The sequence below is a fragment of the Nicotiana tabacum genome, chromosome 7, assembly GCF_000715075.1.
Source record: "Nicotiana tabacum cultivar K326 chromosome 7, ASM71507v2, whole genome shotgun sequence".
Classification (NCBI taxonomy): Eukaryota; Viridiplantae; Streptophyta; class Magnoliopsida; order Solanales; family Solanaceae; genus Nicotiana; species Nicotiana tabacum.
The window spans coordinates 30915515-30987603 of record NC_134086.1 but is presented as its reverse complement, the minus strand read 5'-3'; the positions used below and the strand labels follow the sequence as shown (position 1 = coordinate 30987603).

At 34.3% G+C, this 72089-nt stretch overlaps 2 protein-coding genes across 2 annotated transcripts; one reads left to right on the top strand and one right to left on the bottom strand.

The window, feature by feature from the left end:
• Positions 1-37716: 37716 nt before the first annotated feature.
• LOC107770118 (chaperonin CPN60-2, mitochondrial) lies at positions 37717-43825 on the bottom strand. The gene is made up of 18 exons (XM_016589385.2): positions 43630-43825; positions 43507-43531; positions 43275-43406; positions 42064-42223; positions 41763-41938; positions 40530-40625; positions 40086-40190; positions 39872-39958; positions 39697-39786; positions 39531-39611; positions 39372-39440; positions 39176-39253; positions 38988-39083; positions 38767-38866; positions 38575-38678; positions 38324-38429; positions 38163-38241; positions 37717-38069 (listed from the first exon to the last, which is right to left on the bottom strand). The coding sequence occupies exons 1-18, from the start codon at positions 43665-43667 to the stop codon at positions 37964-37966; spliced, it is 1728 nt and encodes a 575-aa protein (XP_016444871.1). The 5' UTR covers positions 43668-43825; the 3' UTR covers positions 37717-37963.
• Positions 43826-62639: 18814 nt separating this feature from the next.
• LOC107770117 (NADH dehydrogenase [ubiquinone] 1 alpha subcomplex subunit 13-B) lies at positions 62640-67362 on the top strand. The gene is made up of 3 exons (XM_016589384.2): positions 62640-62955; positions 66676-66747; positions 66847-67362. The coding sequence occupies exons 1-3, from the start codon at positions 62741-62743 to the stop codon at positions 66989-66991; spliced, it is 432 nt and encodes a 143-aa protein (XP_016444870.1). The 5' UTR covers positions 62640-62740; the 3' UTR covers positions 66992-67362.
• The last annotated feature ends 4727 nt before the right edge of the window (positions 67363-72089 follow it).

The following is a 72089-nucleotide window of genomic DNA, read 5'->3' as shown; positions in this document are numbered from 1 at the left end:
CCATGGGATCACCGTGCCCTTCATATAAATCAAACTTGGGCATCTTGAACCCAGCCGGGAGTTGGACATCTGGGAAAGGGCACAGATCTTTGTATGCCACGCTTACTTGATTGCCCAGCCCGTGCAAGTTCCTGAAGGATTGCTCCAGGCTTTTGAACTTTCTCAACACTTCATCCTGTTCAGGGGCCTTAACTGGCTTTTCAACCTCTGCCGGTACTTCCAAATGGGGATTGTAAGCCTGTGGTTCCGGTGCGTGGAATGTAGGCTCGGGGGGATAGTATTGGGTGTCGTGAGCCTGAAACAATGGCTCACTAGTCGTTCGCTGCAAAGGGGCTGATATAGGTCCCACAAAAATGGGAATGTTGGGTGTTGGGAGAGGTTGATGGGGTGGTGGAGCTTGGGAATCGTGAGGGCTTCTTTCTTGATGATAGAGGGGATTTGGGCGGCTTGTGGAAGGGCCAGAGTGAGGGTATTCCGGCATGTGTCCCAGTGTCTTAGGGCTCTTTTGCGTTTTGGCTAGGGCTAGTTGCATTGCATGCATCTCTAGTCCCATCCTTTCAATCTTTTCCATTGCTTCTTTTAGCAATTGGCTCATCGGTCTTTCTTCCTCATTGCTATTCTCTGAAGTAGTCATGCTTGTTGCTACCGGTCCTTTGGATCTGGTTTGGTATGAATGTGTTGCCAGAATTCTTTAACAACTAACTGTCTGGTATCAGACAACAACAAACTTTGTTAGTGTTAGAGCTTAACAGATTTGATCATAACACATAGAGGATGCAATGCACCTAGGCAGTTAACCGTTTCTACATGCTTTGCTTCAAACCACATGCGTCATCCCGGTTTGTTCATTCGTCTCTTTTAAAGTATTTTGCGAAACCCTGCGTTTTATTTTATTTACATTTTCTTTTCTTTATTTATTAAAAGCGGTCGAATCTTATGGGGATTGCCTACGTATCACGTCCCCGCGTGAATCAGACCAGGCGTAGTTCTACCTTAAAGTAAAGAAACACTCTTCCGGAGCTGCTTAATTTCATTATCAAAATTTGCTATTACACATTACTTCAAACAAAATAGCAACAGTACAGACTCCATGGTTTTAAACTTGGTTTGAGGAAAAGAAAACAACATATGGGGAAACAACAAACAAAACGATCAGGACTCAATCAACAACTAATTTTCCAACTTAGGGACCCACGAGGCATCTTTCGGCCCTTTCGCGGCCCTAGGTGTAAGGTCTCTTTGCAGGCTCTTCAACTCGTTCATAATCCGGCGGACGCAGCCCATGATGGAAACAAGGAGGGTCTTCCGAGGTGTTCGCTCACATGCCAAGCATTTCATGTAGATGTAATGCCCTATTTCATCAATCCTTGCTCGGATGTCATCTCTTTCACTGAGCAACTGCCTGATTTGTTGGTTCTTTAACCCCAGTGCCTGAGCATCGTCGGCAAGTCGATCCTGAAACAACTCCATTTGTCTTTCCATGCAGGCCATTGCATCGTAGCACTGTCTTCTGTCAGCCTGGGCGTCTCGTGCTTGTTTGACGATCCGATCATGTAGAGTGGAGCTCGTCTCCCTTAATATTCTGACGCTCATTTCATAATCACTTATGACCTGTTGCAAACGCTGCTTCCGGGCCATTGCGTACTTTGCCCATCTGACCTTCATCCTTGTTATGCAAGCTTTTGATTGTTCTAATTCTTCTTGGCTTTGGATGACCTGATTTCTCAAACTTGCTATCAATCTTTCATCAGAGCGACGCTTCTGTCGGTCAACGTTACTCTTACTGGCTTGGCGAAGGCGGGCCTTCAAGGTTTGGTTTTCTTGGGCTAACTTGTTTCTTTCAGCCTGCTCCGAGGCGACTTGCACATTGTTCTCAAATATAAGCCTTTCAACTTGTTGCTTTAGCTTCCCGATTTCGACCCGGTAACCTTTCTCCCTTTTTAACCATCCCCATTGCTCTTGTGAATCATTGGTGAAGTGTTGGATGTGGGCCCTTTTAGCAGGTCTTTGCCGAGTCTGAAACCTCCTTTCGAACCAAGCATCGTACTTTGGGTCTACCTCACCTTTAGCTAGTTCTCGTACCATGGTTTTGGGCTCCAAGAATCTACATTCATGCCACAGTTTTCTAATCTTCCCCTCGGGGAATATGACTCCCGGGCTCAATTCCAAGGCATGCTTGCTCAGATTTTCATCATTAGGGACTACTTGAAACCTGCCCAGTTGTCGTAATACCCGATGAGGGGCATATGGCTGGATGCTGCGAAGCCCCATTAAGAGAACATGACATTCTTCAGCCGACATGTAGATAACCTCAGTATCAGTCAACCAACCAAATGCCCATTCAATTTGGTCAGATGTTGTTGACCTTAGCCGTGTAAACCATTCTTCGACACCTTCAGGAAATCTGGCGCCTGTCATGCGCTCCTTGAATCCGCTGATACAATTCCTCTCGGTCAACCCGTGGTTCATGTATCCTACTCGGTGATGGAGGTGTTCCTGCATCCATAGCTGAAGTAACAGGTTGCAACCTTGGAAGAACTTGCCTCCTTCTCGGCATATAGTCAGAGCCCGGTAGATTTCGGACAAAATCAAAGGAACCACAGTACTATTGGTTCTTTTGATTGCCACGTCGGCCATCCCTACCAGACCTATCTCTATCTTTTTGTCCTTCCTTGGGCAGACCATGACTCCCAAGAATGCTGTGATAAAAGCCAAAGTACGTCTTGCTTCCCATTTGTTTCTGTTCCTGCCGTGAGTTAGCCCAAGGTTCGGTTCCTCGAAACCCTGCGGGGTTCCGTACCGCTGATACAAGAAATGGAGATCACAACACCCTCTCGATAAATCGTCATGTTGTACCTTCCGACTAATGCTTAGTAGATCCAGAAACGCATGCGGGGACACCGGCCTTGGCGAAAGCAAATATTGCCCTCTTAACTTCTCATTCAGTCCCGCATATCCGGCAACTTCCTCAAGTGTCGGTGAAAGTTCAAAATCAGCAAAACGGAATACATTGCAGGTGGGGTCCCAAAATGGTATTAGAGCTTCAAAAATATCTGTCCTCGGCTCAACACCCAACAAATTTACAAAACCTCCCAATATTCTTCCTATTACCCCTTTGCTATCGGCTTCCAAGTCATTCCACACATGTGGAGTTGTAGAGGGACCTCGCTGAGGGCTGAGAATGGTTCATTTTGCTCTGTGTTCATCCTGCACATTTATTAGGGTGACCTTTTAGGTGAAAACAAAAACCTTTATTTGACTTTAACCAAAATCTTTGGATGAAACAAAAAATTTATTTATATACATGTGTATACATATATAACTATGCTTTATGGTATACCATTTTTGGTAAAAACGGGAAAAGAGTTGGACCCGATGAGGGTTGCCTACGTATCTCACATCCGGTGAGAATCAAACCGACGTAGTTCGGGTGATAAACTAACTGGTTTATTTATTTCTATTTTTTTTTATTTATTTTTTTATTTATTTATTTATTTATTTTTTGTAAAAATTTCCCAACATTCAAAACCGGTCATCATGCATGTTTGTAAAAATTTCCCAACATTCAAAACCGGTCATCATGCATGTTTGAAGCAAATAAATGCACAAGCAGTGAGTAGGATGCATCAGGATGGCCTTTTCTATTTCAGGTTGCTATTCCTAGACGGACCCAACCCCTGTGTTGAGTCCCCTAAGTCAAATGCACATGATGCAAATAAACGTTCCTACTAGGGATCCGGCATGTGGCTTTGTTATACTAGGTTCAGAACCTGGGTGTTTGTTCTAGACCTGGCTTACCCGAGCGGACAGCTCGAGCCGAGGGGGGCAGCGTACCGGGAATACAGAAGCTTCACCGGCTTAGCAACTTATCCGAACCTCGTTCTAAATTGGGATTTGACACTATACAGAAAAGAAGTCATACGAAGTATGCCCTTCTTCATGATTTAGAAGACTCAGAAAGTATAGGGGTTTCGGCACAGTTTATATACAGTTCAGATAATATTAAAGCGGTAAAAGCATCATTTAGCACATTAAGCATATATCATGTAAAAATCAGATAATAAATAAAGCCAAATAACAACAATTATTCTAAGCTCGAATTCTTAACCCTGAACCAGTGGTTCTGGGTAAGGAGTTCCCCAGCAGAGTCGCCAGAGCTGTCACACCTCCTTTTTCCGCACCAGAGAGGGTGCAAGGGAGTTTTTTTAATCAAAGGACAATCGAAATGGGATTGGTTTATTAATTTCAGAGTCGCCACTTGGGAGATTTAGGGTGTCCCAAGTCACCAATTTTAATCCCGAATCGAGGAAAAGAATGACTCCATATTACAGTTTGCGCACCAGAAATCCGGATAAGGAATTCTGTTAACCCGGGAGAAGGTGTTAGGCATTCCCGAGTTCCGTGGTTCTAGCACGGTCGCTCAACTGTCATATTCGGCTTATTTATCTGATTTTAAATACCATTATGAACCAATGTGCCAATTTTAACTTTTTACCGCTTTATTGTTATTATTTCAAAAGGATGTGAACATCGCTTAAAACATGTCCTTGGACTGCGTCACATGAAATGCACCCACGATCTGGAACATATTTTATTTGATGTTTTGGGATTTGGATCTGGGTCGCATGAAATGCACATCCCAAGTTTTAAGAAAGTAGATTATTAAACACGCACCTAAAGAGACTATCGCGTTATTATTTTGGGAAGGGCCGTGAAATTTGCTAAACGGCCCGTCCCGGAATCTAAGTATTTAATATATACATTTAGAGGGACCCGCAGCTTCTACATTTTTGTTTGTCGGGGCTCGTCTCATTTTTATTTTAAAGGATAAACCTATAATGACTATATTTCCTATTAAGTTCGTCTCTAAAATAAAAGAAAATCTCTTAATTATTTACATGCTTGCAGATTATTTACAGCAGGATCCGAAATGCTTTTACAGAATAAGGAAACATGACCATGCATACGGACAGCTGATCGAACATTATGGGCCCAAATCCAGCTCATGCGGGATGGGCCAGACCTGGGCCACTGTTTATCCGAGGCGGGTCTGTTTGGTCTGTTTTGACCTGGGCTCGACCTTCATAAGGTTGAGGGGCGCGGACTTGTGCTAATTGTTATAAGGGTGTGGTTTGATAATTATAACGAGGCAGTTTATCAAAAGAGAATGAAAATTAACTAAGGCGGATAGTTTTATTCTTTGACATGCATTAAAAGAGAATGCTAATTACAAGACACAACTAATTTCCAAGACATAGCCTAGTATACTGCCAATCCTTTTGTCTGTTAACCTAACCAACATATGATATTAAACCATACTACATTTTTTGTATTCACTATATGAAAGGACCAACTCCAATACCCAAACAAGATTGTAAACCATTACACACTATATAATCATCTATATAGCAACTACATGTGGACATAGATGTCTTCAAATCTTCCCTTTTGTATTCATGCTCGACTTTCAAATTACATGGACAGTATTAGTTGTGTACCTGGTATAGAGGAACAAACGAAGAAGGAAAAGGATCAGCTGAATAGTACACAGCAAACAACAGCACAGCAGATTCACAGCAACAACACAGCAACAACGACCAGCCAACAATGATGAAGCTCAGCAAGGAGTCGAGCAACAAATAAACAATCCCAGAAAAAACAGAGTAGGAAATAACAGCCCAGAATGTTGAATGTAACAGCAACAGAAATCCAATGACCACAAGAAATCTTGGCAAACGACAGAAAAGCAAAACCACAAAGACAACCTGATCAAACTGGACTCTTACACAGTTTCTTCTAGACAATACTCATTCACAATGTTCTGAAATTTATTCCTGTTTTTCCTTTTTCAGTTTTCTTACTCACAGAATCTCTCAAGACTCAAAAAAAATGAACCCCCTTTCTAATGGAAGGTCTGCCTCTTTTATAGCCTAACCTTAACACTTTACAGTCTGTTTTACAACTCAAAATTGCCCCCACCCCTCGTTGTTTTTCCACTCACTTCTTTTAAATAAACAAAACTCCCATCAAATCCCTGACAGCCCCTCTCTCTTTTGATATTAAAATGTACTAATCACTTGTTTATTTAACCAAAGTATGGGCAGTAGGAATATAATCTGACAGCACATGCTGTCCAATTATTTTAATTCCTTAAAGCTAACCATACACATGCTGCCCACGGTCTAAACCAAATGGCATCGTGTTTTAAAATCAAAGTCTGAATCTGCCATTATAACCTTTCCCCTAGATGTTCTTTAATTCGATTTGAACAAAATCAATAGGCAATACAATTCAGTTTCTAATGGGACTCAAATACGATCACAGCAGAAATAAGCAATACGAATCAAGTTGTTACCATTAACGATTGAAACTAATTGACGACATATATCGACTCGACTATATTAATCGTAACACATAACAATCAATCGTTCATATAAACAACACGTATAGAGTCCCGAATGACTTCAGACAAATTTGTTCAAACACTGGGAACTTATATGAATTAAACTCGTTTGACGACTAATCTAATTGATGAGCACGTATATCACAGGGTATATTCAGAACACAAACAGAAGACAATTGACCAAATAAAAAGGCCTTTAACAGAGATGGAAGAAATCCGACTGAAAAATAACAAAATGACAAACAAACACAACGAAATATGCTGACAACTTAATTAGAACTAAAACAAAAGAAAGGAAAACTTACCAAAAGAGTTTGAAATCAAAATGACCCAAATCTGACTCAACTTCGAACTCTTGAGGCCGAACAAACTTTAATCAGGGTGTTCTCACGTGAGAACACCTTGATTAAGGTCTATTAGACCTCAAACCCTTGTCAAGACCGGCCGGATTCCCCAGGTGCATGTGTTTCAAGTTCTGGATTTTCAGATCTGGATTTTTAGGAGTTGTGGGTAGATTCGGACCAAACCAAGCTTGGTCGCGAGGAAGGTCAGGGGAGTGTCTGGTATGAAGATGGGGTGGTTTGGCATAGATCGAGTTTTGTCTCGAATCTTCAAATCCAGATTCGAGACGATAGGAGGTGATTCGAGGTTCGTGGTTAGTGGATTCGTGTTCAGGGGAGTGAGGGGGTCTTAGGGTGTTCGGGAGGTAGCCACCGGCGTTCATGCCGCCGGGTTTTGGTGGAAGGGAAACCAGGGCGGCTTGCTAGGGTTTGGGGTTTCAGCTTGGGGAAGGAGACGAGTGAGGGGTGGGGTTCGGATAGGGGGCGTGGGGTGAAGGGTTGAGTTTATATATGGGGAAGGGATTGGATCTGAGCCGTTAGATCAGATGATCTCAACGGCTTGGATCTGATGCTGAGAAATGAGACGGGGTCGTTTGGTAGTTAAACGGGGTCGTTTGGTTTAAGTGAGGGGTTGGATCGGATTGGTTCCTGGGTCGGGTTTTGAAACGGGTTACTGATAGAGGTCCTGAGTCGTTGGATCGAGAGTTTGAACGGCCCAGATTAGACGCATGATGCGGCGTCGTTTCGGGAGGTGGTCAGGGCAAGCCTGGTTTGGACTGGGTCAGATCGTTGGTTTGGGCCTGTTTTTGTCTTATTTTTTGGGCCCAAATTGATTTCAACTTTCTTTTGTTTTCCAATTTAAAGAAAAATAAAAATAACTAATAAAACAAATGAAATTAAAACAAATAACAATATAGCACTTCAACATAATTATCATACCAAATAAAAATGTTTAAGTAAGTTAAATCACAACCTAAAACGAACGACGCACATATATTTATATTTTTGAATTTTCTTTCAACGCCACATGTATTTTTTGTATTTTTGTTTGATAATGACTAGATGCAAAATGGACAGACTCACAAACGACTAACAACACATGTCACGGAAAGATCGAAAAATTGTACAGCGAAGCCTTTTGCCACTATTTTTATTTTCTTTTGGAGCGATTGTCCGTGAAGTAAAAATCACGTGCTTACAGCCATGATCAAATTCATGTATGATTGTGGGCAAAAAATTGAAAATCTGTCTCATTGAATTTGCTCCATTATCATTCCCTTAAGAGAATGTGTAGCAATATGTGATAAGTCTGAAAGAAGATAAAATTATTACCGTAAAGGTATCGATGGATGTGGATGTGGCAATAGACGAAATTATAATCGCCATCATTGTGATAATGAGAATAATAAAGATTCTCAAAATAATCCTTCACTTTGTGAAAGTAATATTTGTTATTGATTTGACATGAGATTTTATAAAGCACATATAGATGATTATGGTCCATTCATGATGTGAATGTGACAACATCTGATTTATGAATAAATATTCATTCTTCAAAGAATATGAACGTGCTACGGTGCTAGTGGTAGCGAATATACCACACTCACCTCTAGAAGGAGATTTGAGATGATATAAGAAAATAATGTCATTATTATGGCATGAATAGTCATTGGTCACGTGCCTATTGTACGTCAAAATATTTTGGCAATATGATTATTAAAGGACAACAATAATGCAAGAAACATATCTTGCATATAACTTTGACCATGACCATAATGGTATAACTTTCTCCTTGAAAGAGAAATATATGACCATATGTATGTTGATGAATATGTGGTAGTACAAAATTAATTGAGAGCTCTAGAAGAGCCAATTACCGCTATTTTGGAGAAACACAATTGATTACCAATAAGGTATTGTGTTGTAATAAGTCTCAAAGAAACTTATTCAGTTTCCAAAGTATACGCGAAAGCGGTTGATTATATTGAGACTATAAATAACGGAAAGATTTAATATCTTCTATTACTACAACTTGTAGTGCGGTAATATGTATATGAAAAGCTACCCGTTTTATTCTCCAGTTTGTACTACACAAACAAAAGAATGACACAATAAAGTGGATGTTTATTGATATAAAAACCCATATCATAATAAACTTGAAGTTTATTGATAATTGCACACGTCATGGTGTAAATCTGAACTTTATCAATATTAATAATTTATTCAGTCGGCATAATTGATTTAGCCATGTTAATTTAAGTATGATGTGCAAAAATAAAAGAGAAATCACATGGGTAAATATTAAATAACTAGAAAGTTCTTTATGAATTCTCTTATGTTGCTTGTTCTCATTAATTAGCAGACCAACTAAAATTGGGATTGAATCTCATGAATGCTGGAAATATCAAAAGTGAATATGGGCCATTCACCTGCCATATATACCACATAACATGCATCTATGAGATGGTTATATGTGCGATTATTATTAACCTGTAACCCGGTGTTTGCGAGATAACTTGATCAGTAATTTAATTTCGAGCATAATTTCCAGATTTTCTATTCAAGACAGTTTATCTTGATAAGTTGGTTTACATCACAGTTGGTTTAGCAAAATAATTTATTGAGTGCCTCCACTTAATAGCTAAACTATTGCTTATGAGAACAAAGTTATCTATATCAGTTTGATATAGATTATATACGAAAGTATATTACATTCTCCCCTCACAAGTGGTTCACGGTCAGGAACCAAATAATTCCATCTTATTATTATTGATGTGCGGTGTATATTTTGATTAACACCATGACACACAAAGATAGGCTTTCAAAGTTGAGGAAGCAAGTTAGTTTTTCTAACATGAGAGGGAGACATGATAAACAGTTGAGAGAAGTTACGTGGAATGAATTATCATTTGTATATCTAGATCCTCGAATACGATAATATGAACTTGAAGTTCATAAAAAGAACCTTGCTCTCAGAAGGGGAAGATGGAGCAAACTAAGGTGCTCTAAACAAGAACCTTGCTCTCCCATAGAAAAGAAAGAAATCGTTGGACTATCTACTAATCTTCTATACCATAATCCTCGACCTCCGTACAGCCGTCTTTGTTGTCAAAGTTGAAATTATGAACCCTAGTGACAGTACTGGATGAGGTTACAAGCACTAAAAATAACTCTAGTTTCAATAAACCAAATAATTCAATATGCTGAAAAATCCATATAATTCAACAAAGAATAACACTCTTATTTATTCTGAACTATTATGAGATAGAACATACAATTCTCTCACCAATTTGTGTATTTGTAACCTACACCATTACCATCAGTCAAATAAATACCATCTTCTTTCACTACCCATTGACAAACAGTAGTGGGATGTGGAATATTTGATTGACCTGCATCTTTAACACATGTATCCAAATCATTAAATACCTCAAAAGCTTTGTCCTTAGAATTCCACCAAAAATGGCAAAAAAACATAGTTTTCAACCACATACTAGCATGAAATGACCAATTGATATTTGTTGTTGGAGCAATATTATTGTAACCTAATTCATCATCTTTAGATGCACAATGTACCCATAGTGGAGTGGAATTATTTGGGAGTGAATTCCATACATAAACATGGTATGTTGGACCATTAAAGAAATTCCCTTTTGCTTGTGGGAAGCAAAAGAACAAGATACATAGCAAGAAAATAGCTTTGATTTGTGAATAATCCATGCCAATCAAAATGTGTTAACTTTGCTTGAGTTTGGCTTCTTATTATTCCTTATCTTTATATACGAACTTTTTACACTATCAGATTAAACTTACACTATCAAATTACAAGCTAGCAATCTGAAAAATATGGTAAATAATATGATAGAAAAGTTAAATTCATTGATAGTGATACATATAAGTTAAATCCATAAAGATCTTCAAATGTCGATATAGCAACATTTTATTATGTGGGAATTTCTTAAATAAACTGCAGAAATTAAAAAAGAATATTCCAATATACTTGAAATGTACTGTCTGAAAACCAAAAACAGAAGTAATTATTATTTAATTTTTTAAAATCTAATATTCCCATATAAGTAATTACTAATTAATATCCAGTTGAAAAGGGCATACTAGTTACTTTTTTTGATCTCTTAATGTTTACTATCATACTTAGTCATAACATCCCAAGGCAGTATATATGTGAATGAAATCCATTTACCAAACATAGAATAATAAAATTACTTAATTAACAGTTTTATCTCATCTTTCCATGGCCTCTTAATCCATCATAATTTCGGATAGCAATTATGGAATAAAAACTTAAAACAACAGGATAAAACTTATGATGAAGGTTGTGTATGTACAAGCACACATATAATATCCACAAATATACTAAATCTGCTTAAATTTTATTTTCGAATACGTGTTTCTAATTTATGTAAAATTCTATCAACTACATAAATCTATTGATAATCTTGTAAATAACACTTTGTGAATTGTTACACAACTTTTAAATATTTAGTAAAAAATTTAAATGACTTGAGACGAATATCTAATAGCTTGCGCAGGTTATATGGCATTAAGATGATGTACGCACGTTACCACCCGATTAAATCAAAAGTGCAGTTTGATATTATGACTATTTTGTCTATGTATGTTGGCGCATGAGATTATCATTATACATTGGAGATGTATTTTTTTTTTTTATGCATGTTTTTAAAAGCTATACTTATCCGAGATAAATTTGGTTTTTGCTGTATCATTTACTGAGTCAATGGGACTCATTTCTCAATGTTTAGCTACATATCGGGGTACCACCAAAGGATGTGGTGCAGTGGATGGGACTGCTTCTCCCTTAATCAGAGGTCTCGAGTTCGAGCCCTGGGTATGGAAAATTCCTTGGTAGGGAGCGCTTTCCCCCGAATGGGGCCCTACGCGGTGCGAATCTGGATATAGTCGGGCTCCAATGTGGGTACCGAACACAGGGTGGGAAACCAAAAAAAAAAAAGCTACAAAATCGGGTAGCTCAAGGGAAAGGATAGTAAAATCTTTGTTTTAGGCCCCGAAAATTTTGAAGCACCTTAATAGATTTTATGATTATATTTTCGCTTAGTAAATATAATTTTAGAAATAAAATCTAAAGTGATATATTACAAACACATGGCTAATATCTTATTAACTTGAATTAACTCTTACCAATAAATATAACAAAAATTATATTATGTGCAGAAAAAGACTTTATGTCTTGTAAAAGTACTATAATATATACAACAAGTACACAAAAAATAAGGCAATACTAACTTTTTGCATGTATGTATATCAATTTATATATAGATATAGCTAGACATACTATATTCTATTAAGAAAATTTAAGGTTTCTTATTAAATTTTGGTTTTAGACCATTAGTTCTATTGAGTTGGCTGTGTCATTGGTCGACTAAGTTCATATTCCGATGAGTCCAATAATTATAAGACTATGCATTTCATACTCTATATGTTTGATCCTATACAAAATTGTCTAAGTTACTCTTAGATTGCTCAATGTAAACGGGGAAGGCGACTCCTTATTCTTTTTCTATGTTGGGCATGGCGCTTTAACCAAGCATACTGGTGCCATTGTGCCCTTATGCTGAAATTTCATTTCTTGCGAATTAATTGCCAAAACTGTAATTTGCCCTAGAGAAAACGATGAAATTGTTTGGTATGTTGGATTGTTGCCAATCACAGATATAAGTGACCTTTTTACACTCCATTTTTCTAGCGATGGTAGGTATACATGAGTCTTGTTTGACCAAAAAATATAGATCTTGGTTCAATTAATTAAATTTATATAAATGAGGGTTAATCTTAGTTAATAATAATATCACAAAGGCGAAATTCACGGTGGTGTGATAAATATCACATAGATCTATTCCAAAAGCTATGACGATACACAATGTTCAATATTTTAGAACCCAAACAGAAGTAATGTAGCATTAAGTAGTGATTAATAGCAATAAATGACAATTATATAAATAGAATAATGAATGAGTCACCCGAGAAAGGATGAAATCAATGAATGTTCTTTCTGACAATGATAAATGATGGATAAGCCTTTGAATATCCAAGTAATTCTTGGATCCGGTAAAAAAGTGTGGACAAGAATCTAAGTGAAAAGGTTATTTTTGTAGGCTTGCAATAAGACAAGATTCTCTCTATAAAGTCAAAGTATATTTTACAAATGAATATCTCATGTCCTCTATCATTCTGTCTCTTTATATTTATGGGGAACATGCTCCTAGAAAACCTAACAGTACAAGTGCAGAGAATATCCACTAGAATATTCTCTTTAAAAAATAGAAAATTAAAAATACAAAAAAAAAAAGTAAAAAAAAAATTGAGGGGGTTAGCGGAGGAGGGGGTGTAGGGTGGATGGGTGGTGCAGAAAAACAAAAATAATACAAAAATAAAAGATTTGAGGGGGTTAACGGGGGGAAGGTAGGGTGTAGGGTGGGTGGGTGGTACAGAAAAACAAAAAAAACAGAAAATTAAAAATACAAAAAAAAACATTTGAGGGGGTTTGCAAGGGGGGCAGGGTGGGTGGTGCAGAAAAACAACAACAACAAAAACAACGGCCCAGTGTAATCCCACTAGTAGTGTCACGATCCAAAATTCATTAAGGGTCATGATGGCCCGGACATCGCTGTCAGGCAAGCCAACCAAAATACTTAATTAAATTCAAATTTTAGTATTTATTGAAATCATTTTTTTTCTTTATACATTAAATATTAAATAATGAAATTTACAGAAATAACCATGAAGTCTTTAACAAACTTAATATTGAATAATCCAAGAATCACTCCAAAACCCGGTGTCACAAGTGCATGAGCAATTTCTAAGAAGTAATATAATACAACAACCATCTGGAATACAACGTAGGACATAAAATAAATACAGTAATATGAAAGAGACTTGCTGGCTGCGGGTCGTCTAGGAAAATTCAGCTCACCTAAGTCTCCATGTTGATCATGCTGCTACGCCCACTAGGCCACTAGTGATGCATGTTCTTGTGTAACAAAAATGCACAAAAGTGTAGTATAAGTACGAAAACAACGTGTACCCAATGAGTATCCCATCTAATCTCAAAGAAGTAGAGACGAGATGGTCGACTTCGACACTTACTAGTGGTCCAATAATGATATACTATTAATGCGGATAATCATGGATATATTAAAAATGACAGTAATTTCAAGTAAGTCACGAACAGGTGAAAGTTCCTTTTTATATTAAAAGTCTCCAGATTCATAATCCATTAGTTTTCAATTATCTCAAGTCGGGGAGGGCAAATATCAATGTCAATAAATCTCAAGGCAAGCAATACAAGCATGCGCAAATCATGCCGAGGTCGTACGGCCCGATCCAACAGAAATGTAAAATGTGCACCGCCGAGGGTCGAATGGCGCGAACCATAGATGCATCTATTACCCCGCTCGCGAATCCTCCATGCGATGTGGTCAACATAAAATAAACAAACACTCTGCTCGTGAATCATACATGCGACGCAGGTACACATAGAATCACATATTCAAACAGTTAATCCAGACTTCATTAGGGAACAATTATCCAAGAAAAATCCAAATCCTCCTTTTTAACGATTTAAGAAAAATGAAGTTTAATCCTTTTAGAAATTCATTTACCAATTTGATAGAATTTAAGCAAGTCAAACCGTCAATAGGATTACAAATATTTCCAAGTACAATATGCTTTTGGGTCCTAGACTACCCGGACAATAGCATAATAGTAGCTACGCACGGACTCTCGTCACGTCGTGCGCACGTATCCCCCACAAATAGGAGTACATAACCAATTAACTCATCTATGGGGACAATTCCCTCTTATAAGGTTAGAAAGGAGACCCGCCTCGCTCGGAAGATCCATAACCGGCATTTCACGCCCTTCCGAAAACTCGAACCGGTGCACAATGCTCCAAAGCTAGCCAATAATTATGCAAATCCATTAATATATATGCTCAATTAATCATAACGATTCAATTTATAACAATTCCTAACCCCGATCGAAAAGTTGACAAATTCGCCCTCGGGCCTCTGTGCCCGGATTCCAAAAAATTTCGAAGATAAACTTTACCCATAACCTCACAAACTCAAATATATAATTTACTCTCAATTACATACCCAAAATCGTGTTCAAATTCCAAGAATATCAATTTTCTAAGTTTTCCCTCAAACCCCAAGTGTTCTACCAATTTACATGCTAAAATCCATATATAATCAATATATTTAACTCAAGATATGTGGGATTAGCTTACCTTATCGTTGATGATGTAAATCCCTTCTTGAAACTCTCCAAGAATCGCCCAAGCCAAGAAAATATGAGAGAAAATAGCCAAATCCCGATTTTAAAAGAACCATTCTGCCTCTAGCATTTCCGTGCATGCGGTCCCTCGACCGCTTCTGAGGTTCCGCAGGTGCGGCACTTCTACCGCTTCCCTTCTGCTTCTGCTTCCCTTCCGTTTCTGCGATTCCGCTTCCCTTCTTCTATCTCACCAGGCCTTCCCTTCCGCTTCTGCGACTCAACCACTACAGCTGCGGTCCCGCTTCTGCGGCTGCTCGACCGCATCTGCGGTCCCCTTCACTTTTGGCCCAAACCGCATATGCGGGTCCTCTGGCCGCTTTTGCGGCTTCGTACCTGCAGCCCAATTCTCGCAGGTGCGGTTATACCAGCAACTTCAACCTTCCAAAAATTTTATTTTTGATCCGTTAACCACCCAGAACCCACTTGAGACCACCAGGACCCCAACCAATCATACCTATCAGTCCCAAAATACATTACGGACTTGCTCGAGGCCTCAAATCATATCAAACAACGCTAAAACCACGAATCGGCCTCCAATCCAAGCTTAATGAACTTTAGAATTTCAAACTTCTACTTTTGATGTTTAAACCTATCGAATCACGTCCGATTGACCTCAAATTTTGCACACAATTCATATTTGACATTACAGACCTACTCCAACTTCCGGAATGGGAATCCGACCCCTATATCAAAAAGTCAACTTTTGGTCAAACTTCTCAAAAACCTTAAAATTTCTATCTTTATCCAAATGACTCCAAAAAGACCTACGGACCTCCGAATTCACTTCTGATCGCGCTCCCAACTCCAGAATCACCATACGGAGCTACTCCCAGACTCGGAATCCCAAATGGACGTCGATAACATTGAAATGCACTTCAAGCCAAACATATAAAATTTCTTCCAAAATGCTAACTTCCACAATAGGCGCCAAAACGCTCCCGGGTCATCCAAACCCTATCCGGGCATACGCCCAAGTCCAAAATCATCATACGAACCTGCTGGAACCTTTAGATTGATTCTGAGGTCGTTTACTCTTAAAACCAATCTTAGTTAATTCTTCCAACTTAAAGCTTCCGAAAAGAGAATTCTCTTTCCAAATCAACTCAGAACTTCCGGGAATTCAATTCCGATCATGCGCACAAGTCATAATACCTAAAATGAAGCTGCTCATGGCCTCAGACTGCTGAACAACGCTCCAGAGCTCAAAACGACCGGTCGGGTCGTTACATTCTCTCCCACTTAAACATACGTTCGTCCTCGAACGTGCTAAGAACTACGCTGGGGGTTGCTCGAAATCACTGTTTAATACCTCGTGCACTTACCCGTGCTACTACAACCTAGTTGAGCACATTAGCTCGATCAATGCTGAAGATATTCCCTTTTATTCAAGCAAATAAGCCTTAGAGGCCAATTACAACATCCGGAATTCTCTGCATGCCTGTTCCAACATACGAACATCGTATCAATAACTACCCGCAGCACCAAAACATGACTGCGTACCTTAGATGAATTCACAACTTGCACCACTTTACTCACAGGACCACAATAACATTCTCTGATCGAATAAATCGAATTCCACGAATCCGATGTTCCCATTATACCTCATGACCTACATAGGTCTTGCTCTAACTCTTACAATACCGACACGACGGATGAGATGTGCAGAAATTCATAACCACTGCTGAATCAACAATTCATTGGGTTTATGCTCCTAACTGGAATCATCACCCCATTCTGAACTAAATAGTGGTCTTAGCTCCTTAATATACTTCATATAATCAGGTTGCACTAATCCTAAGTCCAATGATCTCGTCTCACCCAGTACGAACTGCTCAGGCAATAAGCCACCCCGGACATGACCAAAAGTCTCATATGATGCCACAATGTGCCAAATAGGCTACCAAGTCGAACGCGATACAAAGGAAAGCAAACTTCGAAAAGGAAATCCAATTACCCCGCTGGCGAATCATACATGTGATGCAGTCAACAAGCTAAACATACACCCTGCTCGCGAATCATACATGTGATGCGGTCAACATAATTAAACAAATACCCCGCTCGCGAATCATACATGCGATGCAGGCACACAGCTAATATGAGTTTTCCTCATAAAAATAGGAAACAAAACACATGAAAATAGATACGGGGAACTGTACTTAGCATCACACTGTTGCGGCGTGCAACCCGATCCAAACAACATAACCATGGCGGCGTGCCACCCGATTCACCCATAAAACGCACATAAGGAGATACACACCGAGCTAGATTGCTCATTTCAATAAATTACCGAGTATCGGTAACAAGTACACTAAGTGCATAATTCCATCCCTAGGGAGACATATAGCGCCATAAGCTACAAAACTCAAGCACAACAGAGGTGCGATATACGATCTGAATCTCAAAAGCCATCCTGCTCATATAACATCATCTCTACGCGGAGCCTCAACACATAAGAAATTCACCAAGCCTTATCACAACTTGTACGGCGCAATACATCATTACATGAAATAGCTGATGACAAAAGAACACCCTGACTACTCTTCCATAAGGAGCGCTTTGTTGAAATAAACAAACCTGGTCTGATATAGAGCCCATATTCACATTTAAATCCATCCACCGACCTCGAGTCGATCCTGATCGTACCAAACTAGGCCAATAACCTTTCAAAGGTCCATACTAACTTCCCTTTTTTTTCATAACACACAAGAACAATCATCAAAACCGGAGTAATCCCCCACAGTCCACAACCCAATAGATCGAGTGCCCTCCAGGCATAAATTCTCAATTTAACGATATCACCACAATCTTCACACTTGGTTTTAACTTTTCAATCAATCAAGTGACTACATGCCACACTTATACCACCTTCCTGTGGGGCAGGCTCCCACAACCTTCCGTAACTGATAACAGGTCTGTACACCCAAACCACCGGCCGCACTAATGCTAAAAAGCGATCAAGAATCCTGAACCAGGATGTAAAGCCCCCTTTTACAAAACACCGATCTCAGGTGATGCTGAAGACAATACCAACTTACCTTAAACATCGAAACCCCTTTTTCCTACTCATCCGAGCTCGTGATATCCTTGTCAACACCGAACTGCAACCTGGATCTTTGCTTCCAATTCCATACCACTCACTGCACCCAACATGCCAATATACGATAGAACACGTTTTTCATGATAACTCCAGAACCACTAATAGATTAACACTTCATCATATAAAACTTTCCACTTAACTCACTTCAGGAGAACCATAGCAACACACATGTGAGTTCTCATAACTGTAGAATATGCAATTCTCTAAGTAGTGGTCTAAGCCACTATAGCCTTTCTGGGACCCGCCTACACATAATAGGCCATAACGGTAGAGTACTTCTGAATAACATCGATTACGGCGGCCGACAAGTCTCACACGTACCATCACAAATCACTTGCGCAACTTAATCACGCTGGGGGAACTAATCGCTACCACCAATATGCCAATTCAACTATGGCTAACCAATCCATCTTCTTCCAATTTATCCTTGATTGCCTTAGAGATAATAACAACTCCATTCAACACATAACACACTTCATCCACACTCATGTTGAGTGACCTTGAATCACGAGACCATGCTGTCTCAAATCCCATGAACCATTCCATATTTCCCTTGTGTGCACATTCGCATCCCCAACTGGCATGCCCATTCTGATAATCCCTCTATGAATTCGAAGTCTTTCCCCATTTTCCTCCCAATTGCTACACTGTAAGTCAAAATATCATAGGGCATTCTGGGCCTCTTCTCGTAAGCTGCCATAAAGCTTGATTCTTAACTGTACCTATAGGCCCGAAATCATAAGGCATCACACTTTAACCCTTGAATTCACTAGGACCGTTGTTGAGAGCCACTCGCTCTGACTTGGCCCCGAATATAATCAACTCCATGAATCTTCTACCACATGAGTACCCTCTCGACGAAACACCTGGCAGAATTACTTCCCTAGGAACTTCCATCTATACAAGCACAAATCCTGAATCCTTTCCCAAATCTGAACATGAGCCAACAAGGCCAACTATAGCACACCTTTAACAATCCCTTTGCTCAAATTACCACTTATGTTCTTTTCCCGTAGCTGAAATAACCCATCAACATGCTAATAATCGGAAACCTCGCAAGTAGTTAACCATGCAACCCAATCATAGGCGGTGGGGCTCTCCCACTTAGCTCGGAGCCACTATTAAACAACTCTGGAATTCATCAGGATTCTTAATCTCTTATTGACATAATCCTGCGCAATCAACCGCCAAAATTCTCGGAATCCTTACGTAAAAACCCCTTTTTATACTCTGAATCATCAACCACATTCGTACGACCAATTTCTTTGCTGTATAACCAATAGAATTCTTCGCAGAAGTTTCGCCAACCATGCGACCGCTAACTTGCTCACAGGGAATAACCCACCTGGGGGAATCACTTCCCGACATCTTCCAACGCTGATCCACGGGGTACAATCACTACGACATCAATAATCCATCCTGAGTCTGAGCTCACTCTCTAGCTGCACAAGTCCATTCATCCCTCGTGGATATCAATTAAATGTGCGGCAACAACCTTCCAATTCGAAATTATGTTGTATCCTTCTTCATTTCAAGAAGCTCCTTCCCATTATATCAAATCTTCTACCGCATAATGGCCTGTGCTTCCAATTAACCCCGTAGGCCCCCATCACTAATCCCTAAAATTCTCAAATCATTCCAAACTCTCCTTTAGGTGCGCATTCATCCTACCACAATGCCCATATGCAACTCCGCCACTCTCCCACTTTGGCTTAACTCATCCCTTTAATCGACTACTCGATCTTTGCTTCTTATACTTGGTCTTCTAGAAATTTTAGCCACCGCCTGACACTTCCCACATGTCCTTCCTCGTCCTTTGATGCTCAGTTGTTGCCTTAAATAAGATTTATCTTCGTAGCACTTGAACCCACAATCGCTACTAACTTTAAACCTTTCTGAAAATCATCTTTCTCGAGCCGTCAACATTAGAAACATCGATTTGATCTGAACTATTGTATCCCGCGATATTTAACAATCGTTTCTCCAATATTACTTTACAATGTCTTACCCCAAAGGAGAATCGCAGAAACCATAACACCGGCAAACTTAATACATACAATTGAGGACGACGACACTATATCGCAGATGAAAAATTCTGCCACACTCGAAAATACCAAGCCTCGTTACCCCACCAGCCCGAATCTGAACATTCTTAGCCCGATTGTCTTTCCCCTGCCGGGAATAAAATACCAAATCTATAGATCATGCATTGAGTAAACCTCTCATCAAGACATTCACTGCCCCAACACATAGGCAAACGTCCTACCATCATAACAATACTGCGGAACAATCGTTTATAGGAATCATGGCAACTTGCACCTAGCCTCAGAGCTCTCAAAAGTACCGCTACTGAGCTGAAACAATAGAATATCCTTCTACAAGGCGACGATAATAGCCCAACCAACTATACCGAGAGAACATCCCGCACCACATTTGTAGTACCATTACGATTCTTCAATTCTCGATTTAAAACAAGCGCTTTGCGTCGTATAAGATTGAGTAGGAAAGAAATAAAGGCATAAGCCTCGAGGAATCAAATCGCACGATGAGGAATCAAGAAGGAAAGTACTCCTAACAGCCCTGTAGCCTCCCGAAGATAAGTACAGACGTCTTCGTACTGATCCGCGAGGCTCTACTAGACTTGCTCATAACTCGTGAGACCTAAAGGAACCTAGTGCTCTGATACCATGTTGTCACGACCCAAAATCCACTAAGGGTCGTGATGGTACCGGACATCGCTGTCAGGCAAGCCAACCAAAATACTTAATTAAATTCAAATTTTAGTGTTTGCTGAAATCATTTTTTTTCTTTATATATTAAATAACAAATAATGAAATTTACAGAAATAACCATGAAGTCTTTAACAAACTTAATATTGAATAATCTAATAATTACCCCAGAACCCGGTGTCACAAGTGCATGAGCAATTTCTAATAAGTAATATAATACAACAACCGTTCGGAATACAACATTGGACAGAAAATCAATACAGTAATCTAAAAGAGACTTGCTGGCTGCGAGTCGTCTCGAAAAATTCAGCTCACCTAAGTCTCCGTGTTGATCATGCTACTACGCCCACTAGGCCACTAGTGATGCATGTGCATGTGCAAAAAAAAATGCACAAAGTGTAGTATGAGTACGAAAATAATGTGTACCCAATGAGTATCCCGTCTAATCTCGAAAAAGTAGAGACGAGATGGTTGACTTCGACACTTACTAGTGATCCAATAATGACATACTATTAATGCGGATAATCATGGATTTATTAAGAATGACAGTAATTTCAAGTAAGTCACGAACATGTGAAAGTTCCTTTTTATATTAAAAGTCTCCGGATTCATAATCCATTAGTTTTCAATTTCTCAAGTCAGAGAGGGCAAATATCAATGTCAATAAATCTCAAGGCAAGCAATACAAGCATGCACAAATCATATCGAGGTCGTACGGCCCGATCCAACAAAAATGTAAAATATGCACCGCCGAAGGTCGAACGGCGTGAACCATATATGCATCTATTACCCTGCTTGTGAATCCTCCATACGACGCGGTCAATATAAAATAAATAAACACACTGCTCGCGAATCATACATGCGACGCAGGTACACATAGAATCACATATTCAAACAGTTAATCCAGACTTCATTAGGGAACAACTATCTAAGAAAAATCCAAATCCTCCTTTTTTAACGATTTAAGAAAAATGAAGTTTAATCCTTTTAGAAATTCATTTACCAATTCGATAGAATTTAAGCAAGTCAAACCGTCAATAGGATTACAAATATTTCAAAGTACAACATGCTTTTGGGTCCTAGACTACCTGGACAATAGCATAATAGTAGTTACGCACGGACTCTTGTCACCTCGTACGTACGTAGCCCCCACAAATAGGAGCACATAATCAATTAACTCACCTATGGGAACAAATCCCTCTTACAAGGTTAGAAAGGAGACTCACCTCGCTCGGAAGATCCATAACCGGCATTTCACGCCCTTCCGAAAACTCAAACCGGTGCACAATGCTTCAAAGCTAGCCAATAATAATGCAAATCCATTAATATATATGCTCAATTACTCATAACGATCCAATTTATAACAATTCCTAACCCCGATCGAAAAGTTGACAAATACGCCCTCGGGCCCACGTGCCCGGATTCCAAAAAATTTCGAAGATAAACTTTACCCATAACCTCACAAACTCAAATATATAATTTACTCTCAATTTCATACCCAAAATTGTGGTCAAATTCCAAGAATATCAATTTTTTAAGTTTTCCCTCAAACCCCAAGTGTTTTACCAATTTACATACTAAAATCCATACATAATCGATATATTTAACTCAAGATATGTGGGATTAGCTTACCTTATCGTTGATGATGTAAATCCCTTTTTGAAACTCTCTAACAATCGCCCAAGCCAAGAAAATATGAGAGAAAATGGTCAAATCCCGATTTTTAAAAGAACCATTCTGCCTCTAGCATTTCCGCACCTGCGGTCCTCGACCGCTTCTGCGGTTCCGTAGGTGCGGCACTTCTACCGCTTCTGCGGATATCTCACCAGGCCTTCCCTTCCGCTTTTGCGACTCAACCACCGCAGGTGCGATCTCGCTTTTGCGGCTGCTCGACTGCATCTGCGGTCCCCTTCACTTTTGGCCCAAACCGCATATGCGGCTCCTCTGGCCGCTTCTGCGGCTCCGCACCTACAGCCCAATTCTCGTAGGTGCGGTTATACCAGCAACCAGCAACTTCAGCCTTCTAAAATTTTTATTTTCGATCCGTTAACCACTCGGAACCCACCTGAGGCCCCCGGGACACCAACCAATCATACCTACCAGTCCCAAAACACATTACGGACTTGCTCGAGGCCTCAAATCATATCACACAATGCTAAAACCACGAATCGGCATCCAATCCAAGCTTAATGAACTTTAGAACTTCAAACTTCTACTTTCGATGTTTAAACCTATCAAATCACGTCCGATTGACCTCAAATTTTGCACACAAGTCATATTTGACATTATGGACCTATTACAACTTCCGGAATGGGAATCCGACCCCTATATCAAAAAGTCAACTCTCGATCAAACTTTTCAAAAACCTTAAAATTTCTATCTTTAGTCAAATGACTCCAAAATGACCTACGGACCTCCAAATTCACTTCCGATCGTGCTCCCAACCCAGAATCACCATACGGAGCTACTCCCATACTCGAAAACCCAAACGGACGTCGATAACACTGAAATGCACTTCAAGCCAAACTTATGAAATTTCTTCCAAAATGCTAACTTCCACAATAGGCGCCAAAAACGCTCCCGGTTCATCCAAACTCAATCCGGGCATATGCCCAAGTCCGAAATCATCATACAAACCTGCTGGAACCTTCAGATCCCGATTCCAATATCGTTTACTCTAAAATCCAATCTTAGTTAATTCTTCCAACTTAAAGCTTCTGAAATAAGAATTCTCTTTCCAAATCAACTCAAAACTTCCGGTAATTCAATTCTGGTCGTGCGCACAAGTCATAATAACTGAAATGAAGTTTCTCATGGCCTCAGACTGTTGAACGACGCGCTAGAGCTCAAAACGACCGGTCGGGTCGTTATAACTGGGGTCTGGGAGGGTAGTATGTACGCAGACCTTACCTCTACTCTGAGGAGTCAAGAGGTTATTTCCAGGATACCCTCAGCTCAAGAAAAACAAAAAAAAATAAAAAAAAAATAAAAAAAAAAGTAAAATTGGGGCAACTAAGAAAATTTTTAGATAAGTTGGGTTGAGATCCCTTTGTTTTGGGTGAGTTTTATGGGTTGTATTTGGGCTATTTTATGGGTCAGAATGGGCTATAAAAATAGGAATTTTTACCTCCTATATCCAAGGTTAACACCTTATTTATTTTAAATAAATACCATTTAAAAAAATTATATTCTATAGATACCTTTTAATGTTTATAGCAAAATATCTAATTTTGGTTATCTCCTACTCCTAAGCCCTTAAATGTGCTATTCAGTTACACTATTTTCTTTCTCTCTCTACTTTGATACATGTCATTCTCTTCCCCCATTCCCTGAAAATACGATGCTCAATCTCAAAATTCCTCTCACCCACATTACCTACGTTCTCTTCGATCCCAATTTCTCCAATTCCATCGGACGTTGCTAAAAGGAACGCTGAGAAATCCCATGTTTCGTGTCTCTCATCCTCGTTTTCAATTCACAGGAAGTCACGTTTCAAAATAAAGCACTACTAAAGAGAAGAAAGCATAAACAGTATAGCTGATTTACTTGTCTTCTTTTGGCAAAACTTCATGGTCTACTGCTCAAAGCTCTTGTCACCGAGCTGCTCTCAAAAGTTGTTGTCTATGTAGATCCGAATTTCAGCTCAGTGAGATTCAAGGTTTTTGCTCGACGGCGGATTAGCCGGGAATTAGGGTTTGTTCTTGAACAAAGACGCTGGAGTTTGGGGTTGAGCAACTTGATTTTCTGTTCATATATTTTAATGTATTGTCAACGTATCACACTGTATTTTGTTGTATTCATTGTATTGTTTTCATTGTAATTCAATGTATCTCGCTGAATTCCATGTATTTCATTGTATTCACTATCTTTTTTTCATTGTATTTCAATGTATCACGGTGTATTCTATGTATTTCATTGTATTCACTGTTTCGTTATATGCCATGAATGTATTCATATGTTTTTTTTTAATTTATATAATTTATATATTCAGATGTACTATATAACTTCTCTCAAGATTGCTATGTGTTTGGGGTATTTTTTGATTGAGAATCTTTTTTATAACTGGAAATACAAATTTTGTATGTTATAATTGAGTTTGTTGAGTTATATTAGGAGTCTATTATGTCAATTGATTTACTTTCCATTTAAAAACAGTGTAATCCCCTATTTCATACCGTGAATACAGTCAAATATAGTCGAATACAATTATTTGTCCAGCTGTAATCCCATGTTTCATGCCATGAATACAGTCGAATACACTCGAATACAACAACTAATTAGCTGGACTTCCCTGATTCACGCCTATTTTTGCTACTGTATTCAATACAGTAGCTTAAATACATTGAATACATCTTATAACAACAGAAAACGTATCTACAATCCGTAATATAGCAAATGGTATCTATAGATAGCTAATTACCACTAAAAGATAGTGCTTTATGAAAATTTCTCTAAAAATAATGGATTAACTTGGGCTCAGCCCAAATAAACCCATGAGTTAAAATGTTTTGGGTGAGTTTTATGGATTGTATTTGGGCTGCTTAATGGGTCAGAATGGACTATAAAAAATAATGGGTTAACTTGGGCTCAGCCAAAATAGACCCATGAGCTAAAATATTTATAACCCCACCCATTAATCTCTGGACGGGTTGGATGAATTTGGGCTCAAATTGGCACCCCTACTCATACATATATGTTACCTCTTCAAATTTGGGCTGATCAACCGCAAATATAAACCACATATTTGCTAGACTCTTTCATCCCTTGGCATTTGATACAAGGACTTGGTTATTTGGCCCTACAAATTTAAATGTTGTGGATATTTGAGTTATTTGTGTTGTTGTTTTAACTATGTATAATTAAATTTGCATCTCTAAGCTCCTTTTTGAGTTACTAGTTAGAAGAGATGAAGACTTTAAAAATAGTTACCACATCACCATGTCACTCTTACATAGTTTTGGAATGAACCATTTAAGGTAATTGAGTTCCATTTCGTAAAAAAAAATATTGGTCCGTGTACTTTCATTAATTGATCCTTATATATGTTGAGTACTCCGTTATTAGATGTTTAGGCTTTGTTTAGTTTTGCTCTATTGAGAACGTTATGAATAGTTTCATTAGATGGTGAGTATTGGTTCAATTGATTCACACCATGAAAAAAAATGTGTTGGTCGTGGCTCGAATTAGGGTAGTGCCAAAAATAGTTACTTAATAGGGCATCATCTACCTATTAATACCTTGATTCGGCACTATGATTCAGAATCATAGTGTCGAGTTAGATCCCAATAACATCTTCTTTGTTCCCTTGTTAACTATGGAAAACAAAAGGCTAATTTTCATGTCTTAATAAAGAACCAGAAAAACGTTGGTTAAAGCTAATTTATGCCTTTCTATCTATGTATGTATGAATATATCCTTACTTTTGTGAAAGAAAAATAAAAGGTCCCCCCTCAATGTAGCATTTTAACGTAATTTTTAGTGGACATATTAGTATCCAAATTTTCAACAAATCTGCAGAATCATAACCTCGCAAACTAAAGAAACAACCAAGAATTACGTCTTATATTTTATTAACTATTATGAGTAGGGGTGTATATAGGTCGGGTTGGTTCGGATTTGCAATTACCAAACCAAATCAATTATGTCGGGTTATCTATATCTATATTATATTAAAATGAGAGTAGTGAAGCATGTGGTTAAGCCAAGTGGCAAGCTAAAAAGAAGTCACTTGGCAATTTTAAGACAACATTAAAAATTTGAATTATACATGGAAACATAATTAATGGAAGTAGTTTAATGAATCTTATACTTAATCTAAATAGATCTTAGAAAAATTTAATCTATATGTCTACATTTAAATTTATATTTATAAGTATATTTATATCTATATTGATTCACCCATAGATTTTTTTTCTATATTAGCTAGAGATATGGAGGTAAAAATTAATTAAAAATTCCAATCGAAAAAAATAAAAAATATAGAAAGACGTAATTGAGATAACCTATGACTATTTATACATTGGAGTAAGTTAAAATATAAAATAAAATTAAAATTTACTTAAGTTATTCAAGATATATTGAGTTTAAAAATTAAATAAATTTAAGCAGCAAAATAAGATCTTACATAAAGTATATAAATTATTTATAAGGTAAGAAAAAACTTAAATAATTCGTAAAAATATATTTTAGAAATAAGAATAATAAAGTCATATTAATATTGATAAATCGGGCAAACGAATATTTTATACGTAAATATTACTACAACATTCAGATATAATATATTCAAACAATTAAGAAAATATTTTTTTTATTAATATTTGGATTGAGTGCAGTAAGTTTAAGTTGGAAAGTATAACATAATTTTTTGGGAAATGTAGTCAAATATAGAAAATAGAATAACAAAACTTATTTGAATTTGAGAAAGTTTTAAAATTTTTATCTATATTATATTAGAATAAATGTGGTAGAAATAGATATTAAATTCAAACAAGCTAATAAAAATCCACATGACAATGTAATAATATTAGGTATTGAATAATATAATATCAAAAATAAATAATAAATAGAGGAAAAATAAAAATTCAGATTTTTTATCATAGAGAAGAAGGGTAAAACTTATTTAAATTTGAGATGAGAAAGTTTTTTATATTATGATAAGAAAATTCATAATATGGATAAGTCCACGTAACTCAAGTCTAATAGATAAAATCAAAAACTAAAAATATTGAATAATAGAAATAAATTAGAGATAATATGAGATATTTATAAATCATAAGTTTAGAAAATAAAATAAATTAAATATACAATTCTTAAAATCTTATTAAAATTTAAATAATTTAAAATTTTCGAGCAATATTTTTAAAACAAAATAAATATTTATTTTATGATTAGAAAATTATATATTTATCTATATTATATTAAAGAATAATAGTTTATAATGATATTAAAAAAAATTACAAGTTAATGAAAAATCATATAAAACGTAATAAGACTATATATTAGATTAAAAATTAGCAAAATTATTAAACAATTACTATTAGAAATGAAAGGGAAAGGCTATTTGAATTTGAAATTAGAAATTTGTTAAAACTCTGACTAGAATGTCCAAACTATGGATAATATCACGAAATTGAAGTCTTATTTATGAAAATAATATTTTAAAATAGAAAATAAATTTCTAATATAGGTAACTTTACTAATAAAAATTAAAGATTAAATTTGTATTAAATCTAAAAAAGAAAGAAAATTTACGTAAGAAATAAAATGATAATGAAAATATTACTACAACATTAACATATAATGTGTTCAAACAACAAAGAAAATATTTTTTATGATTAATATCTGAATTGAGTGCAGTTAGTTTAAGTTTGAATATATAGCATAATATTTTAAAAATGCGGTCCAATTTAGAAAATAGAATGATAAGAATTATTTGAATTTGAGATGAGATTTTTTTTATTTCATAAGTTTTTATTTTTAAAAAATATTATGTAAAGAAATAAAATGACAATAAACATATTACTACATATATATAATATGTTCAAACAATCAAGAAATTATTTTTCTATGATTAAAATAAAATTTTAAAAATATAAATAACTTTCTAATATAGGTAATTTACTAATGAAAGTTATAAATTAAATTTGTATCTTAAAGCTAAAACAAATTAACTGCATCTAATATTAAAATAATTATAAGAGAACTTAATATATTTGTAACATAATCATCAAATATATGTATTAATATTTTAGACTAATTCAATTTTAAAATTTAAAATAAAATATGATATTATTTTGGTTAAAGGTAAAAAACTAATATAAAAATAATTAAAATTTATAGTAGGGAAGAGAATGTATTAAAAATAGAGATAGTGTGAGGATACTTATACATTAAATTAATTTAAAAATAAATAAATTAAAAAATTAAATTATTTTTAAAAATATTACAATAAATTTAAATGATTAAAAAATTTTGAATGCATAAAAATATACCAAATTTCAAGAATAAAAAATTTATACTTATTAAAGACTATTAAAAGAATAATAAGCAAGATATTAATTAAGATAATAAAAAATTATATGATAGTAAAATAATATTAAATAATAAATAATACAATAACTATAAGAAAAAAATAAAAGAAAAAAGAATTTGCGTAAAAATAATGTGATGAATAAGACATATTTAACTTTTAGATAAAAACAAAGTGATAGTAAGAAGTTTGTTAAAATAATATGATCTAATATGCTTAAACAAGACAGATCGCAACATGTTATGTTTAGTATTCTTTGATACTGACAGCAAAACGAAGTGCAAGTACTAAAATCAAGTAGTTAGGTTGCTACAAATAAAAAACAAAATAAGTTGTGCACTACGAGATTTGAACAATAACTTTATATCCGACTTCATAATTAATATCTAATGTTATATAATTTTTATCTGAGAGGTTTATATTTTAAGGTTATTTGCACATGATTCAAATAACCAACATCACAATTTAACATGATTTATGTCCGCGCATCGCACGGGTACTAATACTAGTTATATTAAAATGAGAGTAGTATGCATTGTGGTTAAGCCAAGTGGCAAGCTAAAATGAAGCCATTTGACAATTTTAGGACAACATTAATAATTAGAAATTATAAATTGAAGCATACTTAATGGAAGTAGTTTAATGAATCTTATACATAATCTAAATAGATCTTAGATAAATCTAATATATATATATATATATATATATATATATTGTATCTATATATTGATCTACTCATAGATTTTCTTCTATATTAGCTAGAAATATGGAGATAAAAAATTAATTAAAAAACTATAATAGGAAAATATAAAAAATATAGAGATACGTAAATTGAGATAACCTATGACTATTTATATTTTGAATTAAGTTAAAATATAAAATATAAAATAAAATTTACTTAAGATATTAATGATTTATTGAGTTTAAAAATTTAATAAATTCAAGCAGCAAAATAAGTTCTAATAAAAAGTATACAAATTATTTATGAGGTAAGAAAAAAATTAAAGAATCAGTGAAAAATATTTTAATAACAAGAATAATAAAGTCATATTAATATTGATAAATCGGGCAAATAAATATTTTATACGTAAATATTACTACAACATTTAGATATAATGTGTTCAAACAATTAAGAAAATATATTTTTATGATTAATATTTGAATTGAGTGCAGTTAGTTTAAGTTTGAAAGCATAATATAAATTTTTGAAAATGTGATCCAATTTAGAAAATAGAATGATAAAAAATATTTGAATTTGAGATGAGAAAGTTATTTAATTTTTATCTATATTATATTAGAATGAGTGTGAATGGAATATATCTAATAAAAATCCACATGATAATGTAATAATATTAAGAATTGAATAATATAATGTCAAAAATAAAGACTAAATAGAGAAAAAATAAAAATTCAGATTTTTATCATAGAGAAAAAGGGTAAAACTAATTTAAATTTGAGATAAAAAAGTCTTTTATGTTGTGATAAGAAAAGTCATAATATGGGTAAGTCCATGTAACTCAAGTCTAATATACAAAATCAAAAACTTAAAATATTGAATAATAAAAATCAATTAGAGATAATGCGAGGATATTTATAAATCATAATTTTAGAAAATAAAATAAAGTAAATATACAATACTTAAAAATATTATAAAAATTTAAAATTTTCAAGCAATATTTCAAATCAAAATGAATATTTATTTTATGATTAAGAAATTATATATTTATCTATATTATATTAAAGAATAGTAGTTGATAATGATATTAAAAAAGTTACAAATTAATGAAAAGCCACATAAAACATAATAAGACTGTATATCAGATTAAAAAATAGCAAAATTACGTTAAATTATTAAAAATTTACTATTCAAAATGAAAGGGAAAGACTATTTGAATTTGAGATTAGAAAGTTCTTAAAACTATGACGAGAATACTCAAACTATTGATAATACCACAAAATTGAAGTCTTATTTACGAAAAATAAAATAAAAAAAATAAAAAAATAAAATTTAGAAATAAAAATAAATTTCTATATAGGTAATTTTACTAATAAAAATTAAAAATTAAAAATTAAATTTGTGTATTAAAAATAAAAAAGAATTAAAATTTACATAAAGAAATAATATGACAATGAAAATATTGCTACAATATTCAGATATAATGTGTTTAAAATAATTAAAAAATATTTGTTTATGATTAAAATAAAATTTTAAAAATACAAAATAAAATTTTAATATAGGTAATTTTACTAATAAAAATTAAATTAAATTTGTATCTTGAAGCTAAAAAAGAAAGAAAATTTAACTACATCTAATACAAAAATAATTATAAGAGAACTCAATACATTTGGAACATAATAATCAAATAACTTAACTCAAAGTTACAATTTAAAATAAAATATGATATTATTTTGGTTATAGGTGAAACATTAATATAAAAACTAACTAAAATATTGTAGTAGGGAAGAGAATGTAGAAAAAATAAAGGTAGTGTGAGGATATTTATACTTTAAATTAATTTAAAAATAAAAAAAATTAATTATTAAGATATATTTTAAATATTACTTATAAAATTTAAATGATTAAAAATTTTCGAATAAGAGGTTACAAGCATAAAAATATACTAGATTTCAAGAATAAAACATTTATATGTATTAAAGACTATTAAAGGATAATAAGCAAGACATTAATTTAATTATTAATCTAATAAAAAATTATATGATAGTATAATAAAATTAAATATTACAATAATACAATAACTATAAGAAAAGAACAAAAAAAATGCATAAAAATGATGTGATAAATAAGACATATTTGACTTTAAAATAAAAAGAAAGTGATAGTACGAATTTTGTTAAAATAATATTATCTAATGTGCTCAAACAAGACAGATCACAATATGACATGTTTAGTATTCTTTAATATTGACAGGGAAACGAAATACAATTACTAAAATTAAGGGTTATGCTACTACAAATATATATATAAAAAATAGATTGTCCGCTACGAGATTTGAACAATAATTTCGTATCCTGCTTCATAATTAATATCTAATGTTATATAATTTTTATCTCAGAGGTTTATATTTAAGGTTATTCGCACATGATTCAAATAACCTACATCACAATTTGACATAATTTTTATCCGCGCATTGCGCGGGTACTAATACTAATATTAAAAGGAGAGTAGTATGCATTGTGGTTAAGCCAAGTGGCAAGCTAAAATGAAGTCACTAGGCAATTTTAGGACAACATTGATAATTAGAAATTATATATATAAACATAATTAATGGAGGTAGTTTAATGAATCTTATACATAATCTAAATAGATCTAGACAAATCTAATATATATATATATATATATATATATATATATATATATATATATATATATATATTTAAATTTATATGTATATTTGTATATATATATATATATATATATATATATATATATATATATTTAAATTTATATGTATATTTGTATCAATATCTATATCAATATCTATATTTATATCTATATATTGATCCACTCATAGATTTTCTTCTATGTTAGCTAGAAATATGGAGGTGAAAAATTAATTAAAAACTATAATAGAAAAAAATATAAAGACGTAAATTGAGATAACCTATGACTATTTATACTTTGGAGTAAGTTAAAATATAAAATAAAACTAAAATTTACTTAAGATATTAAAGATTTATTGAGTTTAAAAACTATATAAATTCAAGCGGCAAAATAAGATCTTACATAAAGTATACAAATTAATTATAAGGTAAGAGAAAAATAAAATAATCACCAAAAGATATTTTAATAACAAGAAAAATAAATTCATATTAATATTGATAAATCGTGCGAACGAATATTTTATACGTAAATATTACTACAATATTTAGATATAATGTGCTCAAACAATTAAGAAAATATTTTTCTATGATTAATATTTGAATTGAGTTTAGTTAGTTTAAGTTTGAAAGCATACCATAATTCTTTGAAAATATGGTCCAATTAAGAAAATATAATGATAAAAATTATTTGAATTTGAGATAAAAAGTATTTTAAGTTTTATCTATATTATATTAGAATGAGTGTAGTAAAAATAGATATTAAATTAAAACAAGCTAATAAAAATTTACATGACAATGTAATAATATTATTTATTGAATAATATAAAATCAATAATAAAGAATAAATAGAAAAAAACTAAGATTTTTTATTATAGGAAAAAGTGTAAAACTTATTTAAATTTGAGATGAGAAAGTTTTTTATATTATGATAAGAAAAGTTATAATATAAGTCCACATAACTCAAGTCTAATAGTAAAATAAAAAACTAAAAATATTGAACAATAACAATAAAGAGATAAGGTAAGGACATTTATAAATCATAAGTTTAGAAAATAATATAAAGTAAATATACAATACTTAAAAATATTATTAAATTTTAAATAATTTAAACTTTTCGAGTAATAGTTTTGAAAGAAAATAAATATTTATTTTATAATTAAAAAAATTATATATTTATCTTATAGTATTAAAGAAAAGTAGTTGAGAATGATATTAAATAAAGTTACGAGTTAATGAAAAGCCACATAAAACATAATAAGACTATATATTAGATTAAAAAAATAGGAAAATTATGTTAACTTATTAGAAATTTACTATTAGAAATGAAAAGAAAAGACTATTTGAATTTAAGATTAGAAAGTTCTTAAAACTACGATGCGAATGCTCAAATTATGAATAATACCACGAAATTGAAGTCTTATTTATGAAAAATAAAATAATAATAAAAAATAAAATTTTAAATTATCAAATAAATTTATAATATAGGTAATTTTACAAAAATTAAATTTGTATCTTCAAACTAAAAAAGAAAACAAATTATGTAAAGAAGTAAATGACAGTGAAAATATTACTACAATATTTAGATATAATATGTTCAAACAATTAAGAAAATATTTTTCTGTGATTAATATTTGAATCGAGTGCAGTTAGTTTGAGTTTGAATGCATAACATAATTATTTGAAAATGTGGTCCAGTTTAGAAAATAAAATGATAAGAATTATTTGAGTTTGTGATGAGATTTATTTTTGAAAATATTACGTAAAGAATTAAAATGATAGTAAAAATATTATTACAATATTTAGAAATAATGTGATAAAAAAATTAAGAATTTTTTTCTATGATTAAATAAATTTTTAAAAATACAAATAAATTTCTAATATTGGTAATCTTAATAATGAAAATTAAAAATTAAATTTTATCTTATAGTTAAAAAAGAATCAAAATTTAACTGCATCTAATACAAAATTAATTATAAGAGAACTCAATATATTTGGAACATGATAATCAAATCACTTATGTATTAATATTTTAGACTTATGATTAATATCTGAATCGAGTGCAGTTAGTTTGAGTTTGAATGCATAGCATAATTTTTTGAAAATGTGGTCCAGTTTAGAAAATAAAATGATAAGAATTATTTGAGTTGGAGATGAAATTTTTTTAAAAAAATTATATTACGTAAAGAATTAAAATGATAGTAAAAATATTATTACAATATTTAGAAATAATGTGTTCATAAAATTAAGAATTTTTTTCTATGATTAAATAAATTTTTAAAAATACAAAATAAATTTCTAATATTGGTAATCTTAATAATGAAAATTAAAATTAAATTTTATCTTATAGCTAAAAAAGAAAAAAAAATTAACTGCATCTAATACAAAATTAATTATAAGAGAACTCAATACATTTGGAACATGATAATCAAATAACTTATGTATTAATTTTTTTAGACTAATTAAAAGTTACAATTTAAAACAAAATATGACATTATTTTGGTTATAGGTAAAATATTAATATAAATCTAATTAACATTTATAGTAGGAAAGAGAATGTATATTAAAAAGAAAATAGAGGTGAATCTGAAGCAGCAGATCTGCAAGACTCGGTTCTTCTTTCTTCTTTCTCAGTTTAAAGAGAGGAGAGGAAGGGAGAAGCGAACGGTTTTTGATCATTTTATTGACGAGATTTTCAATGAAAGCTGAGATGGGGTAAGTGGGAAGAGTCAACTATTGCCCTACTTTTCTTGTTTCTTAGAATAGCGATTCATCCTTCCCAAACGCAGCATACAACTCTCCGTTGTACTGCGCTCTCCAAGTGTGCTTGTTCTCCCCTTCTTCCTTACCCTGGCAAGTCTTTGTGAAATAACTCCGATGAGAAGAAAAAAAAAGGCGTTAAGAGACCCTCCTGGCCCAACCCTAGACACTCTAAGATCCTTTTTCAAACCTGCTCCCATTTCGAGTCAAGAAAAAAACGGCTCGAATGGTACGATCCCTCCGTCACCCTAGAATGAACGGGGCGATCTCGTAGTTCTTGATCTGTGAAGATGCGTTGTTAGGTGCTCCATTTTATTTTCCCATTGAAGCCGAACCTAAACCTGTGCTCGAGAGATAGTTGTCCATACACTGATAAGGGATGTATGGATTCTCGAGAAGAGAGGAGCCTTGGTGGCCCCCCCCCCCCCGACCGCCCGGATCCCACGAGTGAATCGAAAGTTGGATCTACATTGGATCTCACCCGAATCGCCCCATCTATCTTCCTGAGGAGGAGTTTGGTTTCAAACCCCGGTTCGAACAGGAGGAGTACGCCATGCTAATGTAGTGTGAGGATACTTATACTTTAAATTAATTTTAATATAGATAAAATAAAATAATTAATTATATTTAAAAATATTACTAACAAATTTAAATGATTAAAATATTATGAATAAGAGGATAAAAGCATAAAAATATATCAATTTTCGAGAATGAAATATTTATTTTTATCACATACTATTAAAAGGATAATAAACAAGACATTAATTTAATTATAAGCTAACAAAAAATTATATGATGGTATAATAATATGAAATATTAAATAATACAATAACTATAAGAAAAGAACAAAAAAAAAGAATATACGTAAAAATGATGTGATGAAAAGACATATTTGACTTCATGATAAAAATAAAATGATTGTAATAATTTTATTAAAATAATATGATCTAATGTGCTCGAACAAGACATATCACAATATGACATGTTTAGTATTCTTTAATATCGACAATGGAATGAAATGCAAGTACTAAAATCAAGGGGTTAGGTTGCTACAAATATATGTTAAAAAAATTGGTTGTCTACTACGAGATTTGATAAATAATTTCATATCCTGCTTCATAATTAAATTCTTATATTATATAATTTGTATCCGAGAGATATATATTTTAAGGTTATTTGTACATGATTCAAACAACATACATTGCAATTTGAAATAATTTGTCCGCGCATCGCGCGGGTACTAATATTAGTTAAATCTAAAGACCAAACCAAACCAATAAAACTCGGGTTTTTCAATCTCGATTTTTCTTGGGTTTTCAGGTTATTCGGGTTTTTTCTGGTAAAATCTTCGTAGAACAAAACATATAACTTGTGCTCAAAATAGTTCTTTAATCTTAGTAAGATACAACTATATAAGGTATTTTCCAAGAAAATAACACAAATATGAGATGTGTCATGGTATTATCCTAAAATATTCAACAATAAAGACAATAAAATTATGTAATATAAATATTGCTAATTAAAAAGCCATAATAAAAATAAACATAATCTAAAAGTACTAAGTCATGCTAAAATAAGTAGACTAATAAGGGAGTATTAATTACATGACTAAACGCTAAAGAAATAATAAAAATAGGTTATGCATTTTTAATCTAAATTATTGCAAAACAAAAAATAGATATTCAATACATTGACAGTCGTAATATTGAATTGAATGTCTTTTTTTGGCATTAGTATTGATTTGATTTTGGTTTGAGCTTTGCATTATTTAAGTTACTAATATTAATGGCTATAAAACTTATTGGAACATTCAAAAGTTCTAAGTCCGACTTTGAAATAATACTTTAAAAGATAAATTATGAAAAAGTTTAAGAAATATTTATAAATTAAAGTATATTTATATACTAAATATATTTAAAATTTCTATATATGTAATGTCGAGTTGGTTTGGTTTCGGTTTAACTTTCTTTCGTTAAAACCAAACCAAACCAATTAAGGTCGAATTTTTTTTTTCAATACCAAACCATCGTCGGGTTTTTTTTTCTCGATTTGACTCGAATTATCATGTTGATGCAGTTTGTCGAATTTCTTTGTACACCCCTAATTGGTGTGATTTGTCGGTTTTCTTTGTACACCCCTAATTATGAGACAGAACACAAGAACCACTGTTCATCACCAATCAGCAAATTTGTCACCTTCACCTTTAGAATTAATGAGTATAAGAAGATGCATAACAAGAAAAAAGCCTTATCATTGGTTAGTGAATAACCCATAGAGAAACCATTCAACTTTGCTTGATTCATTGGCTTCTTATCATGCCTACTTACCTAATAACAAAAAAGAGTTTAACAATTTTTGAGTATCTTATTTTATGAGCAGAAATTATGAATATCAATCCATTTACAATCTTATACTGTGAATAATCAAAAGTTTCTTAAATATTTCTTCTTTCCAATTTTGCAGTCTGGATAGGAAACAGATGGTAGCTTATCTGTTACCAGTTTGGCTACGAGGTACAACAACAACAACAACAACAAAAACCAATGAGATCCCACAAGTGGAGTATAAAAAGGGTAGTGTGTGTGCAAACCTTACCCCTATGGGAAGGTTGAGAGACTCTTTCCAATAAACATTCAGCTCGGGAATATGAAATAAAGCAGTTTGACTACGAGGTGACAGCAAGATTTTGCTGCATGTAAAATTGTAGAAATAAATAAGAGGAAAAAACTGTGTTTCCAGAAAGGAAAAAAAAAAAGACTAACAAATTCTCAACCTACATATAGATGAATTCACAATAGTCTCTCTTACTATGGGTACAATGGGTGCCTATCCTCTCATAAAGATTCATCAAAATGGGCAACAACCCTAAATTTATTTTCATTTGTTCTAACCAATTGTAAGTCAAGCAGCTTCAATTACTATTCTTGGCCACTAGTAGTCCATGCCACCCATGCCGCCACCCATTGCTGGAGTTTCTTTCTCATCCTTAGGAAGCTCGACAACAACTGCTTCGGTTGTGGTCAAAAGAGACGACACGCTGCATAGAACACAACATTGTAGGGACTTTAGCAAGAATCCAATGCCTACACTGAAAGAACGAGAAAATACAAAGGGTGTCGTAGGTTATAACCTGGCAGCATCGACCAAGGCTGTCCTGATCACTTTCAACGGGTCAATGATTCCTGCCTTGACCATATCCACATATTCACCTGTTGCATAGAAACAGTCGTTTGAGAAATTGGATGTTTGATCAGTCTATATTGAAACGGGACAAAAGATGAATATCAATACCTTTGGCAGCGTCATATCCAAGATCAGTGTCGTCCTGCTCCAACAGTTTACCAACCACGACTGCCCCCTCTACTCCTGCATTTGAAGCTATTGTATGTACAGGTGTCTGCAATCACAGGTTCAACCACGGCATAAGCTGATAGCAGTTCAAGATACTTGCCAAAATGGGCATCACATTTGAGCTGAACCACTCTATTTCTGAGACGCTATATTCTAGAGTTAAATAGCAGAGATAAAGGAAGCAAGCAAACCTTAAGAGCGTTCTGAATAATCTGTACACCAATTTTCTGGTCAAAGTTGGCAGTTTCTAATTTATCCAATTCCTTTGCTGCATAAAGAAGAGCAACACCACCGCCTGCAATAAAAATAAAACGACATATTAATCTCCGACTACTTAGTTATTCCCAGTTAGCTGGGGAATATGAAAACGGCAGTATAATAACCTGGAACAATTCCTTCCTCCACAGCAGCCTTTGTGGCATTCAAAGCGTCAGTGACTCTATCTTTCTTTTCGCCAACCTCAGCTTCACTAGCTCCTCCGATCTGAAAATTAATCCAGTTAAAATTAATATAGATTCTACATTGCAACTTCTTTCAGCTTAAAAGGAAAGTCTGAATTCTTCTTGTAGTTCTGCATTTGCACAAGTTGCAAACAAACGCATACCTTTAACACAGCAACACCTCCTGAAATCTTAGCTAGTCTTTCCTGCAACTTCTCCTTGTCATAATCAGATGTGCTAAGTTCAATGGTTGATCTAATCTGCAAATACAAAGAGCACGAGTATATGCTCAACCCCATGCTGAAGTGCAGCGGTTGTACCGATATTGGTGCAAAACAGAAGCAAGACAAACCTGTTCACATCGTTCCTCTATGGACTTCTTCTCACCAGCGCCATCAAGAATGACAGTATCATCCTTGGAAATAGCCACCTAGGAAAGTCGAACAGGAATCACATTACACACCATTTTCTCATGCACTTATACATTCAAAAGAGAACAGATATACTAAAGGAATGGCTACTACAGCCAAAAGGCACGGGAAAAGTACCTTTTTACATGATCCCAGCATCTCCAACTCCACATTTTCAATGTTCAATCCAAGCTCTTCTGTTACAACCTACCACACAGCAGTAAGAGACATTGGTTGAGGCATCTTTAAGACAAATATCAACTATCTTATACATGAGCACGGTAAATAAGTTCTCACTTGGCCTCCAGTTAAAATAGCAAGATCTTGCAAATTAGCTTTCCTGTTTTCACCAAAGCCTGGTGCTTTAATGGCACAAACCTGTAAACATTTACAGACAATATGCAATCACCAAACTGAAGACAAGTTAAACAACAAACAGCACCGCAATATATAAGCAACATACCTTGATTCCAGCACGAAGCTTGTTCAAAATAAGAGTGGCAAGTGCTTCACTGTCCACATCTTCAGCCACAATTAAGAGGGGCCTTTGCCTCTGAATAGATCAAGTAAGAGTAAGACAGACAGCTCCATGACTAATATTAGAAACCAAATTGATAATCTCAGAAAGAGGATTACACCTTCAGAGCCAACTCTAATGCTTTCACGACAGCATTAACGCTTGAGATCTTTTTCTCATGAATAAGAATTAGTGGGTCATCGAGTTCCTGCCAGATATATCAAGAGAATAGTGAGTTCAAACGGAAAAGAGCAAGCATGGTGCAATATATGAGAAGCATGCTGGCAATACGATCTCGTGCAAGCTTCACTAATATTAGCTAACTAGAGACATACACATTTCTGATTCTTCTGATTTGTGATGAAGTATGGTGAGATGTAACCTCTGTCCAGCTTCATCCCTTCAACAACTTCCAACTCATTGAACAGTGTCTTTCCATCCTGCATGATAATAGAAATGAGTTATTTACACACCTTTATAACAAGACAACCAAGTCTTCAAAAACTCAGCCAAAGCACAGATGATACAAATTGAAGACCGGATGTTTTTCTTAACCGAGCAACAAAAGAATTTATCCAAATTCCATCTTGCTTAATTTCTTGCCCAAATTCTCCCTCTCACCAACAAAAATTGCTCAGGTCTCACTGAGTTAGTCAATAAACTAACATCCTCTGATTTTGGATACACGCTTTATAGCTTACATAGGTAAATATAGGACAACAGAGACCACGAGACTAGTACAAACTCCGCATACATAAATAGAAAGTAGAATTACTTACTTGAATAGTGATGACTCCCTCCTTGCCTACTCTCTCCATAGCCTTTGCAATTAGCTCACCAATTTCTCTTTCTCCATTTGCAGAGATAGTCCCAACCTATCAAAGGATTATAACAAAATCAGAATCTTATGGGAAATAGTGCATAACATAGCAGATGATTGACTTCTGTATCAACTCCAGTGACTAATTTAGAGGGTGTTTGGATTGGCTTAAAAGCTGGTCAAACCAGCTTAAAAGCACTTTTTGGCTTATTTTGGTGTTTGGCAAATACAAAAAGTCAAGAGCTTTTAAGTCAAAATAACTAAAAATAAGCCAAAAGTAATAAGTTGGTCTATCCCAACTTATTTTTTGGGGGCTTAAAAGCTACTTGAGTTTGACCAAGTAATTTACCCTATTATCCCTTACATACTTCTATAATTTCCAAAGTACCCTCTCTTCCTGAAACCTCTAACCCATTTCTCTTTCTTCCCATTTCTTTATATCTGGTATCATAATTTCAGGAGTATTCTAAACTGATTGGCAAGACTTGTTTCTCAACTTCAAGAGCTTCTAATTCCTTCCAATTCCACTTTTGATTCATTTGCATAATCAAATATGAAAGCAGATAACAAGAAAGTAACTTTTACGTGGTTCTTCAATTTTGAAAACTATTTTACATCAATTTATTTACTTTGTGGGTAATTTTATATGAATTGTTTTTATAATTAAGTATATTTTTTAATTACGATTATTAATTAATGCCTTACCTAATAAGTACTTCATATTAATTAAAATAATCTTATCTAATCAGTATTATAACTTAAACTGAATTGATACACAAATTAATTTGCATTTGAGTTAATTTAAAATAAAAAATGCATCAATAAGCTTATTTTTAATGTTGACAGCTTTAAGGGCATCTCGGTCATTTTAACAGAAAAAAAAAATGTTTATCAGCACTTGTTTACCAAACATTTCAATAACTTTTTTTCAGCTTAAGCATTTTTATCCAAACACGTAACTGCTTATTTGTAAAACCAGCTCAAGCACTTAAAAAGTGCTTAAAAGCCACTTTTTTCAGCCAATCCAAACGGGCTCTAATCTCTCCACGGGGCTATTTGTTACTTTCTGCTTTTCTTCCTTTTTACTATTATCACTTCCCTTCGAGGATGGTTTTGAGTAAAAGGTAGAGATCTGTCAGTACCACAAAACACTGTAACATTTATGTGCAAGTACTAAAACTGAAAAAGATACCTGTGCAATTTCCTCTGATGTGCTGATCATCCGTGCTCTGCTTTTCAGGTTTGTTACAACGGAATCTACGGCCATGGTGATACCCCGTCTAAGGTCCATTGCATTCATACCAGCTGCCACTGACTTGCATCCTTCAGCAAATATTGCTCGGGTGAGGACTGTAGCACACGTGGTACCTGAAAAATAGAAAAACACAAAACCACCAATTATGCTGGGGCGGAAAATCATAAATTCAGTCTTACGAAGTGACAGAACATAGAACTCCAGCAGCAGAGGCAATACCAGACTTCTAAAGACTTACCATCACCAGCAACATCATTTGTGGCATTGGCAACTTGTTTTACGAGGCTTGCACCAACATTTTTTATTTTGTCCTTGAACTCAACACTTTTTGCGACAGTGACACCATCTTTTGTTACTTTGGGTGCACCCCAACTTTGTTCAATCACCACATTACGTCCCTACACAATAAACTTCTAACATCAATTGCCATTCATGATGATGGAGTTACCACCAGAAATATGCAGTGGTAATCAACAACTTTCTCATCTCCTAGAAATATGCCAGCAAAATGGAATGTTGCTGCCCCAGTGTTCTCCAAGTTCGACTAGCAGGAACAAGGAGTGATAAAAAGGCAACTAATTCTACTTTCGCTTCAAGGGAACGAGTTGGCCAGAAATGTCCGAGTTCTGCCAACTAGAGAGCGAAGCGACCAACAGCTTGACATATCAGGGTAACTATCAGATCCAGAAAAACCCGATATGCCCTAATGAGTACTTTCCAGTACACTATAAGAAGCATGTGAGCATCTGAAGACAGCAAAGTGTTCATGGTTGATGGAAACTAATGACATGACTGCATAATTGCATTTATGTTCATTTCCAAAGAATTGAGCACCTATGTTTGGCAGTACTCTCTCTACATTTCAACCCATTCAATGTTTGGCAATTCTGAAGAACTTTACATTCGTAAAAGCTACATAAACAATACCACAAGTCTTCATCAAATAACATATAACAACAAATACACATACGGAAAGCATCAAATAGGGATTGAGCCAATAAGACTTGATTACTCAAAACGACCAGCTGGGTTATTACATTCCCTCCCCTCCCCCGGCCGAGATAGCAATAATAACATATAAATCAGAACAATCAGAGTATATTCACCAATGGGGTTAATAAAAAAGACAGCTTTGGACCCATAGTGTTGGATGATTGAGTAGAAACAATACTATGTCACCGAAGTTCAAATTTTTAGCACGAGTTCTAATAAAATCTTGAGTAACAAGTATTCCCTCTAAGGTTCAAACTATTCAATTTTTGGTCAACAACAAGCCCCGTGATACCCACAAATTGGGTCTGGAGAGGGTAGTGTTTAGGCAGACCTTAACCCTACCCTAGGACTAGGACGTAGGGAGACCGTTTCCGAAAAACTTTCCACAATAAGAAACTATAAGTCACAATAGTTTTATAATTAACAATATTTATAATGACTTAATAAGAATTTCACCTTTGGACCCATAGTGACTTTAACAGCATCAGCAAGTTCCTCAACACCTTGAAGCATCATAGCCCGAGCTTCAACTCCAAATCTAATATCCTTTGCAGCATAATTTCTACTCCAATTTAACCTTCCGCCAATCTGCAACAAAAGGAAAACCATTTAAACAACAAATCCAAAATACAGCTCTTCTTGATCTGTACAACAACCAAAAAAAATCAACTTTACAAATATTTCCCACCTGTTGGGTGCTGGTTCTTGCAACTCTGTACAAACAAAGAAAAATGGTATTTGTTAATTAAATTAATAAAGATTATATTTTTCTAACACAATAAAAAAAAAGTTATAGAATATGATTATAAACCTGGCTTTGGAAGCAAGACTTGCTGCAAAACGATACATTTTTTTTGCAACTGAGAAAATGCTGGTGAGAGAGACAGAGAGAAGTGGGGGGATGAATATAAAGTTTTTAGGTCTTTTATTTAGAGAGGAAAGAGAAGGGTCTAGAAGAAGCAGCTTCTAGGGTTTTAGGGTTTTACTTTTACTATCATCATTTCATATTTAAGAGTCCTGTATTCTCTAAAAAGAAAGTATATATGAGAGAGGGTTTAAGAAGAATTTAAGCCTTCAAAGGTTTTTAACTTAAAAATAGGAGTAAAAAAATGTCAATCTGTAGTTCTCTTCTTTTTTTTAGAAAAGAAAAAAAAATATTGTAGTGAAGAATGTTGTTTAGAATAATAGAAAATGGAAAAAGGGAAAATGTATTTGTTGTATTAAAAAGTTGCCTAATTATAATTTTAGTCCCTCAAAACTATTTTTTATAGTTTATTTTATTTAGAAATAAATAAAAGAATAAGGTTGTTGCAATAAATCTATATAATTTTTCTTCGTCATTAACTTACATATAATTAAAAGACTAAGCAAATTAAAGGTCATAAAGAGTGAAGACATAATAAAAGTACGACGAAATATTATATGTAAATTAATAAGCGCTTAAGAAAGCTTTGTTTATGCGGGCAAATATTCTTTCTAAATTTTATTTCTCTTTTATATTAGTGAATCATATGTATGTTAATTGACTAAATCATAATAAATTATTATGCCTCTTATAGTATAAAAAATATGTAAGTTAATGACGAAGAATATTATATTATCCTATTTATTAACAAATTCAATTTTGCTCTTTTTCCTTTGTTGATATTCCAAACAAGAAAGGATAACATCGTCTTTTCTTTTCGTATTTCCCTCTTTTGATATTTCTTGCACCAATCTTATTCTTTTATTTATTTCTAAAATTCTTTCTATTTCTTTTTTAGCTTGAAATATCAAGTTTTTCATGTTCTAAGAAGAGATTTTTATATTTATATGCCATATAGTAAACTATATTCCCCTTCATGCTTAACTTTTAATAAAATTACTTAATTACCATTTATGTACCATTTTAGGATTTTAATGGTATTAATTAGTCTCCTAATTTTACCCAACCGTATATTCTCACTCTCCCAGTTTCTCTCTCCAAATCCCACCACCTCACTCACATATCAAACCACACCCCACGATTTCCTCTTCTAAAACCAACGAAAATCTGGAAGACCTCCGTTAACGCCTATTCTCAAGCTCTTTCTTCTAAAATCAGTCAAAATTTCAACTATTCTTCAAAGTTTAATCACCCATTAACGACCAGCTTCAAAGATTTTCAATGAAGAAGAACAAAGCTTCCAAAAAAAGCCCTAAAAAATTAAAGAAGCAGATGTTCTTTCTTTTGATTTGGGTGTTTTATCACCATATTCACCGAAAAAGCATGAAAAATCTGCTCATGCAAATGAAGAGAAGAAGCATAGGTTTTCCCCTCGTCAAGCTAGGGCAGAAGCTAGAACTAAAAAAACATGATTTTGATGCTGGTGAATCTTCGAGGCAAATCAATTCAGCGAAAAGGAAAGGCAAAGTTATAGATTTTGATGATCATTTTGTAGAAGATGAAGCTGTCATTAAACCTGCAAAGAAAGTTAAAGTGTCTCCTACAGTAAAAGCTCCAAAAAAAGCTCCTACTGTAAAATCTCCTAAAAATGTTCAATAACATTCATTGGTGAAGGTAAGAATTTAGTAATTTCAACAATAGTTTTTTTGTTTGTTTGTTTTAATTCTTAAAAGGCTCCATAATCTGTGTTTTTTGTGGTTTGTAGATTATTTGTCTACATTGTGAAGATTAGTTGTAGTTTTCTGAAGCTGTTTAAATTTGTAGATATATTGTTAAAAAATTGTAGTGATGTTCTTTTTGTTTTTAATTATATTATGTAGTTGTAGATATATTATAGATATATTGTATGACAATTGTAGATGTGGTATAGTTTAGATTGGAGCTGTGTATTAATAAGAGATTAATTATTTTTTCTGCATAATCTACATTTTTTTGCACCTCATAATGTTGATTATGGGGTCCTTAGGTTTCAGATATTATCCGACCCTAGTGTTCTAGCCAAATTAAAGAGTTATTGTCTCCAAATGGTTTATAGCTTTTCAATAAGACATGTTTTGGTTATTTCCTGTCAATTCCCAAAATATGTATGCAAAACCAAGTTATTCATCTTCTAATGAAGTATGAATTGAATGCATCTGGTGTTTCTTATTTTTCAACTGAGTTAAAGGGTCAGAGGTTGAATTTTGGCTTGAGAGAGTTTGCGTTAATAACTGGTCTTAGATGTTTTACCCAAGTGACAGACTTTGGTTACACTCCGGATTATAACAGTAAGATAATGAGGAGTTATTTTCCAAACAAGGAAAAAGTGGAGAAGTCATACCTAAAATAGATTGTAACCAACAGAAGCTGGGTAAATGATGAGGACGCAGTCAAGTTATGTATTCTATATCTCATAGAGTTCTTCATTTGTCCTTCAGACAAAGACAATGTTGGGTTGGTAGACAATTTTAGGTTTTATTTGGTGGACTCCGGACAGTATGCGACATACCCATGGGGTATTGAGTCTTACAGACAGTTGATTGAATCAGTTAGGCACAGACTCAATCCTTTTGTTCATTCTTATCTCATTCGAGAATTCGCACTAGCTATGCAAGTATGGTTGTACGAGTGTTGCTCTACAGTCAACACTGATATAGCTATAAAAGTTGTTAATTCAATCTCTCGCATACTTAACTGGTCAGCTAGTAAGGACAAGATATGGTTAGCTGCAATTGAAGATAGAATGATCAAACCTGAATTGATCAAGGTAAATGATTTTTATTTATGACTATACAATTTAATACAAATTATCTACAATTTGTATATATATTCTATTTAGTCCAGCTAATTTGTTTTTTTTTCCATTCAGTTCACCAACATAACTAAAGTAACTGAAGAGCTTCTATGATGTCTTTGCCTGATAAAGTTGAGTACATACTTGAAGAAGTTGAACACATTTCTGAGGATCCGAAAGTTGATGCTCCTCTATTAGAACCCAAAGAGTCAATTGGAAAAGAGGACAAGAAGTCTATTCTTAAACAAATTAGAAAATTAAAAGAAGGTCTTGAGAAGGTAACATGTATACATAAAATTGTACATGTTCTTTAATGTATGTTAAAGCCATATTTTGAAGTTAACTCTCTATATTTTTTAACATGTAGGTTGATTCAGATCTTGCACCTTTCAGGAAAGACGTCTTTGAAGAACTAAGCAGCCTTCGAGAGCTACTAAATGACTCTATCAAGTCAGTTTACAGGTGATAAACCGTCGAAATGATAACATTGATGCCAAGGTAATATTTATTAGTTTATTCATTTAACAAAACTATTTATGTCACCTCTAAGTTATATTGTTATTCATAAAATAGATATCTTAACTAATATAAAACTTTCTGTTTGCTGGGAGCTCTACAAAAAATGCTGACCACCCAAAAGAAAAGAACAATCAACAATTTCAGTGCACTAGTGGAGAACCATTGCATGCCAGTAGCAGCAAAACATGTATATATAAAAATACATACATTTTATCTATAAATTAATACAAGTTATCTACATCATACATACAACATGTCTTCATATTATTTAAGATATATTTACAACATACATACAATTAAATACAATATATTTATACAGATCTACAGATTTATGTAGATCTCTATAAGATACATACATATCTCCTAAAAATGTCAAGCAACTACTATCCATTATAATTCAAATACTTTAATGAGAAAACAGGGCATGTGAATGACATGGAAAATAATGAGAATCTTCCAGCACGTGTTGATTTATATTCCCATTTTGAAGGTGCAGTTGATGAAGAAAATGCAGGTATGAAATTGTATTCAGAAATTTTTGCTTTCCGTTTCAATTTTTTTTTACTATTCTATTAAGCTAGCTATACTAAATGTAACAGTGAGGGAAGATATGCATGCAGAATCTCCAATTTACGGAGTCACAGTAACAATTCAAGGAGAACAGAAGAATGAGGAAGATGTTAATGTAGGTGAAGAAGCCGAGTATGTAAATGTAGGTGATTCAGATGACTTCAGAGATGAGAAGAAGGAGGTTACACTTGATGATTTTGAGCTGCCGGGTAACTTCTCCCAGTTGGTTAAGTTCGGCGAGCCTAACCAAGATGAATCAACACATGTGCATCAAGGTAGAACAAGGCAGCCTGGAAAGCATGCCCGATCAGCATTTCTACCTTTATACAGTTGTGGTGGCAGCACTTCGATTGGACCTCTAATTTTTCACCTGAAGCACTCATTTACTTCTGTTATTGGTCAAGATGTTGATCTTGAGTTGTTGGAAGATTTCAGCAAGTGGTTATACTTTGGTACCGACAAAACTTCAAAGAGGTTTGTTTTCACAATTTGACCATTTGATTCTAGTATTTATCTTTTAGATATCTACTTCATTCAACAAATTTATTTAAATTTCTATTTGTTTCAATATGAGGAAGGCTCTGTATTTTATAAAGGATAACCAAATTAAGTCATGATTTGATCTTGGAGTGGAAAAGGTTGATAAGAAGAAGTGGTTCTATAATATGGCACACCCCGACCAAGTCTTCAACCACATAGTAAACTCATACTCAAAATATGTAGTTATTTTGTTGAATTTTTCTTTATTTGTATCTATAACACTGTTATAGTGCCATTTCTAGTATATGTAGTTATTGTGTAAATATATTGGAGATATTCTGTATAAATGCTTAACATCAAACTGAATTGTCGGTATATTATAGATGTTTTGTAGATAATTTGTATTAATGCCTAATATCAAATGGAATTGTACTTAGTTTGTATATATATATTTTAGATAATTTGTATTAATACCTAATATCAAATGAAATTGTACTTAGTTTGTATATATATTGTAGATAATTTGTACTAATGATTAAAAACAAGTAAAATTATAGTTTGTTTGTGTATATTCTGTAGATAATTTATAATACTAATTTAAAACAAAATGTAGTTGTAGTTATTTTGTAGTTTTTTTGTAGATAATTACCAAAAGGAAATAATTAAATATAATCTATTTTTGTTGCAGCACATTGATGTTATAATGTATTGCTTAAGGAAAAGAGAAAAGTATGGCCCCCGCAACAAGATAAGGTTTACTACCACTGATTGCTTGTTCAAGACTAGAATTGAACAAATTTATAATAAGTTCATCAATTCTCCTCAAGAAAAGAAGTTTGTTGTTGTCAAACCCTAAGACGTCATAGCAGAATACATATTGGGGTACAGATTGCTGGCAAATGTTGCATGGGATCAAATTGATTATGTGATTATGCCCGTCAATATTGTAGAAAAAATTCACTGTGTGTTGGTTGTTTTTGACATTGCCGATAGGGTTCTTTATGTGTATGATTCTACGGTCTCTTCACATAATCACTCTATTGTTGAATTTGTAGTCACCAAGTTTTCTGTTATGATCCCCCTTTACTTGTCATGCACCGATTTTTATGGCAAGCGATCAGACATCAACTTCAAGAACACAAAGGCATATATTGAAAAAGATGTTACTGACCCTATTGACATTCAGTGGAACGTCAGAGAGATACCACAACAAAAAGTAGGATCACTGTATGAAAAATCTTATTTCTTTCTATCTATTTAACATTTTTTTTGTTCATTGTTTGCTAAATATTGGCACTTTTTAAATTTTGCAGCAACTGTGGTATATATGTTGCTGCCTTTGCAGAGTATGTCAGCATTGGAGACCTAGCAGTTACTGTGGATGACCTTTCTGATATTGATCAACATCGTAGACGCTAGGAAGCGCTACTGTGGGACTACGCTAGAAAGAAGTAAGAGAATGGTGCAATTAATGAAAGTGAGGTGACTGACAGATTAGCAAGGAAAAAAAGCGCACCAGTTGTGAACGAGAAAACACAAGTCTTGAGGAAGAAGAATTAGTTGCAATTTTTTGTATGGAACTGTAGTTAAACTGTTTAGTTGCAGCTAGTTTTGTAGAAAGATAGTAGACAAGTTTATGAACAATATTGTTGAAGTTTAATTGTAGCAGATTTGTGTTTTAATTATTTTGCCCCTTGTTTTTTTATTTTATCCAGTATACTAGTTCGATCAATGGAGAAACATTCTGTCGTTTTTATATTCACTTGTTGAAAGTAAATAGTACTTGATCTAATTATTGTTACTGGTTAACTCCTTTTCAACTTAATTATTATGTAGTTACTCTGCCAACTCCAGATTATGTAGTTATTTTTTAGTTTTTATGTAGATAAATTGTAGGGATCATTAACAACTATCGATGGGTGCTGGAGATAATAAAATAACTGTGTACTACATATATACAAATCATTCACAAATCAATCAAGCTATGAAAATATTAAATTAATACAGAATACTAATTAAACAGAACAATATCAAACTAATTACATTAAGAATTGAAGGTGCCTCAACAATTACACATCAAATATAATTCTCATGAACTCATCAACAATTTTTATGAAAAATTCAGTTTATTACATAAAATTTTATTTCTTTTTGGGAGAATTCTTGCAAGATCTTTTGTTATGCCCTTCTACTCCGTAGTTGCCATATGAAACCTTATACTTCTTTGAATTTACTTCATCATATGTTTTGTATCTTTGTTTTTGAGGTCTTCCCGGCTGTCTTTTCTCACTTAAAGGTGGATTTACAACTTCTTCAATTATATATTGTGACACATTCCATTTGCTTTCATCAGGTAGGGGATTTACTGGTATTTCATAAGTACGCAAGAGGTTCTAGGTTGTGTAATAAGGAGAACAATATTGTTCATAAGACTCATCCATGTGCCTTAAAGCAGCCAAAGCATGTGGACAAGAAAGTTCGTCAAGCTGGAATTGCCACAACTACATCTCTTGTTTTCAAGACAAACAATATAGCGCCTCACACCATCTAGTACTGTATGGATGTAGTCTGTTGAAGCCCTCACCTACAATTACATTACAAACAAAAAATAATTCATATACGGTTAAATACAAAATATTTACAAATTATCTACATTCTCTTTTAATAATTTATTTTGATGCAATAAATGATCAGATCTTACTCTAAGTTTGTGCGACAATGTTCTGTTGTCATCCAACTCTTTGTTGAATTTAAACCCAAAGTATGTGAATGTACCCTTTGCTTTCAATAACTTTTCATTAGTCCAGCGTTCAAGAAGAGTCCTCATATACTCTAATAGTTCTACTATCGGCAACTCTCTTGCATCTTTTGTTACAACATTCAACGACTCTGTAATGTTTGATGTCATAATCCAAGTTCTGTTCACCGTAGCATGTACTCGAGACCATCTATGATAGCCAATATCGTATAAGTATGCTTTAACACGCGGGTCAATCTCTTCAATCTTTGACATCCTTTCATTAAATTCATCAAACGTGTATGACCGTGCCGTGACAAAGTACAATTTGCTTGACTTTAGATGACCCTTCTTGAACTTTGCCCTTATATTTGTCCAAATATGCCACATGCAAGAATAATATGGCATGTCGGAATAAACAATAGATGTTGCTTTCAAGATACTCTCATTCCGATCCAAAACAACACACATATTTGGTCTTTCACCATATGCATGTTTGAATTGCTCCAGAAACCACTTCCATGATGCGTCATTTTCTAAATCAACAACAATATATGACAATAGTAATATGGTACCTACATTATGTGGCAAAAAGCAATTAATTGGCTGCAGGAAAAATGCAGAGGAAGACATATACATACAAACAACAACTTTTCAACAATATATCTACAATGAATCTACAAGTAGTACAAAAAATAGACAAGCTATAATATTTCTACAATAAAACTACAATACTTGTTGCATCCATTGTATTAGCCGTTAGCATTATTCTCATATATGCTGACTTTAAGAAGGTTTCATCAACTACTACAACTGGCCTACAATATTCCCAACCACTGATTGACGTACAAATCACAACAAATACATATAAAAAGTAGTCATCTTCCGTCTTCTTCAATTTAACTACAGATCCCGGATAAGTCTTCTCCAGAATATACAAATAACTAGGCAATTTGCTGTAGGAGTCAGCAGGATGGCCTCTCAAAAACTCCAAAGCCTTTTCCTTTGCTCTCCAAACTTGCATGTATGTTAACTTCATGCCATGTTCAGACAACATATCAGTTTGTATGTCTTTTGGTGCGTAAAATTGTCTTAGGATCAGCATATTTTGGAATAACCATGCTACCAACTACCATGACAGTAGGTTTGCGTTGTATGAATGTACTGTCCATCAAAGAGCATGTGTGCAAGTTGTTGAAATTTCTAACCTTGAACATTGCAGAATCATTTATGCTAGTTGCCTTGAAGTGCCATGTACACTTTTCACCAACACATACCAACCAGTAGCTAAAAAAAACAATTTAAACATTGGTATAAAAAATGTAGATAAAAAAAATAATTGTAGTGTAAAAGATCATATTCAACAATTTATATACAAAACAACTACAAACTATCTACAATTTTGTTAAACAATATCACCCAAAAAACTGAAGAAGTAAAAATTTACAAATAAACTACAAAATAAAAAAGAATTGCAAGTGCAATGTTTCTACCTTCTAGCACTAGATCTTTTCACCCTAAATTGGAACTTGTTCATGACAGAATAGTACTTCATTGCACTAGCAATTGTTTGTTTGTCTTGGTATACTTGGCATACTTCAATAACACTTGGTGTACTTTCTGTTATTATTATACTTTCATATTCCACTATCGCCGGAGATGCTGGAATATCAATTAACTTCAGTGTTCTAGATGAACCTGCAATAAAATAAAGCTAAATACTGTTATGAACTATTTTTTGTAGAAATTTTGTAGTTAATTTGTAGACATATTGAAATTCTAAATTTCATATTGAGCTACAAATGGTATGTAGCTTTATTGTAGAAATATTGTAGTTAGAATGACATTCAAAACTCATATATATATATATAGTCTTTGATCTCTAGATTTTTTGTAGAAATATTGTAGATAATTTGTACATAAGTAATATACAGCCAAAATTCGATAGCAATGTAACAGAACAAACCTGCAACTGTGTTCGAATTGGTGATACTCAATTCCAAATTGAAATCACGTACTGTTATACATAGCGGATAGCTTCCTAAGCTTTTGTTTTCCTTTTTCGTCTCCATGTATACATGAACACCCATATCGTTCCTAATTTCCATTGGAGGACAATGTTCGTTGACAATGTATTTGATTTCTATTATTTTTTCGGTCATTAGATGCTCTGCTATTGTAGAATTCAATAGGCTATAACTCGCATCCTCGTCGACTACAATTCTATCGACCTGAAAGTCTCTATATCTACCATAGCTATCCCAATTCCCATTCAGTTGAAGCATAATTGGGATTTTCGACATAATTGCGGTTGTTACAGAAGAATTGTAGCTAATTTAGTCGCTTTTAAATTGTGAAATCAGGAAAAACAGTGAAACAGAGTATTGTCGTAAAAACAGAGTAGTGAATTTTGTAGAGAAACGGGCAAAATTTAATAGCGAGATTTGTGTTTGATAAAATCTGGAAGAATCCTTAATATCCCAACATTCGCGCGCCTATTAAAGGAATTGTACAACTAACAGGATTCTGTTTCTAATGATTTGTTTATATTTTGTCGAAAAATTGTTAGCAGGGCGGGTAATTTGCAAACTATGAGCATTTTTCGTAATATAGTTTCCTATATGGTATAGGAACGAAAATTTCCCTTCTGAGAATGACTCGGTCATGTGAATGAGATGGTTATTATTTTTAAAGTGCCATGACGGAAGGAAAATATGCTTAATCTCCAATCATATTTCTAACTTTTAGCTGTGATAATTTAGTATATAATATGTGTGCAGAGGTTCAAGACGATGGGTGTATTACTGGAAAAAGGTAGATTTAGGAATTAAATTTGATTGTTTCAACCTTTAGGTTCTTACCCAAATTCATAATACTTTTTTTGGTAATAAACATCTTTGTATTAACCATCAATTTAAATATTTACAAAGCAGTAGATCACAATGACCTACTTCCAAACTAGATAAAAAATATCTCAATCTAATCTTCATGGCCTCCTAACCTCATTTTATACAACTACTCTTACGATGTTAAGCTATTTAGCATTAACATTTTGTAAGAAGGACACGAGTATAACCCTCAGCTCTAATATTGCACATGCAGACCACTCTCCTGGCAAGGACATCCTATGTAGTTGCTTGCTTCTCAACGACCCTTGCATTCCTCTCAATCCATGTTGTGTGAGTATACTCTGCATACACTAATTTGAAAAGCATGACCACCTGAGATCACCCCTTCGTTTTCATTACAATACAATGATGCCAGTAGTCCACGATATTGTAGGAGGGTGTTGAATATGTAGCCAATGCATGAGTTTGGTCCATAAGCTTCTACCATATGCACATTTTGCAAATCTATGATTTCTTATTTCTGGAGTTTGATTGCAAAATCAGCACTTGTCTTCCACTTGCATACCCCAGTTCTTCAATCTGTCAGCAGTTAGCAATCTTCCCTGAACTTGTAGCCACATAATGAATACTGCTTTAGGTCGTGCTTGATTCTGATACGTTAATCATTTCCATTGAACTTTAGGCAAGTCCTCTAACAGTTGCAAATATACCTGTTTGATTATAGTCCTTTGATGAGCTGGGTTATTGCTGATGACATCCAGATTACTCGTTGCTCCAAATATTTTCCTGACCATCCAAAATGCCTGCTTTGGAGCTCCCATGGTTGCAAAGACTTGATCCTTTATGTAATAGCTATGGATCCGTTTGATCCAAAGCTTGTCTTTCTTGTTTGCTAATTCCCAGCAAGATTTTGTGATTGCAGCCTTATTCCATAGTGGCAAGTTGATCAAGTTAAGCCCCTCTTCTGCTCTAGATGAATAGATCATATCCCATATACTAAAGCTTTTTTAGTGATTGTATTCTCCCCGACCACACATAGCTTCTACAGTAGGCATCAATTGCCTTGATAACTTTAGCCGGAATGATGAATATTTGGGCCCAATAAACTTGAATACCAAAGATTACATATTGCACCAATTGAATTTTGTCTGCATATGAGAGCTTCTTTGCTGTCCAAGAGGATATCCTGGCCACTATTTTATCAATTAGTGGATGTCATTGCATTACAGAGAGCTTCTTTATATCAAGTGGTATGCCAAGATATCTGAAAGGGAGAGTTTCTTGACTATAGCCCAGTGTCTGCGGAATGTCATGTGTTCACCTCTGAGCTGACCCCTCCATAGTAAATAGAACTTTTTGCCAGGTTAACTTTAAGACCAGATGCTGCTGAGAAGAGATTGAATTTTTCATGTAAGAGTGCTACAAATATAGCATCTCCTCTTGTAAATAGGAAAAAATCATCCGCGAAACGCAAATGAGGTAAATCCAGCCTTGAACCCATTGGATGATAATAAAAAGCCTTCTCTTGCTTCAAAGTTTTCAAATTCCTACTCAAGTATTCCATTGCTATGGCAAACAGAAAGGGAGACATATGGTCCCCTTGCCTGAGCCCTCTAGCTGCATCAAATAACTTAGTTGTTTCCCCGTTAATGAGTATAGTATAGTTAACAATTGTCACATATTCAAGAATCCACTTAGTGAATTTGTCTGGGAAGCCCGAGCCTTCTAGCACTTGATGTAGGTACCTCCAATCCACTGTATCATAAGACTTTTGAATGTCCACCTTGATGAGACATCTTGGTGAAATATTCTTCCTATAATAAGTCTTAACCAGCTCATGAGCAAGTAATACATTATCCGCCACCTTTCTGTCTGAAATAGACCCTGCTTGAGTATCAGAAATAATAGAAGCTATAACTTTCTGAATTCTGTTGGCCAATACTTTGTCGATGAGTTTGTATACTACTGTGCAACAAGTTATTGGCCTGTACTCTTTAATGCTTAAAGGGTTGGGAACTTTAAGAAGTAATGTGATAGTTGTGCAGTTGATTGCTCTAAACAGCTTCCCTGATTGAAAGAACTCCCCGACTGCTTGACAAATTTCTGAGCTGAGAAGTGGCCATGCTGATTTGAAGAATAAGGCATTATATCCATCTACCCGTGGTGATTTATCATCTCCAATAGCACACAACCCATCATAGATTTCCTGCTCAGTAACTTCATCATAGAGATTGACCTGTTGCATATGATTGAGCACTAGTCCTAGCTTCACTACCTACGTGTTTATTGCTGGCAAATGGACTACAATTGGTCCCATCAATGACTTATAAAAGTCAATGATCTCTTCTTGGATCTAGTGATAGTCAGTAAGTCTATCTCCATATGTATTAACAAGTTCTGTAATGACTTTTCTTTATCTTCTTTCCTTCATAACTGCTGAAAAATACTTGGAATTTGAGTCTCCCAGTCTTATCCATTTAGCTCGAGCTTTCTGTTGAAGGATACTTTCTTCTATTAATGACCATTTCTCTAGATTATCTAGGAGTAGTTTCTCTTGAGCAACTAGTTTATCTAAGTAGCAGCTAGGCATTTGAACTTGAATGTCTTGCAGCCTCTGCCTGTGTGATCCAGCATATCTTTGATGCCTCTGAATTCAGTGTTAATTAGTTGCCTCAATAGTGGCCTCAAAGCCTTCAACTTATACCAAACATTCTTCGTAGGATATGTACTTAGGTGATCTTTCCACACTTCTTCTACCAATGCCAAGAAGTTTGGATGGTCAGCCCACATATTGAAGAACCTAAATGGGATCTTACCACTTGGTCAAGCTCTTCTCATTGTAATTACCATGGGAGCATGATCTGATATGAATGGCAATCTGTATTCAACTTTCATGTATCCATATGTTTGCATCCAGTCATTACTACCAATAGCTCTATCTATCCTGCTATAAACTTTAGTAATACATTGTTTTTTGTTTGACATGTGTAAAATCCCCTCTTCCAAGGTAACTCATTCAGGTTTAGAATGTGCATATAGTCTGAGAAGTCTTGCACTTCATTGCATGTGACTGGATTACCATAAAGTCAATCCTGAACTGTTAAGACTAAGTTGAAATCACCCCAAATGATCCATGATTCAGAGCTTTGTATTGCTAAGGATTGTAACTGTTGCCATAAAGATTTTCTCTAATAAATGGTGTTGAAGCCATAAACTACTGTCATGAGACAATGCATTGGGATATTTCTACCTACAATCCTACAGTGCATTAGTTGAGTAGGCTGCTCTAGCACTGTAATATCATAGAACATGGGATCCCATAACATCCAAATTCTCCCATTGATAGCCTGATCATAATTGTATCTAGTATGCCAACCTGGTACCACTAGCTGAGCTATGTGATCAACCTTTTCCTTCTTGGCTATGGTTTCTACTAATCCTACCAACTTAATATTATTCTCTTTTATATAGGTACAAAACTCTTTTTGTTTGTATATTTTGATGGTACCCCTTATGTTCCACACCATCCAAGACATCGGGGGGTGGATAGGACCACCTGTAGCAGGTGGTCTCAAGTAAGTCAGCCATCAGATTTGTTTGTTGTTGAGGCCCTTGCTTTCCAGGAGACAATACTGCTTTAGCATAGTTCATTGGAACCCCATTGATCTTTACTACAATCTTCCCATTTTCTAGTTGTCTTTATAAGTCTTCCTCTGTTAGCTGCTTATCCTCAAGACTCCCAGATTGCTCAGTAGTACACTCTACTTCCTTGCTTGGCATATCCATATGTTTTTGGCTTTCTCTTGAGGTAGAAGTTATTGGTGCTTCTTTAGTCTTCCATATCTGCTTCACTAGTGGTGGCCTCCTTTTCCAGGACTGTTGGTCTTGTTTAACTCCTTCTTTGGGAATCTTTGCACGGTCATGCCCAGTTTTGAGGTACTTTTTACAAAATTTCGGCTTCCAATCATATTCAACAGCTTGTTCAAACACTACACCTGATTTATCCATTACTAGAATCTTGCTTGGTAACATTTACTTCAATATGTATCCTAGCAAAGAAAATTCGTGATTGTTTGGCAGTACACTCGTCTGCAAATATTGGAATTCCTATAGTACTTGCAATTCTACCCAATGAGTTGTCACTCCAACAGTTCATTAGGCGGCTTGGGAAACCTTACATGTAGAGGTATTTCTGTCAAGAATTCTTAGCCAAAATTGAACTGTGGAGACCATTCCTTCATTACTAGTGGTCTATTGTTCATTGTATATCTCACACATAATTTCTTTCATATCAGCCATATTTTTAAACCTGACTATGTAGTAACTTTCATCATGATAATATAGCTCTGGCATAGTCACTGTATTCCACATTTGATTTATGTAGCGTCGCATATAGTTGTAACCTGGTTTTTCACCAATTACATACACAATTAAGGCACATTTTCATTTCAAGTTCTCCTTTTCAATTTCTGCCTTTTCAAACTTAGCTACCAAGTTCTCTTCAATAATTTCAGGAGTTATGTAGCTCAAAGTCATACCATTAGCAGCAGATCTGTTACCTGTTAGTACTCCGGCCCAGGTAGACTCCTTGGGCTCCTCCAGCATTGGAACAGTGATTGGTACAAGTAATGACGTTTGAGGTACAACTTCCTGCTCTTTGTTCTTCAATGGAACGGTCGTCGCAAAGAGGGAGGTGTGACACTGCCTCTTAGATTGACATGCACGGGGATTGGACTTGATTTGCCTGTTTATGTTATTGACTAGAAGATGCTGAAGCACCTACATAAAGGATCTGTGCTACAACGCCTGATCCAGCTTGCATCTTTAAAGCTCCAGAAATCGACTCCATAACAGCTGATGAGCTCCTTCCTATGTTTTTAAGCTTTGGAATTTTGTCATCAACCTTGATTTGTTCCTTCTTAGGTCTGCCTCGCGACTTCTTTCCAGCCATGGACGAGATAAGCGCACGTTAGCTTAACCTACGCCGAGAGGACTGGAGAAGAAGACTATTATTATTATTATTATTATTATTATTATTAATACTCTCAAATTCATTCTACTTTTAAAGTATAGGTTTATAATATTTTATCTTATTTTGCAATTTTAGTAATTTTTCATTTGTAAAGGTGCATCCTATAATTATTGCATTTGAGTTTGGGTGCGTGTATATATATTTAAATAATTTTATAGTATTATTATACATGATCTAGGAAATAAGCATGAATTCACATGAATCCATGTCCCTGCTCTTAGATACATAGTGTGTGTGTGTTTTCTTAAGCAAAAACAAAAATCTAGCTGGTGGTCTACAACACGATAGAATATTGCAATTAGAATCTTGGTTTCGAATTGAAAGAAAAATGCACATTAAAACCTACAACTTATTTTTCTTTGCAAAAACTAATCTGGAAATGAAAATAGTATATATATATATATATATATATATATATATATATATATATATATATATATATATATATATATATATATATATACACACACACACACACACACGACACCTCTCTTTGGCCAAGAAACTTATTTATCTTTTTTCTCCATTTTTTGGTTTTTCCCTTCATTCTTTACATTTAGTGTATGTTAAAAAGCCTAAAAATCTCTATTAAATACTAAATGTTACGGTCTTTCTACCTCCCTTATAATAAATGTTGTTTAATGTATGTTTTACTATATCAAATGTAGGAGATCTCCGAGAGACCATGTCCAAAGTAACGAAATTGAGGTAGAGTAGTCCAAAATTTCAGATTGATGGCTTGATCTCCTTGGGAAACAAGAGTACGTAGACGATGGCTTTGAAGGCTATGACACAGACCTTCTGGAATGGAGGCAATAAACGATGAAGTGTGTAATCATCATTCTGTTGATGATGGTATGATGTTGTTATAACTTCATTATTATCCTTACATTTTCCTTCTCTTTCTAAATTGGAGTAGAAAACTTCAGTTTATTTCTTGACCTTCCCAAAATCCATTTTAGATTTGGAAAAACTTCTGATGAACTAATAATGCATTAATTATTTTAACACCACTGACTCTAATATATTATTAGTGTTCTCTCCTTATTCTAAGGATTTGCGGAGCTTTCACTTTCTTTTATTCAGCAATATATATTTGATTATTGAAACTGTTGAAGGATGACAAGTTATATGTTATATTTACTTTATTAATTTATATATGATTGTTAAATACATTTTACACTGTTTTATTAGAAACAAAATCACTTGACTTAAGCAAAGTCATAATAGCCAATAAATCCTTAATCTACTTTAGGTGTAACAATCTGCAATTTCAACTAAATCGGCATTCATTTCTCAATCCATTGTAAAATAATATTTCTTTTGTATAATCATATGGTATTCGGAATACACAATATTCCGGATTGTTAGAAACTTGAATGTCATGTTTAACGATTCTTGGTTGCGTGAACAAATAAATTCTCAGAGTGAAGTAATGAAACTCACAATTCCTTATGTTATAGTTCACAGGCACAAACTAACTACATTTTCCTTTCATTTCAAGTACCCAGTGATATTATTAGATCTCTAGATATTACTAAGTGGCATGCTAAAAGTGAACGATGACATCTCTCATATATCAAGAAATGTATTTACCTCTTCTCTCATATTTTTTTTTACATTTAATTTCCCTTATCTTTCTATTTTTTTTTCCTGATTAGAGAATTAATCACGTTCCACCTTACATATTGAATTTTAAATATTGCTAAATTATAACTTGAATAAGAGAAATAAATAATAATAAGACATTAAATAAAGACTAAATGAGTGAAAAGGGGTTACACTAATTTGGAATACTAAAAGATACATTAAGGAGCGAATTTTCAAGAATATAACGACAAAGTTGCATAAATAAGGCTATTATTTGGACAATAAAAGAGTGAAATTTATTCAATCGTGAAAAAGGGAGACATAAAAGTTTTTAATCAGCAAAACCTGTGGTAGGATAGATGAGTTTGAGCTCTTGAAAAGAGAAATTATTGATAGGAAGATTCTATCCCAATGAAAGAATACATTAAAAATGTTTATCTTTTCATTTCTTTTTAGTTTCTATTTCTTTTCTTTTTTGTTTCCCTTTTTTTTTATATCATTTTCTTAAAAATGTAATTGAGAAAAACAAAAAATATATCAATCTTACGAAATATAAGTGTCAACAATTCATATTAAGAAAATTCTAAGAGGAAGACTTGAGAGGAAGAATAAAAAAGCGGGTGGCATATATCAGGTTTATATCTCCAAGATTACAGCATTACCATTTTTGTCATTATATTTTTATTTTTCTATAATTCTCATATATTCCAATATTTAGCCTAAGATGTTTCTCATGTATTCTTTCCGTCAAAAACTTTATAGGAGATTAAAACAATCATGAAATTATGATAGAATAATAAAAGCTAATATGTCTCAAATGTAAAAATTATGTTTTTATTAAAACTATTATAACACTATTAAATTATATTTAATTTTTTCCGGTCGCTCGAAGCGTGGGGCAATTACACTAGTTTTGGTAATATATCTGGAAATCCAATTTTACTATTTTTTTTGTTTGAGCTAGAAAATCTGATAAGACGTCAGAAATGAGGCCTAACACTCTATGATAGTAAGACGTTGCATGAGAAACAACGCACCGTATCATGATTTGTTGATTACAATTTAAAAAGACGTGGAATACTGAAATACGTTGATATATCTGTCGCTAAATATTTACCTTATACCGAATGAGCTTATCGCATGTGACAACATGATAATCGATAAAAGAATAAGGGGCTCTATGGGGTTGACTCCAGCTAAGGACTCTACTAGTATTGATCGAACCTATTGGGTATTTATAATCCCATTTCAAGGTGGATATACACTTAAGAACTTGTTATCTTGGGCACAAATTTCCAATGGATGTCCGACCAAGCTTTTGGGAAGCTAATTTTTTATTTATTTATATATATATATATATCACAAAATGTATTTTCTTAGAAACTTAAGGTGTTTGACCATGTTGAAGAAGTGCTTTTGAGCAACTAAAACAGATTTTCGGCTTTTGAGAAGAAACTACAAATTCTAACTTTTGGGAAGAAACAAAATAATTAATTTTTTTCAAGACAAAAATATCCTTACAATAAATTTATATTTCTCCACATTATCCCTTAAAAAATTTAATCTTTTTATTTTCCTGTTTTCTTTTTGCTTGTACAAATCCTTTTATTTTACTTTTATTTTTATTTTTACCGTATTGCTTGAAATAACTTACTCATAATCCGTAAATTTTATTTTAAAAATTAAACTCATTCTTTTCACCTGATATATTACTTCATTATAAAAAAAGATTTAGCCAAATACGATCTATTTCTATGAATCTCGAATGGTTACTAGCAAAAACTTTCTTAGATAATTTTGTCGATCACTACATTTTCAAAGGAAAAAGTTATTTCTAACATCACTAATAAACCGTTTGACCAAGCTACAAAAATCGGCTTATTTTGAGAAGTGTTTTTTTTTAAAAGTGCTTTTCTTAAAAGTATTTTTGGTGAGAAGCAGTTTGTGTTTGACTAATTAGTTTGAAAAGTACTTCTGAGAAGCAATTAGTGTTTGACCAAACTTTAAAAAACTACTTCTAAGTGTATTTTTCTCAAAAAGTGCTTTTTGAAGAGAAACTACTTTTTTCTGCTTCTCCAAAACTATTTTTGCTTCTCCTCAAAAATATTTTTTTTCCTTCCAAAACTTGGTCAAATAACTCAATTTTTGACCAAAAATATTTTTGAAAAAAAATTAAATATTTTTGGCCAAAAAAGCTTGGCCAGACTATAAAAAAACTATTTCAAAATAAGCATATTTTTATGATCACCAGGAAGTGAACATTCACAATATCACCCGCAGTGTCAAGCCACGTGTCAAACTCTTATTGGTTAATATCCTCCCGGGGCCCACAGTAACATTCATCTCTCTCAACCATTTCCACATCGCAGTATTTCTCCATTGTTCCAAACCCTCAAAACAGCTCCCAAAAAGACAGTGTTCTAAATCACAGAGTAGAGAAAACAAAAATGACGGAGGCAATGATTAGGAAGAAAGCCGGTATGGCTAGTGTGAAAGACATGCCTTTATTGCAAGACGGTCCACCACCGGGCGGTTTTGCACCGGTTCGATTCGCTCGCCGGATCCCTAACACCGGTCCAAGTGCTTTGGCCATTTTCCTCACTGCTTTTGGTGCTTTCTCTTGGGGTATGTACCAAGTCGGCGTTGGAAACAAGAAGCGTAGGTATGGAACATTTTTTTTTTGTGAAATAAAAAAAATCCATTTGGGTATGTTTATTTTGACTTGATTTGATCTGGGTGTGTCTTGATTTTTGTTGATTATGTGAAATTTTGTTCCTTTTGAGGTATGTACCAAGTTGGAATTGGAAATAAGAAGTGTAGGTATATTTTTTAATTGTGAAAAAAACCATTTGGGTGTGTTTATTTTGTCTTGATTTGAGCTGGTTATGTCTTAATTGTTGTTGATTATGTGAAATTTGGTTCTTTTGAGGTATGTACCAAGTTGGCAAAGGAAATAAAAGGCGTGGGGTATGAATTTCCCTTTTTCTTTTATTGTCAAAAGAATTCATTTGGGTGTGTTTATTTTGTCTTGATTTGAGGTGGATGCGTTTACTTTGTGATTCTTTGTGAACCTTAAATATGTTACTGAATTTGTGTGCATTGGTTGATTTGAGCCAAGAGTTAGAGCATTTTGTTCTTTTTCCTTTCAATTTATTTGATAAAGGTAGTGAAATTTGACACTTCGTTTGAATTGGTAAGTGAATAGATTGAAGAAAAGGGTGGCGATTCTGTTGAGAAGTGCACAATTAGGTTGTGATTCATGATGAGCAAAATTTCGTTTTTTGAATTTAAGAACGGTAAAAGGTAGAGTTGAAATCGGTCATGAGCTAGGCTTTTGATCTCTGGTGGTGGTTGCAAATCCTTTTTTCATGAGTTTCTTATGTGTGCTGCTTTGTTTTGGTACTTGTTACTGGAATAATGAGGGTAGTTCTGAAGGATGATGTTAATTTTCATGTCCAAACTGTGACATTGTGAGTGTGGAATAGGTTGTCTTTAGTATTAGAATAGATAAGATGGTGCTCGACATGAACATGTGTTCAATTGCTCTTTTGTTGATCAAGTTTTCCCATGGTGCCTGCTTCTGCTCTGTGAGTCAGGTTTTAGACCTTTAATCTGTATAAGCCAGTAAGAGTGATATAATACAGAAGATTCTTTAATCTTGTGGAAGAAACTAGTTATTTAGATTAGAGGGACAGGGACTGGCTTAACCCAGGATGCTTTTTGTCTTTGAAGAAACTCTCATGAACTTTGCATGAAGTAGGCTGAGCTATAGAAATGTCAAGCATTGGAAACATACCATTTTATTTCATAAAGACATTCAGAAGGAAATATAGTTTGCTACTTAAAGAATTTGTATCCTTACACCTATTTAGTTCCCCAGCTCAGAAAGTTCTCGGCAAAACTGTTTTGATTAGTTGAAACTAATGTATGGCGTGTTGATTATCTGATCGGCAAATTCAAGCTAGTACATAATGTGGCATGTTGACTGTGATTGTCCCTCATACTCTCGGAGGTCTTAGAAATCAGGATCCTCATGTTAGGTGGAATTTTTTTTGCTCCAACTCCAAGGGGCATTCTGGATTTTCAGAACTTATGGAGTTGTTTTGGTTAAGTTCTATTGATTGTATCATCTTGAATTAAAAAAAGTAAATGGATTATAATTCTCCTTAACACGTATTCTGGTTCTTCTAGAATCTGCATGAGATGGACCTCTGGTTAGCACATTCACATTTAGTAAGCATCTCTAGCCAATCATATGCCCCCATGCCATTTTTATGTTCAAATCATTGAACTAAATGTACTCCATCCTTAAATACTTCCTAGATCGGAGTCTTCTCTGGGATAGACAAACCCCAGCCATTGTCTTGGAGCAGCTTGCAGTGACTATAGATCTCATAGATATGATTTTGGCCAAGGAAGACGACTCTGCTAACAGGAAACCTTTGAGGATCCTTCTCAAAAAACAAAAAGTAATAATAATATTTTTTTTAAATACGAACCTTTGAGGTAATTGCATATCAATTTTCGTTTAATGGCCTTTTCGGTTGTATATTTTCTGAAGAAGAATACTTGATGAACTGCCTAGGGTAGTTAGGGATTTTAGTGATCTACTCTGGTCATCGAGAACCCAATGTCCAGCAGCCAATGTCCAAGGCCATACCTTAACTGCATTCTCGTGTCCAATCTGAAATTTTATTCTCGTGTGGTATTCTAGCTGAGATATTGAATAAGGAATAGGAGAAGGGTTGAAGACTTGAACATGTAGACACCATAGAGGCATAGACCAAATAAGTTCCAGAGAAGAGTTTGATTGCAAGAATTGGATAGACTCATAGCCAAGCAAGTAAGCTCTTTTCTCTAGCATGATTATTATGACTTCCTCTAGTGAAACATAGAGACTGTTTAGTGCTCCAAGGACTATGAAACTCAGTGAGTATGAGAGTACTATTAGGTTCCTAGAATCACTAGAAAATAAATACTCCTAATAAATGCCTACCTTTTGTTATCTGTTTTAACATTTGTTTGTTTACTTTTTTGGCGGGACTGGTTAGGTGGCACTATTTTAAAATCTTCGACTGTGATGGATTATGATTATTGTCCAGGAAGAAGTCTGCTGACATTGAAACCAATAACTTCAAGACTTTGACATCGAAAACTGGAATAAAATTAGTAAATTGATGATAATCTCCTCCTAATGCAAAAGATAATCTTTCAGCATAGTGTCGTACTTCCCTATGTCAACGTTAGCTTTTAGCCTGTATCAATTTTCTTTAGCTAATTTGTGATGCATTTACTGCCTTCGACTAAATTATTTTTCTTGTCTAGACTATGCTTTTCTTTAAATCCTTCTTCATCTGTAGTTGGTGTCTATATTTAGCAAGAATAGCCAGCAGCCAACGTCCCATCTTCCTCCTTTTCAAGGCCCAAAAATTATGGAAATCCTGAATGGTATGAGCGACATAGGGATATTTTCCATGTAAAATGACCATCTAGGCACTGAAGAAGTATTTCTAGACTTTTCCAGCAGCCTCCTTTTTTCTTTTCAATTCTTAGTGCTTACGAACTAGCTGAAATCCTTATGTAGTCCCTCCAGTCCAGGGACTCCCAGTTAACGACACAGAGAAGATTATCATAATAAATCCTTAATGAGATCCATTATGCAGATTCTGGCTTAATTTGGCAAATGGTATAGTGCAGGCTAGATGAGCCAAAGTTCTGGCGGCATTCATGGAAGCTAAACTGGGAAAGTGGGTGACTTAGGATTTTTATAATAGGAAGCAACTGAGCTTCACTTAAGTGTGTTGTTCTGTTTGATGAGTTATTTTTTGCGATCTCCAAGAGGATTATCATGCTTCCTTTTTCGTTTGGATGATTACAAAATTTTGATTAGGGATTTATCATGTTTCCTTTTTTATTTTAATTGGCGAAGTCATGTATAGTTTGAGGTTGAGTCAGGTCAAAGATTCATTTCTCTTACCATGGTATCAGATATAGGCACATCATTGATGTTATGTTATCCGTGCTCCCAAGTATCTAGTCCTGAGCATTGGTTAATGGTATGATTGTAGTCCTATTATGGTCTTGTCCAGTTCTCACCTCATCAGCTAGTGTTTGGAGTTGCATTAGGTCTACGGTCCATTTTTTCTTAGCAGCTTAATGTTAATGAGATCATTAACTAGTTATTGTCTGAGAAATTAGGAGCCTGAGCTCTCTGATACGGTGTTTCTTGGAGGGACTTTAAAAGTTGTTTGAACTAGGATATTCCTAAAACTCCCTTCTATGTATTGGAAGATGTGCTCACCATAGCTCAGTGGTTCTGAAATCAATGACGACCACAAATTTGCTTAAAAAAGGTCCTGATGATATTTGCATTGTTATGTAGGGTAATAAAGGAAGAAAAGTATGCTGCTCGAAGGGCTATCTTGCCCATGCTTCAAGCTGAAGAGGATGAAAGGTTAGCTACTTTAATTTTTTTTCCATTTCAGGCTCATGTCTACTTATTCTAGTCCGCGGACTGTTTTTGTTTATGCTATTGCTTTCTTTGCTTATTCAGATTCGTTAAAGAGTGGAAGAAGTATCTTGAAGAAGAGGCGAGAATCATGAAGGATGTTCCCGGTTGGAAAGTTGGTGAAAGTGTTTACAACTCTGGAAAATGGATGCCTCCAGCAACCGGAGAGCTTCGTCCTGATGTCTGGTAATATGTTGGCAGGAGACAACGAAAACTGCTTTGTTTCAGTGGAGTTCATACTTTCCTTTGGATTTCTTTCCTAATTGGAATAAAATGTATCTGCAAAATCTGTGCACATGTTTAGAATGAAGTTACATGATTTGCTTTAACGCGGTTAGCGTTCTCCCTCCTATCTCATGGAAGTTCAGATAATCAGAGACAATGCTAGTTCCATGTTCTCTCAATGTTTCTATATTTTCAGATTTTCTTTTCAGTTACTGGGAAATGTTTCCTTAACCCCTTTTCCAGTTACCTCAAACATAGCAAGAGGCCAAATCTAGCAGTGGCTATTGTTGGATGTTTCTGATGTTGAGCTATATTAAAGATTGTTTTCCTCTTTGATTTCTTTATTCTTTTTCACCTTTTAAATAGTATCTACAAGCCCTCAGTGGTGAAAGCAAATAACCTCGACTAACACAAAGAAATGATGAATTTGTTATAAATATATTATATTATGGATGTTCATTTAGTACTCCGTTGTAAATAAGCTTACTGAAGAAGCTTATCCATATGGGACTCCACCGTAAATATGTTTATCTATTTAGTACTATATTGGAAATAAGCTTCCTGAAGAAGCTTATCACTTCAGTACCCGGTTATGGATAATAAGCTTATCTTTTCAGTACCCAGTTATGGATAAACATTACCCCGGTAGAAGATTATCCATACCGGGTATAATAAGCTTATCTTTTCAGTACTCCGTTATGGATAAATATTGCTCTCAGTAGAAGATTATCCATATCTGGTACAACAGCAGCTTACACAGCAGCTTGTAGCAGCTTACACAGCAGCTTGTAGCAGCTTACACAGCAGCTTGTAGCAGCTTACACAGCAGCTTGTAGCAGCAGCTTACACAGCAGCTTGTAGCAGCAGCTTACACAGCAGCTTGTAGTAGCAGCTTACACAGCAGCTTGTAGTAGCAGCTTACACAGCAGCTTGTAGTAGTAGCTTACAGAGCAGCTTCCTTTCTTCTATAAATAGAAGAGATTGCAGTTTATTATGTACATCAGTTTGAATTCGAATAATATATCAGTTTCTCTCTATACTTGTCTTTACTTTATAGTCTTTATTTTATAACACGTTATCAGCACGAAGCTCTACCATCTCGAGCAAATATTTTGAAAGTATCTGAGGTAAGAACTTTCTTTTCCTAAATAATGTCAAATCTTTCTAAACTTGAATTTGTAGCCCTGGATATATCGGGCAAAAGCTACATGTCTTAGGTGCTTGATGCTGAAATTCATCTTGATGCGATGGGTCTGGCAGACACCATCAAGGATAAAAATCAGGCATCAAACCAAGACCGTGTCAAAGCAATGATATTCCTACGCCATCACCTTGATGAGGGCCTGAAAATGGAATATCTCACTATTAAAGATCCAGTCATACTGTGGAATAATTTGAAAGATAGATATGACCACCTGAAGATGGTCGTTCTTCCACAGGCACGTTATGATTGGACTCATCTAAGGCTACAAGATTTTAAATCTATCAGTGAGTATAATTCTGCTATATTCAGAATTATTTCCCAATTAAAATTATGTGGTGATAATATTACTGATCATGATATGTTGGAGAAAACTTTCACCATTTTTCATGCCTCGAATATGCTCCTGCAGCAGCAATATCGAGAGATGGGATTTAAAAAGTATTCTGAACTTATCTCACATCTTCTTATAGCAGAGCAACATAATGGGCTATTAATGAAAAATCATGAAAGTCGACCTATTGGTTCTTGTCCATTCCCTGAAGTGAATGAGACGAACTTCCACCAAGCTAAACGTGGAAGAGGTCGTGGCCCCAGTCGTGGTCATGGCCGTGGTCGGGGAAGAAACCCCAATCATGGTAATAATAATGCACCAAAGAAGCCTCCTCACCACCAGCAGTAGAAAAGGAAGGAACAAAAGCATGAAGCGGTGCAAGCGCCAAATGCAGAAAATGCATGCTATAGATGTGGAGGAAAATGGCACTGGTCACGTACTTGTCGTACGCCAAAGCACCTGGTTGAGCTTTATCGCCTCCCTGAAGAAGACAGAGAAAAATGCTGAAGCAAATTTTATTTCTGAAGATAATTTAGACTTCATGCATTTGGATGTAGCTGATTACTTTGCACTCCCAAAAGGAGAAATAAGTCATGTAATCGGTAGTGAATCTGTAGAAATGTAAATATTTTAATTTTTGTTGTTTGTAATAAATAGTATGGTTATGTAATTGTTGTACATAAATAAAAGTTATGCTTTGATAATGATATTTACTATAATATATTTTATTTATGTTATTTTGAAGAATATGGATAACCCTCAAATTATGTTTGGATCAAAGACAAATCATGAAGATATGTGTGTTATTGATAGTGGAACAACACATGCCATATTCAACGATCAGAAATACTTTTCTTATTTGCATAAGGAAAAAGCAAATGTTTCAACAATTTCTGGTAATATAAGTTTGATTGAAGGCTACGGAAGAGCCATAATATTTCTGTCTAAGGGAACAAAACTTATTATAGACAATGCATTGTTCTCCTCCAAGTCCCGAAGAAACTTGTTGAGTTTTATAGATATCCGCCGAAATTGGTATCATGTAGAGACAATAGATGAAATGAACAGGGAATATCTTTGTATTACAAAGAATATTTCTGGCCAGAAATGCATTGTAGAAAAGTTATCAACTTTATCTTCTGGCTTATACTATTCAAAAATTAGTACAATTGAAGCACACTCTATCGTAAACCAGAAGTTTACGGATTCAAATACTTTTGTGCTTTGGCATGGCCGTTTGGGCCATCCCGGATCAATAATGATGAGACGAATTACTGAAAATTCGAGTGGGCATCCATTAAAGAACCTGAAGATTCTTACAAATGACGAATTTTCTTGTGATGCTTGTTATCAAGGAAAAATGATCACTAGACCATCACCAATGAAGGTTGATATTGAATCCCCTGCCTTTTTAGAGCGTATACATGGGGATATATGTGGACCTATTCACCCACCAAGTGGGTTGTTTAGATATTTTATGGTCCTAATAGATGCATCTTCAAGATGGTCTCATGTGTGTCTACTATCATCTCGCAACCTGGCGTTTGCAAAGCTATTAGCCCAAATAATTCGATTAAGGGCACAATTCCCAGATTATCCTATAAAGGCTATTCGCCTTGATAATGCTGGAGAATTCTCATCTCAAGCTTTTGATGATTATTGTCTATCCGTTGGGATAAAAGTTGAACATCCTGTAGCTTATGTTCATACTCAAAATGGCCTTGCAGAGTCATTTATTAAACGCTTGCAATTGATAGCAAGACCACTACTTATGAAAACAAAATTGCCCACTACTGTTTGGGGCCATGCTATCTTGCATGCAGCATCACTTATCCGTCTTAGACCGACACATTATAATAAATATTCTCCGTCACAATTAGTTTTTGGTCATGAACCAAATATTGTCCATCTACGAATTTTCGGATGTGCTGTATATGTGCCAGTAGCACCACCACAACGTAGTAAGATGGGACCACGGAGAAGGATAGGAATATATGTTGGGTTTGAATCACCCTCTATTATTCGCTATCTTGAACCATTGACAGGAGATTTATTTACTGCTCGATTTGCAGATTGTCGGTTTGATGAAACAAATTTCCCACAATTAGGGGGAGAGAAAAAGGAAATCAAAAGAGAAATTGTGTGGAAAGTTTCATCATTATCTCACTTTGATCCTCGTACCCCTATATGTAATCAGGAGGTCCAGAAGATCATTCATTTACAGAATATAGCAAATCAAATGCCAGACGCATTTACTGATTTGAAAAGGATAACTAAGTCACATATCCCAGCAGAGAATGTGCCTATCCGAATTGATGTCCCAGTAGGACCATCTACTAGCATGAGAGCTAGTGAACCTAAAGCACGCCTGAAGCGTGGTAGGCCTTTGGGTTCTAAGGATCGAAATCCTCGAAAAAGAAAATCGACAAATGATCAAAACGATACTATGAAGGGATCCCCTGAAGTGACCCAAAATCTGATTAGTTCTGAGATTCCTGAAGAAATCAATGAACCTGAAGCTAATGTGAGTGAGGAACTTTTAATAAGTTCGAACGGTGATGGGATTAATTTAAATCGATTTGAAATAGTGGTGGATAATATTTTTGCATATAATGTTGCACTTAATATTATGCAAGATAGTGAGGATCTTGAACCTCGATCTGTCGAAGAATGTCGACAAAGATCTGATTGGCCAAAATGGCAAGAGGCAATTCAATCGGAATTGAAGTCACTTGCTAAAAGAGAGGTCTTTGGACCAGTAGTCCAAACACCTGCTGGTATAAAATCAATTGGTCATAAATGGGGTTTTGTGCGAAAAAGGAATGATAAAAATAAAGTTGAAAGATACAAAGCTCGCCTTGTTGCACAAGGATTCTCACAACGACCTGGAGTCGATTTTGATGAAACATATTCACCTGTTATGGATGCCATAACATTTCGATATCTCATCAGTTTAGCACTACATGAAAAGCTTGAAATACATCTAATGGATGTAGTTACAGCTTATCTGTACGGTTCACTTGATAATGAAATTTATATGAAAATTCCTGAAGGATTTAAAATGCCTGAAGCAAAATCTCAGGAAATGTATTCAATCAGATTACAAAGATTTTTGTACGGTTTAAAGCAATCTGGGCGCATGCGGTATAATCGCCTTAGTGAATATTTGCTGAAAGAAGGTTACATAAATGATGTTATTTGTCCATGTATTTTTATAAAGAAAATGACATCAGAATTTGTTATACTTGTTGTTTATGTTGATGACATAAATCTTGTTGGAACTCCAGAAGAGCTCCAAAAGGCAATTGAATATCTTAAGAAAGAATTTGAGATGAAAGATCTTGGAAAGACAAAACTTTGTCTTGGTCTGCAAATTGAACATTTAGCAGACGGGATCTTTATCCATCAATCTGCCTATACAGAAAGGGTCTTAAAACGCTTTTACATGGACAAAGCGCACCCATTGAGTACACCAATGGTTGTTCGATCACTTGAAGTAAATAAGGATTTGTTCCGACCTCCAGAAGA

Excerpts from the sequence above, each read along its gene's own strand:
- LOC107770118 (XM_016589385.2), bottom strand. The coding sequence starts at position 43,667 with ATGTATCGTTTTGCAGCAAGTCTTGCTTCCAAAGCCAG. Across the intron at positions 41,939-42,063 it reads AAATGATGTTGCTGGTGATG|GTACCACGTGTGCTACAGTC; the intron begins GTAAGTCTTTAG and ends TCTATTTTTCAG. Across the intron at positions 39,787-39,871 it reads CATTAGAGTTGGCTCTGAAG|AGGCAAAGGCCCCTCTTAAT; the intron begins GTGTAATCCTCT and ends TGATCTATTCAG.
- LOC107770117 (XM_016589384.2), top strand. The coding sequence starts at position 62,741 with ATGACGGAGGCAATGATTAGGAAGAAAGCCGGTATGGCTAGTGTGAAA. Across the intron at positions 62,956-66,675 it reads GTTGGAAACAAGAAGCGTAG|GGTAATAAAGGAAGAAAAGT; the intron begins GTATGGAACATT and ends ATTGTTATGTAG. Across the intron at positions 66,748-66,846 it reads CAAGCTGAAGAGGATGAAAG|ATTCGTTAAAGAGTGGAAGA; the intron begins GTTAGCTACTTT and ends TTGCTTATTCAG.